This window comes from Dromiciops gliroides, chromosome 5, assembly GCF_019393635.1.
Source record: "Dromiciops gliroides isolate mDroGli1 chromosome 5, mDroGli1.pri, whole genome shotgun sequence".
NCBI lineage: Eukaryota > Metazoa > Chordata > Mammalia > Microbiotheria > Microbiotheriidae > Dromiciops > Dromiciops gliroides.
The window spans coordinates 293,481,854-293,552,416 of record NC_057865.1 but is presented as its reverse complement, the minus strand read 5'-3'; the positions used below and the strand labels follow the sequence as shown (position 1 = coordinate 293,552,416).

General features: G+C 49.6%; 1 protein-coding gene across 2 annotated transcripts; it reads left to right on the top strand.

Moving 5' to 3' along the window:
• The first annotated feature begins 10,719 nt into the window (after window positions 1–10,719).
• Window positions 10,720–38,302, top strand: NFAM1 (NFAT activating protein with ITAM motif 1). 2 transcript variants are annotated; one of them, XM_043968208.1, is made up of 6 exons: window positions 10,720–10,841; window positions 23,998–24,330; window positions 25,515–25,630; window positions 27,273–27,374; window positions 33,929–34,015; window positions 36,686–38,302. In XM_043968208.1, the coding sequence occupies exons 1-6, from the start codon at window positions 10,787–10,789 to the stop codon at window positions 36,731–36,733; spliced, it is 741 nt and encodes a 246-aa protein (XP_043824143.1). In that variant the 5' UTR covers window positions 10,720–10,786; the 3' UTR covers window positions 36,734–38,302. The 2 variants fall into 2 exon arrangements, with proteins under 2 accessions (XP_043824143.1, XP_043824142.1); XM_043968207.1 differs by having other exon boundaries at window positions 36,680–38,302.
• The last annotated feature ends 32,261 nt before the right edge of the window (window positions 38,303–70,563 follow it).

Genomic DNA, 70,563 nt, shown 5'->3' with positions numbered 1-70,563 from the left:
GTAATAATGGACTGACTAGGGTGGGATCCATCTAACAGCCCCTCCAGCCACTGCAGAAGTTTACCCATTGCCATCCCTAACCTAACAGACAATCATCCAACCTCTTTCTGAAACCCTTAGTACTGGACTTTTGTGTAGGCTGGTCCAGATCCTTGTTAACCCATCCTGAGCTTGTAGCCAGCTCAGCCCCCTTCCCCAGCTCTATTTCACTTGAGCTGCCACCAAATCAGGTCCCTAATCTGGCATTTTTGCAGTTTCTTTTTGAACTGAAGCTTTCCATTTGTTCCTTTAAGGGTAAATCTTGGTGGATCTTTTAAATTCTTGGCAGCTTGGTGGCATAGCTGGTAGAACAGTGAACTTGGAGCCCAGAAGACCTGAGTTTGAATCCTGCTTATAGGATCCAACACTTACTAGCAGTGTGACCATAAGTTACCCCAAGTCACTTAACTTTTCCTTGCCTCAGTTTCTTCATTTGTAAAATGAGGATAATAGCACCTACTTCCCAGGATTGTGGTGAGATAATATAGGTAAATGTTGTGGTTTCCGTCGCTCAGTCGTGTCTGACTCTTTGTGACCCCATTTGGAGTTTTCTTGGCAGAGACACCAGAGTGGCTTGACCATTTCCTTCTCCAGCTCATTTTTCAGACGAGGAAACAGAGACAAACAGGGTGAAGTGATTTGCCCAGGCTCACACAGCTAGGAAATGTGTCTGAGGCCACATCTGAACTCGGATCTTCCTGACTTCAGTCTGGGTGCTCTATCCATCCATCCAGGTCCCCCTAATGTTGGTAAAGTACTGAGCAAATCTTAAATGCTATAAAAACTTTAGCTATTACTGTTAGATGTTGTACTGACCCATTCTTCCTTTGAGTCATCACAAATATATCTTCAGCATCATTGTGACCCCCCCCCCAGTTGAGACCACTTCAGGCAGACTCTGAGTCACCAACAGCACGAGCACCCTCATTAACCCAGTTAGGACTACACCTCCCTCACATTTGCATCCAGTTTATTTCTCAGTCCTAGTCAGAAGGAATCACGAAAAAGAATTCTGAATACTCGGCTGGAAACAAGGTGCTCTGTGTCTGTGGCGTTTCACTTCTTTAGTGATCCTAGCAGAAGAGGAAATGAGGTTATGGTAGCACGACAGGGTTGAGGATCCTCGGAGCGGCCTTGAAGGCCATCCAGTCCAACCCCTCCCCTGCCAGAGGAGGAGCTGAAGCCAACAGAGGTAAAGTGACCTGCCCAGCACCACCCAAGTTATCCAAGTACTTCCCTGATCCAGCCAACTTTCCTTTTCCCCCACACCCTTAGGGTTCACCTCCATCTTTCTGAGTTTGGGTCTCTAGTTAGGTTCACAAGCCAAAATCTTCCCATCTAAGAAAATGACAAAATGACAAGCAGGATGATTTCAGAAAAGCCTGTAAAGACTTGTATGAACTGATGCATAGTGAAGTGAGCAGAACCAGGAGAATGTTGTGCACAAAGACAGCAATCTTGTTTAATGAAGAACTGTGAATGACTTAACTATTCTCAACAATACAATGGTTCAAGACAATTCCAAAGGACTGTTGATGAAGAATACTCTCCTCCTCCAAAGAAAGAACTGATATTGATTGAATACAGACTGAAGCGTGCTGTTTTTCACTTTCTTTCATTTTCCCCCTTTTATTAGATTTCTTATACAAAATGACTAATATGGGAATGTATAACCTATATCTGATTGCTTACCCCCTCAGGGAGGGGGGAGGGGAGGAAGAGAGAGAGGGATAGAATTTGGAACTCAAAACTTTAAATAAAAATGATTATTTAAAAAAACCAAAATGACAAATTTTCACCTACTTCCAGTTTCTTGGCACTTCCCTCATTGCCTAGGACTTTCTTTCTTTCTTTCTTTCTTTCTTTCTTTCTTTCTTTCTTTCTTTCTTTCTTTCTTTCTTTCTTTCTTTCTTTCTTCCTTCCTTCCTTCCTTCCTTCCTTCCTTCCTTCCTTCCTTCCTTCCTTCCTTCCTTCCTTTCTTTCTTTCTTTCTTTCTTTCTTTCTTTCTTTCTTTCTTTCTTTCTTTCTTTCTTTCTTTCTTGGTAATTGGGGATTAAGTGACTTGCCCAGGGTCACATAGCTACTAAGTATCCAAGGTCAAATTTGAACTCACATCCTCCTGACTCCAGGGCCAGCACTCTATCCGCTGCGCCACCTAACTGTCCCATCTAAGATTTCTCAAGAGCTCTTAGAAGTGGCTCCATTCATTATCTGTCTCCAAATTCCTGAGTCCTTTGTGCCTAAAACTTCAAATTCACTTCAAGTGGCTCGTGCCTCTCTTACTCTTGCCTCATTTATTTGGATATTTCTGATTGCTTCTTTATAACCTGACCTCTTCACTCCCCCTCACTCACAAAGGTCCAATGGCTCCCCCTTGACCTCAGGGAAATTCCTTCCGCTTTCTGGTTCTCAGTTTCCCCCTCTAAAATTAGGAGCTGGAACTGGATTAGATGCTCTCTTGGTTTCTTCTGGCTCTGTCATCCTATATCAGATCCTTACAACAGAGGGGACACCTCCCCCATCAGAGCTGAGGGGAGGAGATGGGGGTCAGCTCTGTGGTTGTGGGTGGATGGGGATGGCAAAGAACATGCAAAACACTCTTTAAAACTCAAAACCTAGTGTCTGTAAAGAAGGAAGTATTGCCCACAGATAAGGGAAGAGAGAAGAGGGACAGAACCCTCTCCCTCCCTGCCAAACTCACCCAGCCAGACTTCACTTCACCACATAAGAAAGGCTTGGCTGGGCTCTTCAAAGGCCAGCTCTTCTGTGAAGTCGGGCTTGGTTTTCCCCTTCTCCCCACAGCTGTAAATGGACTTTCCACTTCAAACTGGTCCCACCCCTTTGCTTGACCCCCATGGACTCAGTTCTGTGACATTATTTATGCCAATGTCTCTCCTAGGTTAGGGATACCCGGAGTATGGGGATCCAGAGAGACTTTCCCCTTGATGAGCTTCGGTTAGTTCTTTGTCTAGCAAATGGGGGGGGGGGAGGGGAGGACTGGTTAATCCCTGAAATCTCTTCTAGTTTGGGCATTCTTTAATACTATTCTTAATACTATTCTTTAATACTATACTTGTAAATCTTCAATAGTTACATAAATATGAGTCTTCCTTCAAAGTAGGCCTCTGGGGGACAGCTAGGTGGTGCAATGGATAAAACAGTGACCTCAGACACTTGACACTTACTAGCTGTGTGAACCTGGGCAAGTCACTTAACCCTCATTGCCCTGTAATAATAATAATAATAATAATAATAATAATAATAATAATAATAATAATTAATAAACACAGGCAAAATAATCCTGGACAAAATCTTGCCTCTCATATGTGCAGGCTGTGACACTGAACAAATCATTTCCCTACTTGTTTATAAAATTAGGGGACTGGACTCAATTATGTCCAGTTCTGCATCTATGCTTTGTGTGTGTGTGTGTGTGTGTGTGTGTGTGTGTGTGTGTGTGTGTGTGTGTGAGGCAATTGGGGTTAAGCTAGTAAGTGTCAAGTGTCTGATGCTGGATTTGAACTCAGGTCCTCCTGACTCCAGGGCCGGTGTTCTATCCACTGCACCGCCCAGCTGCCCCCAGCTCTGCATCTATGAATTGAGTAGCCTGGATTACGATGATCAGACTGAACAGTGATATGAGCATTAGATGTCCCTTCTAGCTCTAAATAAGAGATCGTGACAGAAGGCAAAGATCAGGTCTAGTTGGCCCTCATCTCTCCCAGGGCCCAGCACATGGCATCATCATTAGCCAGGGTTCAGAAAACTGAAATCGGAGAACTCTGAGGTAGATGAGGAAATGGAGAGGGGACATCGCTCACCCAGGGAGACGCACGCTGGCAATAGTCTTGTTCTCCCTCTTGCCTTCAGCCATTTACTTGCATAACAAGACGGAAGGGCTTCAGACTGGTGGTGTCTATCATCGTTTAGAAGAAATAAAGTCCACGCTTCCTGCTGGGGCCTCCCAGGGCCTCTTGCAGCCTTGTTAAGCAGCCTCCAGAGAGAAGGCCAAGGAAGAGTGATAAGGTGAAACCTAACTCAATCAGCTGCTTTCTGGGGTGCTTTTTGGTGAAGGATGCGCTTGTCCAGAAGGAGATGGAACCTTCTGATGATAGTGAGAGTTGAGGATGGGCTGAAGTCAGCCTGGAGACGCTTCACTGTCTAGAACATCTTATGGTTTCACAGGGAGTCAGGGAATCTTAGAACAGGGACAGTGAGAGTGGGGAGGGACCTTAGAACAGGGAATGTCAGAGTTAGGTGGGGCCTTAGAACCTGGGCTTATCAGAGCTGGGAGGGGCCTCAGAACAGGGAAGATCAGAGCTGGGAGGAAGGGCCTTAAAACAAGGGATGTTACAGCTGGAGGGACCTCAGAACAGGCACTGGCAATGCTGGGAGGGGGCCTTTGGCATCATGCTCCCTTTCCTAAGGGAATCTTCATTCTGAGACCAGTCTTTGATTTTGACTCACAAGGTTCTGGCCATGATCAAGGAAATTTCAGTCAGCAGGAACATGCGTGGAGGTTTGGGGTGAGGGGTGAGAGTGTTTCTGGAGACAGAGGCAATAATGCTATGCTGCTAAGAGCATCCTCTGCTGGAGGAGGCCCACCCCGGGCACAGAAAGATCAGCAGGAGCAATGCCCGGCCTGCAGGGACTACAGCATTTCCAATGCTCAGATAAAACTCAGGTTCTGGGGTTGTCCAAAATCCTCCAGGGCTAAGGCAGCTTAGGCTCCCAGGACTCCCATGATGTTGGCGGCATTGGGGAAGAGAGACAAGAGAATTGATCTTGGGGCTTGGGAGTGTCCTGGGGCAGCCTTGTCTCTCAAGTAAAAGGGTTGGGGGGGGGGCAGCTAGGTGGTGCAGTGGATAGATAGCACCAGCCCTGGAGTCAGGAGGACCTGAGTTCAAATCCAGCCTCAGACACATGACACTAGCTGTGTGACCCTGGGCAAGTCACTTAACCCCAACTGCCTCACCAAAACAAAAACAAAAATAAAAAACCAAACAAAAACCCAAAATGTATCAATAAAAATGTATTTTAAAAAAATAAAAGGGTTGGGCTAGGACTGGGCTCCTCCTGCTCTTGGGAGTCAGAGCCCCTTAACACTCTCAAATTATGCAGGACCCCAAAGAGCTTTTGTTTGGGGCTACTTCTATTCAAATTTACTGTATTAGAAATTAAAATGGAAACATTTAAAAATATTTGTTTCATAAAATAACAACACTAGACCTATTGCATATTAACATAAATAACATTTTTATTTTAAAAAAAGGCTTTTCCGAAATAAAAAATCAGTGAGAAGCATGGCATTGTTTTCCATATTTTTGCAAATCTCCTTAATGTGTGGCTTAATAGGGGACAGCTGGATTCCTCTCTCTGTTTCTGCATTCAATCTGTTGCATTATGTTGTTTTGGTTGAAATATATGAAGGAAATCTGGCCTCACACAGATATTTGGTTGGAAAAGGGCAGAGTCTATTTCAGGAGATAAATAATGCCTTAATATTATTATGAAAATGGTTTTGACCTCGGAGATGCTCTGGAGGGGACCCCAGGAGTCCTCAGGGGAGTCTTCCTTTTTTACTGTATTTTATCCCCAGGACTTAGCGCAATGCCCGGCACACAGTAAGTGCCTAATAAATGTTGATTGTATCCTAAGTGCCTTCCCAACTCTGACATTTTCTGTTCTGTGGTTCCCTCCCGCCTCTGCCCTTCCAAGTTCTCAGGTTCCCTTCGAGTTCTGACGTTCCACGTTCTAAGATTCTTCCCAGCTCTGACATCCCACAGAATTCAAGCAAACCGTCTCCGTTGCGCGATGGGGAGCCTCCGTCGCTAGAAGTCTGAAGGGTGCCGAGCCAAGCTGGGCTGGTTGCTCTCCTGCCCCATTATTCTCGGCGGTGCCTTCTGGGGTCAGGCAGAGCCAAGGCAGCAGCCTTGCCAAGGCAGCAGCCTTGCAAATACTTCTCTCCAGGCTAGACCCGGCCAGGGCTCCTCGATCTCTCACCTTCCCGGTCCTGCCCCTCTCTCTGGACCTTTGCCAGCTCCCCCGTGTCCTATCAGTGTCTGCTCAGCAGGGACCCTCTGAGAGCCTCCCAGAGAGGCAGAGCGAGGCTGGGCGATCCCCCCTCCCTGCTTCTCCAGGCATTTATTCCTCTGATGTCTATCACCATGGCATCGAAGCAGTGAGACAGATGGCTCCCCGGAGGACTGCAGGAACAGCATGAAACAGATTATCCATATCTCCCCGAGACATGTGCCGTCATCTATCATTGTGAGGGACCAACGATAAATATCCCGGTGGCTCCCTCCACCCTCCAGCCCCAACAGGAGCCGGGGGAAAAAATCCTCTTTCTTCATTGATCACCCCTTACTTACTGTGTCTTGTATCCCACCCAGCCAGGCTTTCCTCCCACCGGGAGTTGGAGAGCCTTGGGTCTGGAAGGTGGCCAGACCCTTATCCCACCCCCGATGTGGAGGGCGAGGATGCGTGAGAAATTGACCGGCTCTCAAATAATGATGCCAGAGTCGGGGATGGAGGGCTCCACCGCTGGCAGAGCACTAAACATAGAGTGAGCCTCACAACAGCCCAGGGAAAGAGGGACTAAAGGCATCATCACCCCCAGCTTAGAGATGTAGAAAGTGAGGCTCAGAAAGAGCAGTTCATTTGCCAAGGGTTTGCACAGCTAGTTAATGCCCAAGGTTGTTTGGGGTTGGTTTGGTTTGGGGATTTTTTTTTTCTAAATGTTTACTAATATCTTTTGCTTTCTTATCGCTGTCATTTTCAAACAGATCCCTCCCCTTACTCCCACCAAGAGAAAGAAAAAAAAATCCAGCAAAGCTAATCAACACATCAATTGTGTCTGACTGGTATGTGCAGCATTCCATGCCTCTAGACCCCACCTTTGTCAAGAAGGAAAGGACCTATGTTTTCTCATCTTTTCTTTAGGACTAACCTAGGTCATTATAATTAAATAGATAATAAAAGAGATAATATTAATAATAAGAGGAGAATCTCCAAACTGCTTTAAGCTTTGCAAAGCAAGCCTTACATATTACATCTTCTGATTCTCACAACAGCCCTGTGAGGGAGGTCCTATTGTGACTCCCATTTTATAGATGAGGAAATTAAGGCAGAGATTTAGAGTTGGAAGGGACCTCAGAGACCATTTAGGACAACCCCCTTGATTTACAAATGAGGAAACTGAGGCACAAATCAGTTAAATGAGTTACCCAGGGTCGTACATCTACTTTAATGCTACTTCTCAGAATGGAGAGGCAATTATAAGCATAAATCCATCCGAGTCATGAGTCAGTCATGAGGTATGGGGCAAAGAGGAGTGGCTGAACAATCTTGTTCATACCAACTTAACATTGCCACACTGTCTTTGACCTCCTTGGGGTGTATGCACAGCACTGAGATCAGAGGTGGGATCTTTCTAATGTCAGGTCCACTGAGCCACATTGTTGTACCATTTCTAAATCTGAAGAAAAACTAAGGAACTGATTTGTAGCAAATGCCCATGAGCTCTAGGCAGACAATTGTGCCACTGTTTAAGATGGGGGCTTTGGCACAACTCTGCCAAGTTGTGCTTCGTTCCCTCCTGCCTCTTAGGTCTCTTGACCATCCTGCATCTTCTGTCACCTACTCCTGTTGTCATCATCTGAAATGCTTTCCCAAGCAAGGGCTCAATAGTTACTTGTTGGCCAAGTTGCCTTGTCTTAAGCCCTTGGACAGAAAACAGATTCACCTGATGTTACTCTGTAGTGGTATCTTTGGCCTGGACCCTAGTCTCTGTAGGAAGCAGCATGCCAGTTACTTGAAAAGCCAGCATCAGAGATCTGCCATGCCAATGAGTCTAATCAGCTCCTTTCCCAGCTTTGCTGACAAGTCCTCACAAATACAGGGCCTCTGTGTTTGTAACTAGCAAGGAAACAGCCAGGGAGGCCCAGCATGATTGGGCCCTGTGAGGAGCTATTCTCTTATGAGATCCAAGTGTCAGCCCAGCCTTGCTGGGGTATGCAAGCAGGTGTATTTCCCCTCTGGCTCACTGCCTCTGATCCTCATACAAGGTGCCCAACGTCTCTGCCTCAAATCAGCTGCCTGATATAGGAAGCATCAATTAGGTGCTGTGAGGAGCTATCCATGGCTGCAGGTCAGACTGAAGCACGGAATCACAGGGACCTAACAAGTCATCTAGTCTAAGTTCTTCACTTTATATATGAAGACACTGAAGTCCAGAAAAAATGAAGTGACTGGCCCAGGACCACACAACTAGAATTTGAACTCAGCTCTGCTGATTCCACAATCATGATGTGCTCGCTTTGGCCTCGTACAACTCTTTGGCTGCTTCTAGCCCCTCCCTCACCCCGGATTCCTCACCTTAGGAAGCCCCTTCCTCTTTGCCTGTTGAATTCCTATCCCCACCCCTACTCCTTATAACCCAACTCATGCTGCAGCTCCAGGAAAACTTCCTCATTCATTTCGTGGGGCAGTAATGCCTCTTGGTCTTCCCAGGGAGCTTTTGTTTGCTCTCATCTAATCCACTTATCCTGTAACTATCCAATCAATCCAAGCATTTGTTAAGCACCTACTTTGTGTTGGTCACATACAATTACAAAAATGACACAGTCCCTGCTCCCCAAAGAGCTTACACAATGGTTTCATATTTTATTTTCATATAAAGGTATATTCAAAATAATAATAGCTAATAATAAGATGGTGACATTATTGTTATACAAAAATAGTTTCTCCTCCCTCCACCCCCAAGCACTTTGCTACCCACATAGTAGGTGCTGAATGAATGGGTGTTTGTTGAGTGAATAAATGACTAATGCTCCTGAAATTAGGAGGATCATTTCAAGGGAGGCAGGCCTTGTCTGCTTAGCATCCAATAGAGCAGAAATCCCCAGTGGGGTACTTATGGGTCCGGATGTGTAGGTGGGCAAGAAGAATTTGGGGGCTGGTTAGGGCATTTCTTGTGTCTAAAAAGGTAGCTTGGGGGGCAGCTAGGTGGCGTACTATCCCTGGATTCAGGAGGACCTGAGTTCAAATCTGACCTCAGACACTTAACGCTTACTAGCTGTGTGACCCTGGGCAAGTCACTTAACCCCAATTGCCTCACACACACACACACACACACACAAATAGTATAAGATAAAAAGGTAGCTTGGAGCCATCCTGGGTTACTGTTAGCAAGTGAGAACCCAGGAAGAGACAGCTCCTTCACACCAGGCCTTTGAAGCTATCCCATGATTCCATTGGCCCACCCACCCTTCCTAAAAAGTCCTTAAGATATCCCACATATGGACTTTATGCCACAGCATGGTGGACAGATTTTGGGGGGAGAGGGAAAGGTTTTTAGTGAAAAGGGGACACCGTCAAGGAAGCTAGGCAGAGCTCAGAAGGAACTTGACCCCAGCCTGTTCCTCTGGTGGAACAAACAACTCCAAGTGACCATTTTCAAGAATCTGGATTGATTCAAGAAAGATCTTGGGCAAGTGACTTCCTCTCACGGGGCTCCAGTTTCCTCATCTGTCAAATGAGGGGGTTGGGTTGGGTGAGAGACCTTGTGTGCGGTTCTTCCCAGCTCTGACAAGTTGTGTAAGGGCAAAAACTCTACTGTGGCCTGAGGTCAGGACTCTGCTGCTCTTCTTCCCTCCCTTGCCAGGCTGCATGATCATAGACAGTCGCCCCCTCTCTCTCCCTGGACCTTGGCCTTCTCCTCTACAAAACAAGGATTTCTAAGATTCCTTCTGGCTCTAAGGGTCTGTGCTTTTAAGAAAACTCCTCTACTATCATCACTAATAAAAGATTTCTTAATCCCTCTCATTTTATCTGTGGAGCTTTCTCCACAGTCCATGAGTCACAGAAGAAACCTCCGAGGTCAGCCAGTGTCACTTGGGGGTGACTTGAGTCCAAGAAGAGCCATAAGGTATCTCATCAACCAGAAAATGGGGGGGGGGAGGCAGATGCTGTTATTTGAGTGGAAGCCAACCAATGGATGGTCCAAGGGTTGAACTGGTCCTCGTGAAATAGGAAAAGTCCAAGAAGCATTTATTCTGCACAAAGACAAGAATGGAACTTACATACTACTGTATGCCAGGCATGGTGATAGGTGTGGGAGGTACAGTTACAAAAATGACATAATCCTGCTTATGAAGGATGAAATCACTGATAAAAGATTTCTAGGAGAACAAGAGGAAGGAAAAGACACAAGTTTCACAGGATAAAGAGAGATGAAGAGGGCAGCTAGGTGGCACAGTGGCAAAGGCACCGGCCCTGGATTCAGGAGGACCTGAGTTCAAATCTGACTTCAGACACTTGACACTTACTAGCTGTGTGACCCTGGGTAAGTCCCTTAACCCTCATTGTCCCACCAAAAGAGAGAGAGAGAGAGAGAGAGAGAGAGAGAGAGAGAGAGAGAGAGAGAGAGAGAGAGAGATGAATGGGATTTCCATCTGTCTGGTGGAATGAGCCCCCAGTGGTGAGACCCCAGATCTGTGTGCTGACAATGGATTATTAGTCCTTTAGAGAAGGCTCTTTATAAATGAGAGCAGCGATCAGGAAGGAGATTGGTTGGGAGCTAAGAGGAACTCTGGCTCCCTGAAGCAGGCAATCTGTGGGGCCTCTCTATCCTGTAGTGCTTAAAGAGGAAGGAAAAAAACTGACTAGACCATAGAGGCACTGAACACCTCAGAGCAGCCGCCTTTGGGAAAGAGAGGCACTCCTTCTCCTCCTCCAGCTCAGCATGGCCTTCAGATTCCTTGGTCTCATCCTACTCCCATGGACCCTTCAGCCAGGAGGTGAGTGTTGCCCTTTGTCTTCCTACCTTCTCCTGCTCTATTGCATCACAATTATTTTCATCCAGCTCCCCCACCCCCTACCTCTCCTTCTGGGGCTTTATTCACCTTAGGGATTAACTCAGAGGCCTTCTCTCACTTGACAGATGAGAAGCCTGAGACCCAGAGAGGGTTCAATAACTTGCCCGAGGTCACTCCAGAACCCAGGATTTTGTATGAGTTAGTAGAAAGAGGCCCTTGAGTGACATAATTGGACCCATGCTTCAGGAAATGCTAGCCCAGGACACAACATTCAGTGTATCTCTTTTGCTTGGAATGTGATTCTTAGCTCACGTTGCTCAAAATTGGCATGTTTACCATCAACGCTTTTGCGAGGCTCTCCTGGTACAGACGATAACAGAGCTTAGAGCTCCTGGCTCTGCTCTCCTCCACCGGCACCCGACTTGAACAAGGGATTTCGTAACTGTCACCTTCTGTAAATAAAAGCAGACTGACATTTCCCCCATTGCACCAAGAGTTAATGTGACTGGAGAAATTCCACTTGCACAAGGCCTGGAAACAAAACATGGTCACGAGAACCCCTTAAGGGTTCCGGACTCTCAGAAATGACTCCAGGATCAGAGACCCAAGCTTCAGGACTGGATTTTATATTTCCCATGTGCTAGGTAGGCCCCAATTCAGATATTTACCAGAAGATAGAGCCTGGCCACTGTTTGGTATTTCCTCACCCAGCCTAACCTGTGACCCCATTCTGATTTCTTCTGGTGTCATCTTTCCCCTGCCTGCCCCCATCCCCACCTCCTGACCTCACAAAGCACTTTGTTCTTGCTTTCCAGTTTATGTTCTTTTTTTCAAAATTAAATTTTTTAATTGATGAAAATCTACCTTTTTCTCTCTCCTAACTCCCTCTAACTCCCATGGAGAAAGAAAGAAAAGCAAACCCCTTGTTACAAACACCTATAGCCAAGCAAAATAAATTCCCAGGTTGGTTGTGTCCAAAGAACCCCAAACATCTCAATCTGCCCTGAATCCTTTCCCTCTCTGTCAGGTCTCTCAGGAGGTGGGCTGCATGAATTATCATGAGTCCTCTGGAATCTTGGATGAGCATTACCCTGATCAGGGCTCCCAAATCTTTCAGAGTGGTTAGTCTTTGCTGTTGTTTTTGCATAAATTGTTCTCCTGGTTCTGCTCACCTCACTCTGCATCCATCCATCCATACAAGTCTTCCCAGCTTTTCTGAAACCACTCCCTTCATCATTTCTTTTTTAAAATATATTTTACGGGAGCAGCTAGGTGGCATAGTGGATAAAGCACTGGCCTTGGATTCAGGAGGACCTGAGTTCAAATCTGGCCTCAGACACTTGATACTTACTGGCTGTGTGACCCTGAGCAAGTCACTTAACCCCCATTGCCCCACCCAAAAAATAAATAAATAAATAAATAAATAAATAAATATATATCACATTTTATTTTTTCCAACTACATGCTAAAACAATTTTAACATTGCTTAAAAACATTTTTTAGTTCCAAATTCTCTTCTTTGGGGCAGCTAGGTGGCTCAGTAGATAAAACATCAACACTAGATTCAGGGGGACCTGAATTCAAATCTGGCCTCAGACACTTGACACTTACTACCTGTGTGACCCTGGGCAAGTTACTTAACCCCAACTGCCTCACCAAAAAACAACAGAGGCAGCTAGGTGGCACAGTGGATAGAGCACCGGCCCTGGAGTCAGGAGGACCTGAGTTCAAATCCAGCCTCAGACACTTAACACTTACTAGCTGTGTGACCCTGGGCAAGTCACTTAACCCCAATTGCCTCACCAAAAAAAAAAAAAAGAGCTGCTAAACAACAACAACAACAACAACAACAACAACAACAATTCTCTCCTCTCCCTCCTTCCCCAAGCAATTTGATAGAGGTTATATGTGTATAGTCATATAAAACTTATTTCCATATTAGTCATGTTGTGAAAGAAAACAGACCAAAAACCCAAGAAAAATGAACTTTTAAAAATGTATGCTTCAAGGGGCAGCTAGGTGGTGCAGTGGATAGAGCACCGGCCCTGGAGTCAGGAGGACCTGAGTTCAAATCCGGCCTCAGACACTTAACCCTTACTAGCTGTGTGACCCTGGGCAAGTCACTTAACCCCAATTGCCTCACTAAAAAATAAATAAATAAATAAAATAAATGTATGCTTCAATCTGCATTCAAACTCCATAGTTCTTTCTCTTTCACAGCCCCGATAAGTCTGTGGCTGCGAGGAGAAGAAGCTAGCATACATCTAGTGAGTGCAGTAGTAAGGGGTGGGGAACCTAGGAGTTGTGGACACTTGTAGAAGAGCAGAGTCCCTGATTTCAGTCAGAGGACAGTTGTAGTTTGTAGCCACCCAGAGGGACAGCAGAGAGAAAGATAATTATGGGACAACATGGCTGGGGTTCTAGCCATGGTTTAGGAGTGAAGAAGACAGCCCAGCATGGACCCTGAGACAGACCTCAGAAAATAAATGCTAAAAACAAAATAAACCAAAAATAAATAAATGAAGATGAGCAAGCAAAGGAGAAGGAACCCAACCCTAGATAGTTACTATGGGGTTAGAGAAGATGTGGGTTCATATTCAGAGGAAGATAATGGAGCTAAAAAAAGCCAGTCCTTTTTCTTTTATTTTTTAATCATAAAAGTGTTTTATTGGGGGGCGGCTAGGTGGCACAGTGGATAAAGCACTGGCCCTGGATTCAGGAGTACCTGAGTTCAAATCTGGCCTCAGACACTTGACACTTACCAGCTGTGTGACCCTGGGCAAGTCACTTAACCCCCATTGCCCCGCAAAAAAAAAAAAAAAAGTGTTTTATTATTTTCCAGTTACGTGTAAAAATAGTTTTCAACATTTGTTTTCATAAGATTTTGAGTTCCAAAGTTTTCTCCCTCCCTCTCTCCCTTCCTTTTCCCTTCCCCAAGGCAGAAAGAAATCCAATGTAGGTTATATGTGTACAATCACATTAAACATATCTCTGCATTAGTCATGTTGTGAAAGAAGAATCAGAACAAAAGGGGAAAAACTCAAAAAAGAAAAACAACGACAACAACAAAGTAGAAACAGCATGGTTCAATCTGCATTCAGAATCCACAGTTCTTTTTTTTTGGATGTGGAGAACATTTTCCATCATGAGTTCTTTGGAATTGTCTGGGATCATTGCACTGCTGAGAAGAGCCAAGCCTTTCACAGTTGATCACTGCACAATGTTGCTGTTACTGTGTACAATGTTCTCCTGGTTCTGCTCACTTCACTCAGTATCAGTCCACTTAAGTCTTTCCAGGTTTTTCTGAAATCTGCCTGCTCATCATTTCTTACAGCACAATAGTATTCCATTACATTCATATACCACAACTTGTTCAGTCATTCCCCAATTGATGGGCATCTCCTCAGTTTCCAGTTCTTTGCCACCACAAAGAGAGCTGCTATAAATATTTTTGTACATGTGGGTCCTTTTCCCTTTTCTATGATCTCTTTGGGATATAGATCTAATAGTGGTATTACCAGGTCAAAGGGTATGCACAGTCCCATAGCCCTTTGGGGATAGTTCCAAATTGCTCTTCAGAATGTTTGGATCAGTTCACAACTCCACCAACAATGCATTGGTGTTCCAATTTTCCCACAGCTTCTCCAACATTTATTATTTTCCTTTTTTTGGTCATATTAATCAATCTGATAGGCATGAGGGGTACCTCAGAGTTGTTTTCATTTGCATTTTTCTAATCAATAGTGATTTAGAGCATTTTTTCATATGTCAATAGATAGCTTTGATTTCTTCATCTGAAAACTGCCTGTTCATATCCTTTGACCATTTCTCAATTGGGAAAAAGCCACTCCTTTTTCAATGAGAAATGCCAAATGGTCCCAAACACAAAAAGACTTCTTGGAAGAAATTAAAAGGGACCTTAAAAACCAAATAAGAGAGATTGAGAAAAAATTAGGGGAAAATAATAAGAGCAATCCATGAAAATCAAGAAAATTATGAATAGAAAGTCACCCAACTTGAAATAGAGAACCAAAAACTTAAGGAAGAAAATAATTCTTTGAGGGGCAGCTAGGTGGCTCAGTAGATAGAGCACTGGCCCTGGATTCAGGAGGACCTGAGTTCAAATCTGACCTCAGACACTTAACAATTAGTAGCTGTGTGACCCTGAGCAAGTCACTTAACCCCAATTGCCTCACCAAAACAAAACAAAAAAATAAAATAATTCCTTGAAAACTAGAATTTGGCAAGGGGAAGATAAAGATGTTCTAAGACAAGGAAAAAAATCATATAACAAAACCAAAAGAATGAAAAAAATAGAAGAAAAGGTGAAACATCTCATCAGAAAAACAACTGATCTGGGGAACAGATTGAGGATAAATAATATAAGAATAATCAAACTACCTGAAAATTACAATTAAAAAACCAATCTTGATACAATATTACAAGAAACTATCGGAGCAGCTAGGTGGCTCAGTGGATAGAGCACCGGCCCTGGATTCAGGAGGACCTGAGTTCAAATCCAGCCTTAGACACTTGACACTTACTAGCTGTGTGACCCTGGTCAAGTCACTTAACCCCAATTGCCTCACCAAAAAATAAACAAACAAACAAACAAAAAAAGAAACTATCAAGGAAAATTGCCATGAGTTCTACAACAAGAAGGCAAAGCAGAAATAGAAAAAATTCACTGATCACCACCTGAAAGAGATCCCAGGAGAAAAACCTACAAGAATATCATTGTTAAATGTCAAAGCTCCCAGGTTAAGGAGAAAATATTGGAAGAAACAAGAAAAAAAAAGTAAATATCATGAAACTACAGTAAGGATTACACAAGATGTAGCAGCTACTACATTGAATAACTATAGGTCTTGGAATATTGTATTCCATAGAACAAAAGAACTGGGGTTATGGGGTAATTTACTCAGCAAAGTTAAGTATATTCATGAATTTTTTTTAAAAATGGACACTTAATTAATTGAAAGACATTCAGGTTTTTGTGAGAAAAGACTCAGAACTTTTTTTTAAAAATGATAAACATTTTTATTTATAGTTCTGAGTTTTAAATGTTATTCCTCCTTTCCTCCCTCCCCTCCCTGAGGTGGCAAGCGATCAGATAGGGGTTATACATGTGCAATTAAGTAAAACATTACCATATTAGTATTTTTTAAAAGAAAATTTGTTTAAAATTTTTAAAAGTTGTTTTAAAAGTTTAAAATATTTTAATTTTTGAAAAAAATTTAAATACTATTTTAAAAAAGAGTTGCTATAAATATTTTTGTGCATTCTTAGAGTAAATTTTGCTTATTCTTCTTATTCCCCATCTCCCTTCTCCCCTGTGCCTCCTCTTTCTATGTTTAGTATTTTTGTATCCAACTGTGGGTGAGTGTGTGTGTGTGTGTGTGTGCACATACTCACTCTTCCCTCCTTTGACAGGTTCAGATGAGAACAAGGCTCAAGTATCAGCTGCTCCTCCCACTCCTCTTTCTTCTTTGTATGAATTTCTATATCTACACCTGAATTGTGTGAAGTAATTTTCCCCATTCTTTCTCACCTCCTTTACATCCCTCTTTTAAGGTCATCAGAACATAACAGAGTCAGTCCCAGGCACTCTCTCTCTGATGCCTGATGATAACAGGGGTCTGAGAGGACACACATATCATCTCCCCATGTTAGCACGATGTAAACAGCTCATGCTTGTTTGATGCCTTATGGTTGCTCCCCCATATTTTCCTTTTGGGGTTTCTCTTGACACCTGTACTGGCACTTCAAAGTTTCTCTACCCTACAATTCTTTTTTTTTTTAAATCAGGAATGCTTGGAAGTCCTCCATTTCGTTAATGATCCACTTATTGCCTGGTAGGATTTTACTCAGTTTTGCAGAGTAAGTTATTCTTGGTCATCAGCCCATAACTTTTGTCTTCTGGAATATCATATTCCAAACTCTCTCTACTCCTTTATAGTTGGTGGGTGCTAAAAACAAATAAACAAACAAAACAAAACATCACATAGCACTTTGTCCGGGAATTGGGAGGCCTGAATTAAAATCCAGAGTCTGACACATTAAAAAAAAAAAGGTTTTAAAAAATATTATGAACTTATCGGGGGCAGCTAGGTGGCACAGTGGATAAAGCACTGGCCCTGGATTCAGGAGGACCTGAGTTCAAATGTGGCCTCAGACACTTGACACTTACTAGCTGTATGACCCTGGACAAGTCACTTGACTTCGATGCCCCACAAAACAACAAAACCCCAATATGTAAAATTATGAACTTATCAATTAATCATAATAGTAATAGTTAATATTTATATAGCATTTACTATGTAGTAAGCACTTTACAATTATTATTTCATTCAGTCTGCACAATAATCCTGGGAGATAGCTGCTCTTATCCCCATTTTAGAGATGAGGAAACAGGGTCAAACAGAGTTAAGTGATTTGCTCAGGGTCACACCGCTATTAAGTGTCCACAGCTGGATATGAACTTGGTTCTTCCTCACCTCAGGCTTCCAATTAGCAATTATTGGGGCAGCTAGGTGGCGCAGTGCATAGAGCACCGGCCCTGAATTCAGGAGGACCTGAGTTCATATTTGCCCTCAGACATTTAACACTTACTAGCTGTGTGACCCTGGGCGAGTCACTTAACTCCAATTGCCTCACCCCCCCCAAAAAAAAACAAACAAACCCCGAACAATTATCAACAAAGGAATATTTCAATACATGTAAAAATAAGAAAGAAACTTGCATAAGAAACTGTGACCTTATTAATTTCCATTCAACAAGTATTTATTAATTACCTACTATGCTACCCCTTGTGTTTGACTTGGGACTCAAGGACAAAAAAAATGAAACAGGCCTGCCCTCAAGGAGTTTACATTCTACTGGGGAGGTAGAAGGTGAACTCTCTGCATTTTTATTGGCTGTCCCCCATGTCTGAAATTCTCTCTGCCTTGTTTCTGAGTCCTGCCTTCTCAATCCTCCTCAATGCAAGCAGGTTTTCTGTAGTGATTACCTCTCATTTGTCCTGTCTATAGCTTGTTTATACAGAGACTGGGAGCTCCTCGGGGGCAGGAATTGTCATTTGTCTTTCTTTGTATCTACAGCTCTTAGCACAGTTCATGGACCATAGTAAGAACTTAATACATGCTTGTTGACACAGAGAAGGAATGCAAAATGAATAATGTATTCTATGTCATTTACTAGTTTCCTTCTCTCTAAAAAGAGACAGTTGGACGGGCAGCTAAGTGGTGCAGTAGATAAAACACCGGACTTGAGTTCAAATCTAGCCTCAGACACTTGACACTTACTAGCTGTGTGATCCTGGGCAAGTCACTTGACCCTCATTGCCCCCCCCCCTCAAAAAAAAGACAGTTGGGTGATACCATAGGCAAATTAGGAAAGGAAGAGTTTGCTTATCAGATCTATGAAGAGGGGAAGAATTTATGATCAGAGATAGGAACATTATGAAATGCAAAATGCAAAATTTTGATTATATTAAACTAAAACTAAACTAAAACTTAAACTAAAAAAAAAATTGCACAAACAAAACCAATGCAACCAAGTTTAGAAGGAAAGCAGAAAACTGGGAAATAATTTTTACAGCCAGTGTTTCTGATAAAGACCTCATTTCTCAAATATATAGAGAACTGAATCAAATTTCTAAGACTATAAGTCATTCCTCAGTTGATAAGTGGTCAAAGGATATGAACAGTTTTCAGATGAAGAAATTAAATGCTCTAAATCACTATTGATTAGAAAAATGCAAATTAAAACAACTCTGAGGTACAACCTCACACTTTTCCAATTGGCTAATATGACAAAAAGGAAAATGATAAATATTGGAGAAGATGTGGGAAAATTGGAGCACTAATACATTGTTGGTAGAGTTGTGAACTGATCCAACCATTCTGGAGAACAATTCAGAACTATGCCCAAAGGGATATGGGACTAGATCTGTATCCCAAAGAGATAAATAAAAAGGGGAAAGGACCCACGTGTACAAGAATATTTCTAGCTGTTCTTTTTGTGGTGGTAAAGAATTGGAAATTGAGGGGATGTCCATCAATTGGGTAATGGCTGAACAAGTTGTGGTATGTGAATTAAATGGAATACTATTGTGTTGTAAGAAATTATGAGGAGGCAGCTAGGTGGCCCAGTGGATAAAGCACTGTCCCTGGATTCAGGAAGACCTGAGTTCAAATCTAGCTTCAGACACTTGACACTTATTAGCTGTGTGACCTTGGGCAAGTCACTTAACCCTCATTGCCCCGCACAGATTTTTTAAAAAAAGAAAGAAATGATGAGTGGGCAGATATCAGAAAAAGCTGGAAAAACATAAGTGTACTGATGCTGAGTGAAGTGAGCAGAACCAGAAGAACAGTGTACACAGTAACAGCAACATTTTGTGATGATCAACTTTGATAGACTTAGTTCTTCTCAGCAATACAGTGATCCAAGCCAATTCCAAAAGAGTCATGATGGAAAATGCTCTCCACATCCAGAGAAAAGAACTGTGGGGTTTGAATGCAGATCAAAGAATACTGTTTTCACTTTTTGGGGTTGTTTTTTGTTTTTTTTTCTTTCTCATGATTTTCCCCTTTTGTTCTGATTCTACTTTCACAACATGATGAATGTGGAAATGTTTAACATGATTGTGTCACATAACATAAAAGAGAGAAAGAGTTGGACTCCCTTACAAGCCTAGACTTATGATCCCACGACCCTAGCTGCATGTCTCAGCCTCACTTTCCTCATGTGTAAAGTGGGGATGATAATCTCTGCATTGCTGACTCCGCAGAGCTGTTGTCAGGAAGGAATCTTGCTGGCCCTAGGTCAAGGCAACAAACAGGTATTTATTAAGCTCTTACTTTATGCCAGGCAGGCTCTGTACTAAGCAGCATCTTAATTGCAGTTGATAGAATTAGTGTACCTCTCATCGAGCATTCCTCTATGCTGAAGTTAACTGGGAATGGTTCTTATATCAATAGAACAGCAGGCTTTCTTTACCACCACTTCCCTACCTGCCCCTGTCTTCATTTCTCTTCATCCACGCGTTCCTTCCCTGCTGCCTACAGACACACGCAGCCCTCCCTCGTCCTTAAAAGCCCTTCCCTTCATCTTCCACGGCCTTCTCATCCAGTCCCTGCCTTCCTACGGGTTCTCTCTCTCCTCCCCTTCTTTCACAGCCAAACTCTGAGAAAGAGGCATCTCCTGGTGCCGCTAACCCTGGCAGTCTGCCCTGCCGTCCTGCTCCTCCCCTGAAACTGCCCTCCCTGAGGGCACTCACCTGCCCATGGAACCCTCCTTTCTTGACCCTCACAGTCCTTGACCAGGCTGACCACCCTCTTCTTCTGGACATTTTCTTCCCTCTGGATTGGTTTTATTTTAAGAGAAAGCTACTCTATCCTGGGTCTCCTTTTGCCTGTCTGGCCACCGCTTCTCAGCCTCTTTTGCAGGGTCAGCTTCCTTCTCCTCCCCTCTGGGTGACAGTGTTCCCCAAAGCCTCTGACCTCAGCCTTCTCTTTTCTCCCTACACTCCTCTGTGTACACATTGTTCTCCCTTCTTCCCAGTAAAATGTAATTTGGCATGTAATTGGAGCTGAACAAATGTTTATTGAATGAATGAATGAATCTCATTTTCTCCCATGGGTTCAGTTGTCATCTCTGTGGGGAGGGAATGAATGAATGAAGCATTTATTAAGTACTTACTGTCTGTAAAACACTCTCAAAGAGAAAAATAAGACAGTCCCTGCTCTCAGGGAGCTACCGTTCTAATGGGGGAGACAGCACCTATGGAAAGTTTCTGCTGCAAGTTGGATGAAGGAGTCCGCTGGTCCTTTGGATACAGCAGCAGCATGGTGCATGGATAGGACAGTCTCTTCCGCCAGACTGCCTTCGCCTTTTCCCAGCTGTTTGGATCAAACACTGAGTCCTCACCCCAAGAGTATTCATTTTGGCCATACATACACAGACACATATGTAAACTTCCTGGTATCTATCCTCCAGCACCAGACACTTAATAAATTCTTGTTTATTGATTGTTAGCCTGGAAGTCAGAAGAGGCAAGTTTGGATTCCGGCTTTCCCCCTAATGTTTCTGTGACTTTGGGCATGTCTTTCTCCCTTTCCAGCCCTCAGTATCCTCATCTGTAAAGTGAAAATGATCCAAGGTGGCTTCTAGCTCGAAATTCTATCATTTCTAGTCAATCAATCAGCAAGACTTCATCGAGGCATCAGGGGCTGTTTGTGTTCTCAAGGAGCCTACATTGGACTAGGGGGAGGCAATACATGGAGGGAATGATGGCTAAGAAGGGAACTTTGAAAAAAAAAGGGAACTTTGCTCTGAGGAGTCACAAGTACTGTGGGTTAAGGTGCAGGCAGCAGATTGATTGGCTACTTCCACCTCCATCCATCCAAGCCTCTCATTGTATAGCGGGGGAAACTGAGGCACAGAGAAGAAAAAGTCATTTGCCCCCAGCTATAGGGAGAGGAAGGCATGGAGCCAGGATTGGGGAACAGGATTTGAACCCAGATCAAAGGATCACAGATTTAGAGCAGAAGGGCAACACAGAAGTCATCTAATCCAACTCCTTAGCATTTTGGACAAGGAAATCAAGGCCCAGAAAAATGGAGTGACTCGATCTAGATCACATGACCAGGAAGTGGCAGAGCTGACACGTTACCCCAGTTCTCTAGTCTTGCTCCTCTAGTACCTCAATATTCCAGTACCCCAATTCTCTAGTATCCTAGTATTCTAGTACCTCAGTAGCCTAGTAGCCTAGTACCTTTGTACTCCAGTAGCCTACTACCCTTGTACCCCAATACTCCAGTATCCTAGTACTCTAGTACCCCCAAACCCCAGTACTTAGCACCCTGGTACCCCCGTATCCCAGTCCCCTGATGCCCCAGTACTCTAGCACCCCAGTACTCCTGTACTCTAGCAGTCATCATCCGGGTGGGTCTTTGTGAAACTGAACTGCAGCAAGGTGCAGTCGCCCAGCCCCCTGCACAGGCATGGCCCCCACATGCCAGCATCTTAAGTGGAGAACTTTTTTTTAAAAAATGATCCGGGGCCTGACTTGCCTAGATTGGCTGTCAGTATTGATTGAATCCATCAGATAACATCCCATCCCTTGACATTTCAGAGCCCTTGCCGATGCATCAAAGCGCCAAGGTCACTTCTGTCCCACGTTCCAAGCAGCGAGAGCCCTGAGCCCAGATCATGAATTTACATGCTTCTGACCCGGTGGCCTTAAAATAATGACTTCAGGAAGAACCTGGGGAGAGCAGAAGCTTATTTTTTATAGATTTCCCCCAAATCTTAAAGACCAGATTAATTACAGCGGCCAAGCTCATCCACTTCCACAGGATACCTTGGGGTCTCGTGGGGTCAGGTCCCAGGAAGGTGAGTTGCAGGTTCTTTGCCAAGACAGGATGAGGAGGGGGCTGGGCCAAGTCCCAAAGAGACCTGCTATTCCATCTGCTGGTGAGCAGACCTCACATATCCCCTCATTTCCTTGGAAGGGTTGTGTGAAAAGAACTTAAAAACAGTTAAAGCATCCTGTAAGTTAGAGTTCACACCACAGCTTCAGAGGATCCTATTGCAAGAGTGGAAAAGACCTCAGAGGTCGTAGAGTCCAATCCCCTCACTTTACAGATGGAGAAACTAAGACCCATAGAGGTTAAGTGACTTGCCCAAAGCAGCACCACGGAATCATGGGATTTAGAACTAGAGGGATTTCCAAGTCAGGTAGTGCAAGACCTTAATTTTAAAGATGAGAAAACAAGCCCTGGGAATGTTTTAGCAAGTGCCACCCTAATCCACCTTCCACTGCTGAGTGGAAGGACCTCTAGGTGAAAAGCCCCGTTAGGATTTTAATACCCATCAGCTGGGTTGCCCTGCGCAAAACATTGAACTTCTTGGTGTTCTGGGTAATTAAGACAGAAGGTGCCGAGCAGTTGCGGAGTTTTCACCCTGGGAGCCCCTCACCGAAATGAAATCTGGGCCAAACCCTGAAACGACAAGGAAGTCTGCCCAGTTCTGGGAAGACAGCCAGGAAATCCAAGTCTCTGCCCTGAAGGAGCTTCTGCTGGGGCGGGGGACACAACCTGCACGTGGGGAAGGAAATGCAAAGTAACTTCAAGATGGAGAGAGAGCGAACCCCTGGGGATCAATCAGTCAATTAGCAAGCATTTATGAAGCACCTATTTGGGCTAGCTCTGTGCTGGGTGCGAGGGATACAAAGAGAAAAGTGAAATACATCCTGCCCTTAGGGACCTACCTTCTATCATCTACATAGATACAGTGTGTGCACATGTGGTACATGGATAAGGATATACAAAATACACAAAGGTATATGCATTATGTCTTCACAGATATATAGAAATATACCTATAAATCCACATCTAGAAACATATACATATTTAAATATAAACATGAACAGAAATATAAACATACATATACACATATATTTATACAGAAATATAAATACGTATGTATATGTGTGTATCTACACAGATACAGACATATAGATACAGGCGGCACAGTGGATAGAGTGCTGGCCCAAGAATCAGAAGGACCTGAGTTCAAATCCAGCCTTAGACAATTACTAACTGTGTGACCTTGAGCAAGTCCCTTCTTCACCCTGTCTGTCTCAGTTTCCTCATCTGTCAAATAAGCTGGGGAAGGAAAAGGCCAATCGCTCCAGTATCTCCGCCAAGAAAACCCCAAATGGAGTGGTGAAGAGTCAGATGCGACAGAAACAACTGAAGAAGAATGACATACACACATACATTTGGCACAGAGGAGTTGCCATCAGTATCGAGGAAGGGTCTTCCCACATCAGGGGCTTTCCATGCCATTGGTGGCAGAGTAGTTGTTCATCTTTATCAATGAGGAATTTCATTCTTCACCATGGTAGGGGGAGCTTCCAGTGCTCAACTTCCCTTCAGTAGTACAGATCAGCCATTCCCCTGCAGCCTAAGTCTTGGGTCTACAACAGATACCTAGGAGAAGGGAGGATTCACCCATTCTGCCTCCCCCTCCCCCCAAGGTTGGGTATGGACAGAGCTCCAGAAGCTACCAGGCCCTTCTGGACTCAGGAGTCACCCTTCATGGCTCTTTCCTTCTTTCCTCACCCCAGGAGGCCAGACTTTGAAACAACTCGGACCCCCAATCCTGGTGACCTTGGCCCACCATCACCTTCCCTTGACTTGTGAGTTCACCTACCTCCACTCCCCGACCTTTGGGAGCTACGAGTTCAGATACTATCACATTGACCTCCAGGGCAGACAGAGCCCCCCCATCTTGACTGGCTGCAGTAAGACCCCTGGAGTCGAGAACCAGACCTACACCGAGCAGTGCCCATTCAACCTGACAGCGCTGCACAACTCTTCAGCTACGGGCACCTATTACTGCCAGGTGCAATGGTCTTCCCAGACGATGACGGGCAGGGGGACCTTTATCCTGGTCCTAGGTAAGTTGGCTTGGCTGGGCTGTCCTTTCCCCTGGGGTGGAGAGAACAGAAATCAGAGGCCCAGCATACTCTGGGCTGTGGGAGGGACCTTAGAGCTCACCGTAGTCCACTGCCCTCCCTTTACGGAAAGGAAAACTGAGGTCCATGGTGATACGTGGCTGAATGGGACTCAAACCCGGGGTCCTTGACTCCAAACCTTGACCTCCAGGCCTGGGCACAAGGAGGGTGCTCTCTGAACTTGAAGGTGCCACAGAAATCGGAGCTGTGCTGATTTTGCTTCAGGGGCCGAACAGGGCGTCCCAGAGTGGTCTGAGGGTTCCTCCCTCAACCCCTGCCTATCCACCCAGGCTCCAAAAGCGTCAAAGGGAGACCTGGGTTTAAATCCTACTTCCTAGCTGTGTGACCACAGATAGGTCATTCAATGGCTCTGAACGGCTTTGTCCTCCATAGAGTGGGCTTCATATCCTACCAGCTCCTTCCTTGAAGGAGTGTTGAAGGTCCCAGATGAGACCATGGGCACAGCGCTCTGCAGACCCTGAGGTGTGCCACAGATGTTAACTGCCCTTTTGTGAAGTGTCCCTGGGGCTTCAGCTGGCTGGGGAGAAGGGCAGCCTGCACCAGAGTGCTGAGACACGGAGTGACCCTCCCGGGGTCACTCAGCAAGGGTGCGGGGAGGCAGAATTGGAACTTGGGTCTTCCAGTCTCCAAGAGCTTCCCTGGAAACCTTGACCTGGGGAAGATGTGGGACTCTAGAGACATGGATTTGGCCCCGGGCAGACCCTGGACATCATCCAGCCCAGCCCCCACTGTTCATGGATGGGTGAGGCCCCAGGGAGGGTCCTGGAGCTAGTGACGAGCCAGGTCCAAACCCACAGCCCCAATTCCAACTCCCTGGCTCTTGCTGCCGTCCACCCGAACTTGGGTCCCAGAAGAAGCCGCCAGGCCAGATGACTCTGAGCAAAGAATTTAACCTCTCCAAAGTCACCCCAGAGCTCCCCAGATCAAGGATCTAGATTTCTCAGTGTTAAACAGGGCCAGTAGACAGGCCCCTTCCCACCTGGGCCACCCCCCTCCCCACCCCAGGGCCTTGGACCAGTTGCAAAGGAAGCTTGTGGCCAGCAGGACACCACTGCAGACACTGGGCTCTCTCAGGCCTCGGTCTCTTCTTCATTATGTCCACACAGATGCTGAATACAAAGAACCTCCGGAGGGGTCTAAGAAGCTTCTCCTCTTCACCCTCTTTGGCCTCCTGGCTGTGCTGAGCATCCTGGGAACAGGCCTGTTGCTCTGGAAGGCAAAGGCATGTCCTGGCCCCATGGGAATGAAGGCCCCGGGGGCAGGGGTGGGGGAAGATATGCCATCCCTATCATGGGCAGAACTGGAACCCCATGTCCCGGATGAGTTCTAAGCTTAGACCAGAAGGCTCAGGGCCTCTCTCCTTCTGAGTGGCTGCCGGCCATCATCAATCTCCTAGGTCCTGTGCCAGCTCCCCATTGCCAGGAAGGGGTGTGGGGGTGTCCAGAGGCAGCCTGCCTTTCCCTCCTCAGTTCCTCAAAGTTTGCAACCATGGGAGCTAAGAGGTGGTCCTTTCCTCATGGTCTTGTCACAGGGTTAGAGGAGACCTAGAATTGGAAGTGATATGAGAGGCCGTCTAGTACAACCCCTTAGAGCAGAGAGGGTCAGCTTGGGAAGGGGCCTTGGAACAGGGGATGGCAGAGCTGGGAGGGTTCTGAGAACAGGGGATGGCAGAGCTGAGAGGGACCTTAGAACAGGGGATGGCAGAGCTGGGAGGGGTCTGAGAACAGGGGATGGCAGAGCTGAGAGGGGCCTGAGAACAGGGGATGAAAGAGCTGAGAGGGACCTTAGAACAGGGGATGGCAGAGCTGAGAGGGACCTTAGAACAGGGGATGACAGAGCTGGGAGGGGTCTGAGAACAGGGGATGACAGAGCTGGGAGGGGTCTGAGAACAGGGGATGGCAGAGCTGGGAGGAGTCTGAGAACAGGGGATGGCAGAGCTGAGAGGGGTCTGAGAACAGGGGATGACAGAGCTGGGAGGGGTCTGAGAACAGGGGATGGCAGAGCTGGGAGGGGTCTGAGAACAGGGGATGGCAGAGCTGAGAGGGGTCTGAGAATAAGGGATATCTTACATTCTTCCAGGAAATGGACAAACACCAGACACACTCTCCATCCCAGAAGCTCCCTAAGGGCAGGGTCCAGGTCTTACCTCTAGTCTGTGTCTGCCCTAGCTCCAAGCACAGAACTCTGACCATACATGGGATGTTTGTAACAAATTCACCCTCTTGCTCTTCCCCTAAACAACCTCGCATATGCGGTCCTGGCCCCTGTTCCTTCCGATCTCAGCTCTGGGCCCAGCTGAGGTTCTGTGTTCTCTCATTTTTTTTTTTTAATTTTTAAATTAATTAATTAATTAAATTTTTTTAGTGAGGCAATTGGGGTTAAGTGACTTACCCAGGGTCACACAGCTAGTAAGTGTTAAGCGTCTGAGGCCGGATTTGAACTCAGGTACTCCTGACTCCAGGGCCGGTGCTCTATCCACTTCGCCATCTAGCTGCCCCTCTGTGTTCTCTTAATGGCCCATTCTGACCCTTCCAGGCACGACGGTTCTTCAGCCCAGGAATTACTTTGGGCATATTTTACACTGATTTCTCCGTGTGCTTATTACTTTTCCAGTGGGAAGTCTCATTTTGGTCCTCATAGGCCCCCGCACATAGCTCAGGGCTTGGCCACTAGCAGGTGCTTGGGAAATGTTCATTGGGATGAATGAAAGGAGTGTCTGGATCTCCTGGGGCCTTCTCTCAGGAGGGCCAGGGTGCACAGGCCTCCCACGGATGCCCTGCCCACCAAGCGCTGTTGGGATGAGTGGCCTTTGAGAAGTGAGGAGGCTCCCAGGGACTGAATGCCCCATTCTTCTGTCCCCGCAGAAACACAGGAGGTCTGCCAAGAAGCTCCTGAAGCAGAAAGACCTGAACCCAGCGAGGAGCTCAGCAGACCCCAACTCTGAGCGCTCAGGATCTCTATACACTGTGAGTCGATTATCCCTGTTTGGGCCTGACTATGCCTCCCTTCAGGTGGGCCCACTTGGAACAGGGGGCCAGCAGACCTGGGGCTGAGGCTTATGGGAGGGCCAACTGAAGATAGGCATAGGAATCTGTTGTGTTCCCTCACTTAGCAGGTGTAGGGTGCCATCACACGGCTACTGCTGAACAGAAAGAGGCAAGGGGAAGAACCCTGGCCTAGGAGACAGGAGCTCAGAACAGGGGATGGCAGGGCTGGGAAGGGCCTCAGAACAGGGGGTGGCAGGGCAGGGAGGGGCCTCAGAACAGGGGATGGCAGGGCTGGGAGGGGCCTCAGAACAGGGGATCTGGGCAGGGCTGGGAGGGGCCTCAGAACAGGGGGTGGCAGGGCTGGGAGGGCCTCAGAACAGGGGGTGGCAGGGCTGGGAGGGGCCTTGGGGATTGTGGGGCTCAGCCATGCATTCCTTGTGTGGTTTCTGTCTCCTCAGGAAGCAGGCTGATCTTGTTTGTAGCATAGCCCATAGTTTGTGATCCATAGGCTAATAATAACAGGTGTCATTTATCCAGTACTTGTGGATTTCTGAAGCACTTAGGTCATGTGTCATAGTGGTTAGAGCCCTGGGTTCAGAGTCAGGAAGGCCTGGGTTTGAATCCTGTCTCAGGTATGTCCTCTGTGAGCTCCTTCAAATCCAGACAAATTCACCCTGGCTTTTGAAAGGGACTTTGAGGGGCCTGCCTGAGGACAGAGGGACAAAGCCAGAGAAACTCATAAGAGACAAGCTGATCTGTAAACTCACTGAGGGCAAGCCCAGCCCTGCGCTTGGCACAGCACCTGGTACACAATAAGCACTTAATACATGTTTATTGACAGTTAATTGACTGACAATCTGAATTCAGCCTCCTAGTTCCCCCAGTGCAGAGCCAAGGGACCTGCACATAGTAGGCCCTTAAATTCTTGCAGTAGATTGCATTTCTCAGGAAGTGGCAGAAGCTCCCTGTGCCCTTGCAGTGACTGTGGACTGCCTTGTCGTCCTTGTTGAAAGAGGGAGTGTGGCGCATGGAAGGAGCTCTGCATTTAAGGTCACAGGCCCCGAGTTCAAATCCTGACTCCAACACATTGCCTTGGGGCTTTGAGCAAGTCCCTTCCCTGCTCTGAGCCACAATTTTCTGTAAATTTCTCCAAAATGAGGTGGGCAGGCCCTTCCAGTTCCAGATCCGAGATTCCTTCTGAGCCTCAGTTTCCTTATCTGTAAAATGAGGTGGTCGGACTAGATGGCTTCTACCTAACGTTCCTTCCAGCTCAGCACCCCAGGGGCAGGAGGGCAGCTGGGAGCTGGGGGCACACTCTGGGAGAGAAGGGGGAAGGACAGTTGGAATAACAATAGCTCGCTCTGAGAGGGCCATTCTTTGCACAGGAACCCAGTGAGGCCAGCAGAGTAAATGCCCCATTTTACTGGTGAGGAATCTAAAGCCCAGATTTGGTGCAGTGACTCACCCAGGGTCACACAGCTAGTAAGTGTCAAGTGTCAAGTGTCTGAGGCCAGATTTGAACTCAGGTACTCCTGAATCCGGGACCAGTGCTTTATCCACTGCGCCACCTAGCTGCCCCCAGTCACTTAGGATCTTAAAGACAGCTAGAAGAGACCTCTGCCAATAACCCTAGGAAACCAACCCAAACTCCGGCCTTCTTCTCAGTCGTTTAGGCTTGGGTTCAAAGTCCATCCCAAACTCTTACTAGCTTGGTGACCCTGGGCAAGTCACGCTTAACCTGTGTCTCCTGTTGTCAAATGTTGTGAGAATAACAGGAGATAATATTTGCAAACTGCTTGGCCAGACTCAGGCATTATGAATATTTGCTCTTGTTATTCCCCTCACTCACAAGTGGCCATCTCGGAGTCAGTTGCCCTCACGGAAGGTACCCGGGAGACACCTGCAGCTGCACTGACCATAAAATGGGGGTGCCATGGGGGGAGGAGAGAGGAGAGGACCCTCCCCCCCAGACGCCCTCCAGGAGCCCTGAGGGAACCCGGAGTGGGGATCAGCCCTTCTCCATGGTGCTGGAGTCCGATGCCTCACAAGAGGACAGGGAGATACTGCACCGTCAGTGCCCCAGAACTGGGCATCTCAGAGACACTGAGTCTCAGTCATTTCCTGGAAAGGAGAGACCCTCACTCTGCAGGCCACTGACTCAACCCAAGCAGCTGGAAATGTTCTTCATAAAAATTCAGGTCAAAACCTGAATTAAAACGCAGGTCTCCGAGGTCACCCCTGGTCCAACCCCTTCTCTCCAAGCTGCTAATTGGCCCCTTGCTCATCAGACCCTTAGCAGCTCCAGCCATTGGGCCCAGAGAAGGGGCTCTAGCCTCTACCCCCTGATGAAATCAGAACGTGCAGCAACCTTTAGGGCAGAAGCAGAGCCCGGGTGGGAAGTGGACGAGCCCGGAAGAGGCAAGAGCTTCAGGTGGCACAGACCTGGAGCTGGAAGGGACCTCAGGGTCATCTGGCCCCCCCTCTTTGTTTTATAAAGGAGGAAACTGAGGCCCAGGAAAGGGTCTTGCCGTGTGGCCGGTAAGAGAGCCAGGACCCAGGCTGCCTCAGACCCCCAGTGCCTCGCTCTCCCCACCTCAGTGGCCATCAGCCCTGTTCCCAGGTGCTTTGAAAGCCTGCCCGCATCGTACACTTTATTGCCCTGTGAGGCAGGCAGTGAGTGTGTTATTGCCCTGTGTCACAGGGGCAAGCCGAGGTTCAGAGAGGGCGCCGGGCTAGGGATTCCAGCCCAGGCCCAGGTTCCGCCTAGGGCGCGATACCGCTCCCTCGGTCCGAAGTTTATTGGAGGAAGGGGCATGCCTTCATCCCTGGGAGCCCCATTCCCCTCCTCAGCTGGGGATTCCGGCTCTCACCTCCTCTGCCTCCCGGCGCTGAGGACAAACCCAAGAGCACAACGGGAGCAGGAATGAGTTAGAATGGCCTTTCACTGCTGCTGTGAACCCACAGCCAAGGTGCCCCTCTGCCCCTTTATGGAGGGAGTGCTCCCTTCTTGGTCACACCTACAGCTGATGTGTCCTTCCCCTAACCATACTCCCACAATGCCCTGGATAGAAGGGCTGCTGACCGACATCATGCTGGGCTTCATCACCCCCTCCTTCCTTCAGACCCCGCACCCACTCAGCCTCTTCCCAGCTTCTATTTGTCTGGACTAGCCACCTGCTCCTGCAGCTGTCTTCCCCCTGCTCTTCTCCCTCCTCCTCCTCCTTCCTCCCCTGCTCTTCTTCTTCCTCCTCCTCCCCCTCCTTCTCCTCCTCTTCCTCCTTCCTCCTCCCCCTCCTCTTTCTCCTCCCTCCTCCCCTCCCCTCCTCCTCCCCCTTCTCCTTCTCCCTCCTCCTCCTCTTTTCCTTCTCCCCCTCCTCCTTCTCCCTCTCCCTCCTTCCCCTCCTCCTCCTTCCCCTCCTCCCCTCCTCTTCCTCTTCTTCCTCCTCTTTCTCCTCTTTCCCCTCCTCCCTCCCCTCCTCCCTCCCCCTCTCCCTCCTCTTCCTTTCTCTCCTCCTTTCCCCTCTCCTTCCCCCCAAGAGATCCTGCCTGCCTGTTACCAGAGAAACTACCTCCTTGGCAACCCACTCTCCTCCGTGTGACTGAGGCACAGGAGAAGTTCCCATCTCCCCTCAAGTTCGTCCCAGCATGCTGGTTCCACTGGATTGAAAGCGCTCCTGAGTTCCTGGGACGCTGTGTGGTGGGGGCAGCCTTGGCCAGTAGAGAAATCACGGGAATGACAGTCAAGAACCTGACCTGGCGTCCCTGCCTGTTTCCTCTTCTGTAAAACGAAGGCATTGGAGATGACCCCAAGGGCCCTTCTGTGCTCGATTCAGTCATTCCGGGTCTGGGTCCCCCACACCATCGAGCCAAAGCCAAGCGGCCAAGGAGGCTCAGGCACATTTGGGCCCCCGGGGCAGGAGTAGCGCTGCCTGGCCCGCCAGGGTGCGCTCACCCTTGGCCACCAGCAATGGACGGATTTCTTCAGCTGGTGGTCCTGCCTTATCAGCAGGCCATTGTTACCATGATTATCATGGCTCTCTCTCAGAGGAGCAATGCCTGCCGGGGACCCAGAGGGAGGGGGCTGTTAATAGAGGGACAGTAGCCCGGGATGACTCGCACTTGAGGAGAAACATCCACGAAGTCTTCAAGGATATGGGAGCAGAAAGGGCGCTGAGCTGCTCGCTTAGCGAGAGGGAAAGTGCCGTCCATTGCTGAAGGACCTACTGGTAGATCTCTGGGTGGTGGAGCCATTGGGGGTGCCCTACTGTGGATGCCCTAAGGTTGCACAGGGAGAAGAGTAACATAGGATGAGATGGGTGGTGACTTGTATGAGTGGAGCGACTGCCCCATGGAGGAATCCATGGGCCCAGCAAAATGGATTTATGGTTATCATGGTGGCATTATTCACAGGATGCCACGGCTGACAAATTCATTGAGTAAGGGCCAGCCCCCAGGTGAGGGAGTTCTCTGCATTCAGTTGGGGGTGTCCTTGGAAGATACACAAACAATCCGGACCCTTTCTCAGGCCTTTCTAAGATACTCCTAAATTCTGCCACACCCTCATAGCCTTCAGCAAGCCAAGCTGCCCCAAGCCATGATGAAGCACAGCCAGAGCCAGCTCTAGTGTCTGTCATGTACTGGCAAGCAGCAGGAGATGTGTAAATAGACCTTCAAATCAACTTTTAAGGCAAAATCTAGTCAAGGGGAGTAGGCAAAGACCCTAGGACACTAGACCTTCTGGACAGAGACCGCAGGACTCAGAGAGCCATTCTGAAATCCGTCTGCCAAGGGGTGAAGGCACCTAGGATAGGGCAGCCGAATGGGAGAAGGGAGATGCCAACCAATTGCTTCCCATTTTAAGTAATTATCTCTGACTGTTAGTAATTAAATAATTATCAGTGATTTCTATGACATTGAGAGAGCTAGGAGAGAGAGCTAGGTGGCCCAGTGGACAGAGCAATGGGTTTGGAATCAGGAAGACCTGAGTTCAAATCTGGCCTCAGACACTTACTACCCTTGTGACCTTGAGAAAATCACTTAACCCTGATTGCCTCAGTTTCCTCATCCGTAAAATGAGCTGGAGAAGGAAATGGCAAATTGCTCCAGCATCTCTCCCGAGAAAAACCCCAGATGGGGTGGTGAGGATTTGGATATGACTGAAATAACTGAACAACAATGAAACAGGCATAAGTGCTATCAGAGCCCTCCTAATTTAGCACCCTGAGACAAAGCCCTGATTGCCCCACCCTGGTTATGGCTCAGGGAGCTTGCATATATTCCCTAATCTAAAAAGCTGATCCAAGTTCAAGGTATTCTGTGCATCTGCTCCATACCTTCAAAGTGATACCTCTACTAATGCAGGTACTATTAGTGCTCAGAGAGAGTCATTGGGGATGCTTTGTTTGAAATTAAGGCACAAGGGGCAGCTAGGTGGCACAGTGGATAGAGCACCAGCCCTGGATTCAGGAGAACCTGAGTTCAAATCCGACCTCAGACACTTAACACTTACTAGCTGTGTGACCCTGGGCAAGTCACTTAACCCCAATTGCCTCACAAAAACAAAAAAAAACCCCCAAAAAACCCCGAAATTAAGGCACGGAGTGAATTAGTATGCTAGGAAAAGTAGCACCTGGATTCTCTCAGAGATTCCCCCCACCATGGGGAAAGATGGATATGGGCAGGGGACCTGCTTGGAAGGCACATTCCCAGGGAACAGTACCTGACATGCACTATCTCTTTGGCTCCTCAGTCAAAATCCTGGGAGGTAGAAACTGTGATTATCCCCATTTTTCAGTTGGGAAAACTGAGACTTAGATGAAATGACTTGCTGAGTGTTGAAAAAATATAGAGCATCCCAGGCAGGGTTTGAACCCAAGCTTCCTGACAGCATACTCTGAGCAGTGGGGTAGATGATGTCTAAAGTCTCTTCCTGGTTGAAATCTCATGGTTCTAAGGGCCGTTTAGCCACCAGTGAAGAATGGATTGGGGCAACTAGGTGATGCAGTGAATAGAACACCAGCCCTGGAGTCAGGAGGACCTGAGTTCAAATCTAATTTCAAACACTTGAAACTTACTAGCTGTGTGACTCTGGGCAAGTCACAACCCCAATTGCCTCAAAAAACAAAGAATGGGGGGCAGCTAGGTGGCGCAGTGGATAGAGCACTGGCTCTGGAATCAGGAGTACCTGAGTTCAAATCTGGCCTCAGACACTTAACACTTACTAGCTGTGTGACCCTGGGCAAGTCACTTAACCCCAATTGCCTCACTAAAAAAAAACCAACCAAACAAAAAAAAAAAAACCAAAGAATGGGTTGAAGTGAAGCCAAGGAGGGGCTGGAGGTGGGAAGATCTGGGTGGGATCCCTGGAAATGCCAAGCATCATTCCATGCTTTGTTGACTGTTGCCCCAGGCAGCCCGGGATGTGGGAACAACCTGCCCTGAGCTCAGGAGCCTGCACCTGGACAGTCTGAATGGATGCAGATGAACCTTGGGTTCTCTTTCTCCCCTCCCCTTCCCCCATTTCTTCCCTGCAGGCTCTTCAGCCCCACCTCTCAGAGGTCTATGATCACCTGCAGAATGACACCAGCACCCAGCTCTCTGAGTGGAGCCCACCTCTCCAGGTACGTCTTTGCATGAATCTGTGACTGTTCTGGAGCTGGGAAGAGGGCAGCAGCTACTGCCCATAACTCCGGGGAGTTAGCCTTTACCATGCCACTCCCCTCCTTCTTCCCAGGGTGCCTAGAGGAAGGGCTAGCCTAGGCTGCTGGAATGGTCTTTCTAAAGTGTCCCTTTAACTTAACTTAAAGCACCAGGCCCGGAGTCATGAAGACCCGAGTTCAAATTGGACCTCAGACATTTACTAATCGTGTGACCCTAGGCAAGTCACTTCACCTCTCTCTGCCTCAGTTTCTTCCCCTGTAAAATGGGGGTAATAATAGCACATCCCAGGGGGCAGCTAGGTGGTGCAGTGGATAGAGTACTGGCCCTGGAGTCAGGAGGACCTGAATTCAAATCTTGCCTCAGACACTTGACACTTACTAGCTGTGTGACCCTGGGCAAGGCACTTAACCCCAATTGCCTCACCAAAAATAAAATAATAATAATAATAATAATAATAATAATAATAATAGCACCTCCCAAGGATGTTGTGAACAGTATAGTAGGTGATTAATAAATGCTTGTTCCTTTCCACTCCCCCTTCTTCCCTGAAATGGTTGGGACAAGAATGTTCATCTAATGAGTAGTTATTAAACGCCTCCTGAGATCAGACAAAAAGGCTGGAGGCGTGACCGTCATCCCATCTCTCTCACTAGGACCTTACATGGTTCCCTTGCCCCCTGTGAGCCCCACTTTCTCATCTATAAAATAGGGTGATGGGAGAAGCTGTGCCTATCACCTTCCGTTATTTTGAGGCCCAGGTGAGACCAGAGGCTGCTCGGAAAAGAAAAGCCTCCGGCCAACAGCCGGTCCCTGAAGGCTCCTTGATCACGTGGGCGGCCCCTGCTCCCGGGCTCTGGCTGGATGAGGCACTCAGAGAGAATTGGGGCAGACTCGGCTCACGCTTCAACTCTAACCACACTACAAAGTCAAGCCTCCAGCGCTTTTATTCAGTCTTCTGTTGCAATTCCTAATTAGTGCTCAGAGGAGTCCCCTGTGCAAAGTACGATTTCCCCATTTCTGGGACAGGGAAGGTCAGAGCTGGAAGGGCCTCAGAACAGGGGGATGTTAGGGCAGGGAGGCAGTTTGATATAGTAGAACAAGCCATGGCTCTGGAGTCAAGATCCTGGGTTCAAATCCTGTCTCTGCTACTTACTTTGAGCAAATCATTTAATTCCCTCAGCCTCAGTTTCCCCTTTGTCCAATGAGGGGGTTGGCCTTTGAAGGTCCCTTCTGACTTGTGATCTGTGATCTAAGAGCACAGACTGTCCGAGTTGAGAGGGACCTCGCTAGTTCAGTAGCTCCCTTCTCCACTTGGGGTGAGGCGCCCCCGGCCACAGGGTCAGCTGAGGACAGGGCTAGGATTTCCATGGTAATCTCCAGGCTCCTAGAGTGTCAGGCTCATTTCACTAGCCTGTGGCTTCTCAAAGCAGGACTGGGTCGTTTTCATGGCTGCCCTCACAGCCGTGTGGATTCTAGACTGTAAGATGCATGAGGGCAGGGACCAGATCTTATCAAATTATTGTAGATCCCATGGAATCTTCCAAGTCTCTTCGATCCATAGGAGTAGGTGCTCAGTCAATGTATGTTGGTTGAATGAATGACTATTTGAAAGCAACAGTAATTCAACAAGCATCTATTCAATGCCTACTGTATACCCCATCATAGGGGTTCAAAGACAGTTGAGACAGTCCCTGCCCTCAGGAAGCTGCCAGTCTGATGGGGAGATGAAGATGGATATAAATTCATCTTTGTAGGAAACAAGGGTGGAACAGGGTACATGGATAAGAGAAACCTGAGGAACTTTTAGGATAAAGAGATGATTTCCTGATGAGGAAATGGGCTTTAAGGAGGAGATGGCACCTCAGTTGTACCTCTAGTCCAACCCCCTAATTTTAGGGGTGAGATAATTGAGGCCCAGAGGGTTTAAGTGATTGGTGCAAATCCGCATGGTGAGTGTCAGAAATGGGATCCAAGGCTGGACCTGGGACAATGCGCTATCCTCAGTAAGACGGAGACCTTGGAAGGAGGGTCAAGTTCAGAAATAAAGGTGGTTTCAGTTTGGAACACGTTGGGTCCTCCCCATGAAGATGTCCATCACAGTCGAAAATTGTCTGGAATTAGAACCCTAATTCCACTGGGCCTGGAATCAGGAAGACCTGAGTTCAAATCTAGACTTGGACACTTAGTAGCTGTGTGACCCTAGGCAAGTCCCATAACCTCTATTTGCCTCGGTTTCTTCATCTGTAAAATGGGGATAATAATACCACCTACTCCTCCCCCCCCCTGAGGTCATATTTGTACAGCACTTAGCACAGTACTCACCACCTATTAGTCGCTATAAAAATGTTGACGCTGAGGCAGTGCACCAGGCTTATGCCCACTTTACAGGTGAAGAAGCTGAGGCCCCAGAGAGATCCAGTCACTTGCTCAGGGTTACCTGGTGTAATTTGACTGCAGGGCTGGCAGTTTCTTCAGTGACTCATAGCCTCCCCCCGACTACCCTCTGCAAATCACTCCTTACCAGAGCCACATTTCAGCAGATTTTTGACAGTTTCCTAAAGTCATTCCATTTGGCAAATTAATATTTCTCCTGCTTTTTTTCATTGTTGTTGCTTATTTGGAAGAAACAGCATGAAAGGGGAACAGAAGAGCTTAATGCCATCTATGAAAATTTCTAAAGAAGGTGTCATCCTTGGCCCCACACCCGAGGAGATGACATCCCGTCAGTGCCCTGAGGCTCCGAGGCTACCATGTTGGGGATGGGATGTGAGCTGACCTTCCCCCCCGCCCCCGCTCCATGTGATGCTCCATGCATCCTGTTGTCCACCAGAAGTCGAGATGCTGCCACAGCTCAGTTGGGCTTTGAGTCCCCTCTGAAGACCCCTTCCCTCCTCCACTCTCCCTTCCCCTGCCCAGCTTCCCCACCCCACTGAGCAATCCCATGGCTTCTCCCACATCGACCTCAGGAGGCATCTAGATGGACAATCTCTTACCGTCTCATGCGGCTGTTTCCTACGCACAGCATTCTCTACCTCCCCCTTCCTCTGAGGTGGAGGTCAGGAGCTCTGGCTTCTGTTACTTACTGTGTGACTGTGAGCAAGTCACCTCACCTCTCTGAGCCTGATCATGCCTCTCTTGTGGGCTTTGTTCTGAGACAGCCTGGCGGGATGGTGAAAGTGACGGATCTGGTGTCCAGAGGAGCCTCGCCTGTGATACTCACTGTGTGACCACAGGCAGGTAGGTCACTTAACCTCTTTGAGGCTCATCTGCAAAAAAAGGAGTTTGGTTCAGCCGGCATCCGGGGTCCCCTTTGACCCTATATTTATTATTCTGTAACCAAATACGATAATGAATGCAAAAGTACCTTATAAACATAGGAGGTTTTATTAATAATACTAGTCCATTTGTCTAGAGTCACAAAGAACTGAAGCATATTGTTGTCATAAGGGTATGATCACTCTGATCACCGGTTCCTTTTTTTCCCTTGGGAACCATGATGTCCAGAGGCTTGTTACGTGAGGGTGTCATGTGAGAAGTCTAGAAGCAGCGGCAGGTTTTGAAAAGTGTTGGGAAAGATCTCCTAAAGGACAAGACGCTGGCTTGGGGCAGACACATGAGCCTGGGGCTGAGAGAAGTTAGCTGAGGAGAAATGGGAAGAAAATTTCTGCTGTGTCCGGAGTGCCTGGGAACAGCTAGGTAGTACAATGGATAGAGCACTGGTCCTGGAATCAGGAGGACCTGAGTTCAAATCACTAACTCTGTGATCCTGGGCAAGTCATTTAATCCTGTTTGCCTCAGTTTCCTTACCTGTAAAATGAGCTGGAGAAGGAAATGGCAAATCACCCCCCCCCAGTATCTTTGCCAAGAAAACACCAAAAAGGGTCATGGAGAATCGGACATAACTGCACGAGCCAGTATTCCAGTTGAGCCTAGATGTGAGTGACAGCCTGTGGTTCATTGATCCTGGGCTGAGCAGTGTTGATGAGCCTACAGTTCAATACTGGGTTTAGTTCCCTAGAGTGACAGTGAGTTTCCATAGCTCTTCTTGGTGAGTGACTGATATATCCCCTTCCTGCTGAGTTGGTGATATAGTATGATTAATCTGACACTGAGATTAGTGTTCTCTGGGAGACAAATGTGGGGGCAACAGAAATTTGGAAATGGGTGCCAAGAGCATTTCCTATCTGATTTAATTCCCTGTTGTTGTCGTCAAGTTATTCTGTTCCATTAAATGCCTTTGCTTTGAATTCCTTGTTGTCTGGTCTTCTAAAAGCCACACCAGTGGGGGCTCATGAGCTGTGAACTTGAATTGGTGGTTACCCCAACATGACCACGGTCCTAAGTGTAGCTGAGAAGCGGCTATTGTCAGGGGACTTTGTGGCTACATTATCACCAGCCCTTATTGCATTATCTCAGCTGCATTGTTGTCATCTCCAACCAATCTCCCATTGATAACACCACTTTTCTCTGATGATGCTTCAGGAAGAGTTTGTGGAAGGAAGGGTCAAGCTTTTGACAGATACAGGATTAGGGGACCTCTGAGGTCCCTCCCAACTCTGTGTTTTATGATCTCCCTTCTTGAGGCTATGTTGGGAGCCAGCTAGGAGCAGCTTCCCATTAATCAAACCAAAAATCCTTTCTCTCTATTTCAAAATCCTTCCCCCAGAAGCTCCAGAGCTTCCCACTTTCTTCCTTCCATCTCCATGGCCCTGTCCACTCCTTCTCCTCAGTCATGCTGGACCCAAGGTCCTTTCTTCTACTTATCTCACACTCCCATGCATATCACTGAGAGCTATCTCCTTCCCATTAAAAATCTCATCCACTGTGTTGCTGGGATGGGTTGGAGGAGAAGTTACATAGAAATTGAAATACTGGGGCAGCTAAGTGGTTCAGTGAATAAAGCACTAGACCTAGATTCAGGAAGACCTGAGTTCAAATCCAGCCTCAGACACTTGACACTTATTAGCTGTGTGACCCTGGGCAAGTCACTTAACCCTCATTGTCCCACAAAAAGAAAGAAAGAAAGAAAGAAAGAAAGAAAGAAAGAAAGAAAGAAAGAAAGAAAGAAAGAAAGAAAGAAAGAAAGAAAGAAAGAAAGAAGGAAAGAAAGAAAGAAGGAAAGAAAGAAAGAAAAGAAAAGAAAAGAAAAGAAAAGAAAAGAAACTGAAATATCCAAAGCAGCATTTTTGTGGTAAGAAAATATTAGAAACAAAGTGGGTGCCCAACCATTGGGGCATGACTGAAGAATCCGGGGATATTTCACGGGGATGAAATATGATTATGGCACAAGAAATGATGGATACAAAGAATCCTGAAAAAATCCTTGAGAAGACTTGTCTGAACAGATACAGAGCAAAACAAGCACACATACAATGACTGCCATGATGCAAAAGAAAACAACTCTAGGCGGTCACCAGATTCAAAACCATGCCCTGAGCAATCTGGACTCCAGAGGGCTGATGTGACGAAGCACACCTCCTTCCTCCTGGAAGAGGGGTGGTGGTCTATAGGTATGGAATGAGGCATACATGCCTACCATGGTCAGTATGTTGATCCATTTTGCATGAATGGGATTATTTCTTAGAGCAGAGTGTTCTAGTAGGCGCAGAGGCTACCTTGGGGGTGAATATGATATAAATAAATGCATATCACTTCAGTCTAGAATCGTGGAGGTGGGAGGGACCTTAGAACCAGATCGCAGCGGCCACGTTGCTCTTTGTCTGATGAGGAAATTGGATGTCCTGGCCAAGCTCCTTTGAGTAAGAGACAAGATGAGGCCATAGAAAGAGCCCTAGATTTGGAGTGGGAAGAGCTGGGTTCTAATCCTGCCTTTTTCTACTGACTAGATGTGGGACCTTGTGCAAGTCACCTCTCTGGTCTGGGCCTCCATAAAATGAGAGAGTCAGGCCAGGTGATCTCTCAAGTCCCTTTTAAACCTCGATCCTAAGTGACTCTTACTAAGGAAACCCTGTAGCACCTGGGGCTTGGGGCCCAGAGATGGGCAATGACTTGCCTTAGGTCACACAGCAGGTTATTGCTGTCTGGGTCCGGAGAAAGGGATCATGGTCCAGCAGAAAGCCTGCTGGACTTTTAAGTCAGAGCAAAGACCTGGTTTCAAGTCTGGCCTCTGCTGCTTACGCCTCTGTAACCTTCTCTGGACCTCAGTTTCCTCAGATTCGGGGGGGGGGGAGGCATTGGGTGAGATGACCTCTGAGATCTCTTATGGTTCCAAATCTACGATCCTATGTGACATCCTGGCTGGGCCTCAGTTTCTTCCTCTGTAAGGCCAGAGGTTTGAATTAGGTGGCCCCTGACTGCCTCCCTTTCAGCTACAAATCAATGACCTTGAGCCACTTAGCCTCTGGCCTCAGTGCTTAGCTCTAAATCTGGGGTTCTATGAACCCAATTTCCTGGACCCCTGCAGTCACTGGCACCTGCCCCTGAGCTTGCCTGGGGCTCAGGGCTGCCCTCAGGCCAGGACCTGGGGATGTGCAGGAAAGCACTTTGGCCCCTGCGATCATGGCCGGAATGCCCCCCTTGGGTCACCAGGTGGCGCCATGGGGCCTTGGTCAGGGCCTCCTGCCTTGGCTCCAAGGCAGGCCCCCCACCCCACCCTGCTGGCATCCCACAAATAAGAGCTTCCTCCAATTCCAGTCTGACAAACATCTTGGAGTTTTGTTAAGATCAAAAGATTTGAGGGGCAGTTCGGTGGCACAGTGGATAAAGCACCGGCCCTGGATTCAGGAGGACCTGAGTTCAAATCTGGCCTCGGACACTTGACACTTACTAGTTGTGTGACCCTGGGCAAGTCACTTAACCCCTATTGCCCCCCCCAAAATAAAAGAAACTAATAAAAAAAAAGAAAAGATCAAAAGATTTAGACTGAAAAGGGACTTCGGCATCATCCAAGCCAACCCCCTCAACCTGGCTTCGAATTCTGCCTTTAATAAATGCCTGGGTGAATCTGAGGGAGTCCCTGATCTCCTCTGAGCCCAGGGCAGACTGTAAAATGGGAGAGCTTGGACTCTGAGGTCCTTCCCACGGGATCAAGGATCCCCTGAACCCAAAGCCAACTTCCTTGTTCTGGGAGATTGGGAGGGAAGGGACAATTCTCTGGGGGCCAGAGGGCCAGAGCCAGTGGAGGGGGGCAGGGAGAGCCCCAGAGCCTCCTCCCCCTCCCCTGGCAAAGTGAGGGAGAAGGGGAGGCCAGGAGGCCACCTTGCCCTCTCTGGCCAAGTCGCTCCATCTGGATGTTGGAGCTGGAAGGAGCCCAAGACATCACCTAATCTAATCCTCACTTCATTGGGTGGGAGGCCTCACAAGTAGTAACTAGTGGGCCAGGATTTGAACTCAGTCCCTCTAATTCCAAACATGGCTCTCCATTTGTGAACGAGGGAAGGGAAGGTATGTGTTTGAACTCAGGTGGCCAGCTTATGTGTAGCCTTTCCTGGCCCTGGGCTGTCAGACGCTGGGCTTCCAGCTCTGCCTTATGGCTCCTCTTGGAGCCTCAGTTTCCTCCTCTGTTAAATGAGGACTTGGCCCTGCACCCCCAGGCCTAGGGAGCTGCTTCCCACATACTGAAAACCCCATCTGCTTTGGGGGAGCTCTCCCTCCCCATCCTGTCATTGCATCAGGAGAAGGGCAAAGGCCAGGGGTCTGGGAGCTGGTAGGAGGGAGGGGTGGCTGTTTGGTACAGATGAGGCAGCCGGCACCTGAGAAGGAAGGCAGGGGAGCGGCCGAGGTCAGGCATGAGCAGCCCTGACAGCGGATTCTCAGGGCATGAGGGTCAGGCAGATGCTGGTGGGTTGGGGGAAGGAGGGTGGCCAGCTGGGAGGGAGAGGGCATCTTGCAGGGTGGCCAGGATGTTGGCAGCTGGCAGTGGCAGGTTTTGATTTAGTGTGGATCTCCCAGAATCAATAGGGCTGAGCTTGGCTTAGAGGGGAGTGGGTGCTGGGAACAGCAAGCACGGGCCAGACCCCACACCCAAGTTATTAGCAGCCATCACTAATGATGTATCAATGGTTTGGGAACACAGAGATGGGGATGTGGTAGGTGGTTCTTTCCCCTTCAGCCACCCTGGTGACAGGCCTCTCCACACTGGAAGTCATGCCCTGTCCGGAACTTTCCAGCTTTTCGTGGGTCTTTCAGAGCTTGTGGAGCCCAGAAAAGCCTTGGAGGAGCCTGCCCCCACACCAGTGTCCTAGGCAACTCTACAGGGTGCCCAAGCACCTTGCACTGGTGGCAGGGTGGCCCCCCTTCTAGAAGAGGCCCTGCTTCTTTTTTGTTTGTTTTTGGTGAGGCAATTGGGGTTAAGTGACTTGCCCAGGGTCACATAGCTAGTAAGCGTCAAGTGTCTGAGGCCGGATTTGAACTCAGGTCCTCCTGACTCCAGGGCCACTGCTCTATCCACTCTGCCACCTAGTTGCCCCAGAGGCCTTGCTTCTGTTAGGCTTGAATTCTAGAGCATCCTTTGTAGTCATAACATGCCATGCATCCTTCCTGTTGTTTGACCATCCTGACTGTCTGGTGAGGGGGCAGGGAGCAAAGGAGCCAATGTGCCCATTCAGCAAATGGACAAACTGTTTCAGAGAAGCCAGGAGACTTGCCTAAGGTCCCACGGCAACTCTGGCAGGGCTGGGCACCAGACCTAAAGCTTTCAGAGTCAACCTAGGGCCATCTTTGGTTGGCCCCAGGTCACGGACCAAAGCTGAGGAGTCCGAGAGCACTCGGTCATCGTCAGGAGCACTTATTAGGCAACAGCTGTACACAGTAACCAGGGTGGGGGCTGCAGTAATGAAGGCACCATGCGGTCACAAAGAGAACACCGGCCTAGGAACTATGGGTTCTCATCCCAGCTTGTCCAATCACTACCCAAGGAGAGGCAAGTTTGATGATCTGGTCTAAAGCTGTTTCCTCTCATGTAAAATGGTGGGGGGTGGACTAGGAAGTCACTAACATCCCTTTGACCTCTGGTATTCCTTGTTCGAAAGCCCTCCCAGCCTTGACATCCCTTGTTCTCAGGCTCCTCTCAGCCCTAACATTTCGTAATTCTGTCTTGTACTGACTAGATGTCACTGAGGAGGGTGACTACTTGGTGGCCAGTCTTTCAAGGCCAGCCCTGGGTCACACTGCACTTGGAAGCTTACCAGGGAAGCCATTCAAGGGGCTGAGTTCACTCCCACCAGGCCACTCTTCTCTCTGAGCTAGTCAGTCTCTGAGTGTCTCCTTTGATGCTCTAGGGATTTGAGTCTGGAAGTGTAAAGTTTTAAATTCCGTAAAATGCAGAAATGCCTTGAGTTAGCAAGTCTGTGAGTTAAGAAGACTGAATGTACATAGGAATACCTGTATTTCTTACAGTCAGGGCTGGGAGGGGCCTTAGAACAGAGAATGTCAGAGCTGGGAGGGGCCTTAGAACAGGGAATGTCAGAGCTGGGAGGGGCCTTAGAACAGAGAATGTCAGGGCTTGGAGGGGCCTTAGAACCAGGGATGCCAGGGCTGGGAGGGGCCTTAGAACAGGGGATGCCAGGGCTGGGAGGGATCTTGGAGCAGAGAAAGTCAGAGCTTGGAAAGAGCAGAGATCAGAGTCAAAGGCGAAAGGGACCCTAGGGCTGGAGGGTGCCTTCAAACACATTAGGAACATCAGGGTTCCAATCCAGCCTCTGGTCATACTTTTGTCACCTTGGACAAGTCACTGAACCTCCTGGGCCTCCAGTCCCTCCCAGATGAGGGACTTGGACTAGATGGGCCCTGGCTGTCCTTCCAGCTCTAGGGAGGTGATTCCAATCAGCTCCCTTCTCGAAACCTCAGTTTCCTCCTCTATCGGACTGAAGTCATCTAACCGATTCTGCCTCTGTCCTTGAGCTGGGGGCTCCAAGGAGATCACAGGTGAAAAGCTCTGCCTCCCTTGGCATTCTCTGGAAGGCAGCTCATGCTCAGCCCACGAGCAATGCTTGCTTAGTTTGTGGGTGCCCCACTTTTTAAAAACAGAGAGCTCCCTATGCTTGCAGAGCCCAGGTAGGAGCAGGGGAGGGTTCCCATGCTGCCCGGCAGGCTCCTGTCAGCAGCTGTTCCCCAGCGCCGGGTGGGTTTCTAGGTCATTACCTACTTGACAGAGAGAGCTTGCCAGTAAGAGCTGAAGGGCCGGGGCGGCTGCCAGGGGAGATCAGTCAGCTGGGCAGGAGACAGACTGACATTGGCATGGGAGGCTCAGAGAAGCCGGGCTCTGGAGTGGGGAGGCATCTCAGAGGCACTCCAGGATCCAAGCCCTTCAGGGACAGAGGAGGAAACTGAGGTCTACATGGGGGACGGAACTTGCCCAAGGTCTTACAGGGAGGAAGCCGAGGATCTGGGCCCTGACCCCAGGGCCTCTTTTCCTCACACCAGGCAGGTCCTCCAATTTTTCTGCCCCAAAGTCAAAATCCCTAATGTGGCACCTTGGTGAGCACAGAGCCCCTACAAAGGGGCTTATCTCCAAAACAGCCTTTGTCCCCTTTGCTCATCAACCCCCAACATGTGGCCACTCCAACCACTTCCCCCAGAAAGGCTTCCTTGGCTTTACCAGCTCCTAACCTCTACCTCTCTGCCCTGACCTCTGCCCCTTGGCAGGGAAAGCACTTACCATCCGATCATAACCTGGGAAACATCACCATCAGCTGGTGAGGTAACATTCCCTGCATCCCTCCTTCCCCAGATGTCCTTGGGGCTGAGGCAGCTCCCTTCAGTTGGCTCTGTTCCCTCTGATAAAAGCTCTGCTCTCTTGGGCAGGGTCCCGTCATCTGGAGCCCTGTCGAGGGGCTTCTTTCTCTCTTTTTTACTTAATAGTATTTTTCCCAATTAAATGTAAAGATAGTTTTCAACATTCATTTTGATAAGATTTTGAGTTCCACATTTTTCTTCCTCCCTCTCTTCCCTCCCTCCCTCTTCCCCCAAACAGCAAGCAACCTGATATAGGTTATATGGGTACAATTATGTTAAACATATTTCCACATTAGGCATGTTGTGAAAGAAGAATCAGAACAAAAGGGAAAAACCATGAGAAAGAAAAACAAACAAACAAAAGAGGACAAATAGTCTGCTTTGATCTGCATTCAGACTCCATAGGTCTTTCTCTGGACGGGGAGAGCATTTCCCATCATGAGTCTTTTGGAATTGTCTTGGATCATTGCACTGCTGAGAAGACCTAAGTCTATCACATTGATCATCACACAATGTTTCTCCATCCCTTTTTTGATCCCAGTGGGAGAACACTGGCCAGATCTCATTATTTTATTCGATCTTCTCCCCTAAACCCACCTCTCTTACAAACATCCCCATTTCTTTTGAAAGCACCGCCATCTTCCCAGTTGATCATGGTCTCCCAACCTGGTGCCATCCTGGTCTCCTCCCTCTTGCTCATGCTACATAAACAAGCAGGTACCAAGTCACAGGCTGTTAGAAAAGAGCTAAGCGGCCATAGAATATGTCCTGTCCCAGAACAAGCCCTGGCCAGCCAGAGGACCTCTGTTCCAATCTCTGCCTCTTGCTTTTGCTCTTTCAAGGAAATGGGTTGAGAAAGGGAGGGGAGAGACAGGATGATAGCTCGAAGGGATGATACTGGAGGAACACTCTAGGAAGGGATTTTTAGGGATGAGGGAGACTTGGGTGTCCATCCCTGCAAGGGATGGCTTTGGATAAATTGGCCTAATTCTCAGCTGGGATATGGGAATCCCAGAATTCCAGAGTTGGGGGGGGTCCTCGGGGGCCATGGAGTTGAACCTGACAAGTCGTGGCTCAGCTTGAGCCTGAAGGCTTCAAAGAGAGGCAAAGTCGCTATCTTGTGGGATGGCCTGTGCCACTCTGGGACGGCTAAAATGACAAATGAGCTCTTCCTGAGGTCAAGCCTAGATTGACCCTGTTGCTGTGTTAGCCCGCTGCTCCAGTTCTCATTCCCTTGGGACCAAGCAGAGCAGTGACAATCCTTCCAATATTTGAACATAGGGTTGGCTCCCCTTTTCCTTTCCCTTTCTCCCCCACCCTTTGCTCCAGCAGATAGATAACGGTTTTAGCTACAAAGAGAACTTATGGCAAAGAGAGAAGATACCCAATTCCTCCTCAATGGCTGGGCAACACAGGCTCACCTCCCTTTACGGAAGCCTGGTGCCCTCAGACAGCGGTGGATGAATGGGATTTTTGGGAAATGGAAACTGACAATTCAAGCCCATGGGAAAGAAATCCTTTTAGGAAATACAGACTCACCTCTTTGGAGAGGTTTGTGGGCCCGCATCTCCACAGCCTCACAGTGGGAGATTGTTCAGCTGTTCCTGGGCACAGCAGCCGTGGACCCGAAGGTGAGCCTCCACAGCATTCTCTTAAACTGAAGAAGGGAAGAAAATGAGATTACGGCTGGACTTTGTCAGAGAGGGTGCATGGAGGGAGCACCTGAAACTGAGCAGCAGGGGCTAGGAGATCCTTGAAGGACCAGAGGCTGAGCTGGTGGCCCTGTGGGTTGGCAGACGCTGGGGGGATCAGGGTGCTTTCCCACCCTCCGTGACACAGTCAGTGATGCGGTCATGGTGCCGCTTTAAGAAAATCACTCTGTCTCTTCGTCAGGGGGTCAGGCTAGAGTAGGGAGAGACTCCAGTCTGGGAAACCAGTCAGAAGGTTGGTGTGATGATGGAGGTGAGGGGACGAGGGCTTGGACTTCAGGTGGTGGCTGTGAGCTAGGAGAAGGGCTTGGAGGCACTTAGAAAAGTCAAGGTGTGATGTGGGGCGGGGCGGGGGAGGAGTCCAGGGGAGCACCACCATTACCAACAGAGATACTGCAAGGAGGGTGGAGCCTTCAACGGGAAGTCTGGAGGAGGGCAAGACAATGAGCAGTCTGGGACATGCAGATTTGTCTCTGGAACAGCCAGTCTGATACGTCCAATAGGCAGCTAGTGATAGGAGACTGAAGCTCAGGGGAGAGACTGGGATTTGGAATTGGGCATGGAGGTCTGTGACTCATTTACATCATTAAAAGAGAGGGAGAGAGGGATAGAAGGAGAGAGGGAGGGAGGAGAGAGAGGAGAGAGGGGTGAAAGAGGAGAGTGAGAAAGGAGAGAGATGAAGAGAGGGAGGGAGAGGGTGAGAGAGGAAAGGGAGAGAAAGAATGAAAGAGGAGAGAAAGAGAGAGAGGAGATGAAGAGAGGGAGAGAGAGAGGAGAGAGGAGAGGGAGAGAAAGAATGAAAGAGGAGAGAAAGGGAGAGGAGAGAGATGAAGAGAGGGAGGGAGAGAGGAGAGAGGAGGGAGAGAAGGAGGAGTAGAAAGATGTAAGGAAAGAAAGCCTCAGAAAAAAGCCTTGGGGGACACCCATAGTTAGGGGGTATGATATGATGATGAGCCAGTAAAGGAGACAAAGGGAGCAGTCAGCCTGGAAGGAACAGAGCCGGGAGGGAACAGTTATGAAAACCCAGAAAAGAGAGAATTCTGGGGAGTGTCCAAAGCTCCAGAGAGGACCAGAAGGTTGAGTACTGAAAGGATGGTGGGATTGGTCATTAAGAAGTCATTGGGGGGAGCTAGGTGGTGCAGTGGATAAAGCACTGGCCCTGGATTCAGAAGGACCTGAGTTCAAATCCAGCCTTAGACACTTGACACTTACTAGCTGTTTGACCCTGGGCGAGTCACTTAACCCTCATTGCCCCACAAAAAGAAGAAGAAGAAGAAGAAGAAGAAGAAGAAGAAGAAGAAGAAGAAGAAGAAGAAGAAGAAGAAGAAGAAGAAGAAGAAGAAGAAGAAGAAGAAGAAGAAGAACTCATTGGTCAGCACAGGGAACAGAAGTGGATTGTTAAGGGCTGGGCAGAGTGAGAGGAGAGGCAGCAGGGGCTTCTTATAGCTGAGAAAAGGAGAGTAATTGGAGAGGAATGGTCATAGGGTCTAGTGAAGATTTTTTTTTAAGGATGACAGAGACTCAGACATGTTTGCAAGCCATAAGGTAGGTGCCAAGAGATAGGAAGAGATTAGAGGCTGGAGAGGGCAGGAGGGACGGGGTCTTAGGCCCAAGTGGAGGACTTGCCCTCAGCAAAGAGGAGACACCCTCCTTTGTCAGACGCTGGGGGAAGGGAGGAAAGGTGAAGTCAAAGGGTTCTCAGATGAAGAGGAGAGAGTCCCTGGCCTCAATTTTCTTGGTCATGGGAGAGGTGAGGTCCTCAGCTGGGGGATCAGGGAAAGTTTGGGGGGAGGTTTCAGGAGAGGTCCCCAGACTTTCTAGGCCTCTCTTGTCTAAGCCTGCCTCCAGCTTGTGTTGGTCACTTTGAGGGCCCAGCAGGTAGCCCTGGACTACAAGTAGGGATACATGCTTTTCTCAGCAGCACAGTCATCTCCCTGCCTCAGGAAGGCAGACCAAAGGGCTAGCCACCCAGGGCTCACAAAACTCCACCTAGCACAGAGAGAGAGTCCCATGAACCCTTAGGGACAACAGGCAAGGCACTCCAGCCTCTCCGACCTTCAGTTTCCTCCTCTTTCAAATGATGGGGTTGGTCCAACATGCTTCTGAAGTCTTGTCATCTCTAAATCTAGCAGAAATTTCCTGAAATCAGTGGGGGTCCTCAGAGGTCATTGGCCTAACCCCTTCTGTTTTACAGATGGGGAAACAGGTTCAGAGTGCTTATCAAAAAGAGTCTCTGCTGTCGGGGAGCTTGTAGTCTAGCTGTAGGAGATGTCATGTACATATAAGGTAGAGGAAGGGAGCGGGAGGGAGGGTCACTGGCATACAGAGAACAGATGTCAGGTGATTTGGGGGGAAGGCACAGGTGGGATGTAAGGAGGGAGGAAAGAAGGAATAGGTGTTTGGCCCCATTTTCTGCACACAGGCTGAGGACCACAGAAGCCCCCGTCTTGCATTTAAATCCCGCCAAGACCTCTGTCCTCTTCCCTCCCAGCTGGGTCTCCAGACGCCCTCCATGCTAAGCATCTCCCTACATCACTTAGCATTCCTCGGCTCCTCTGGTAAAAAGGGGCCCTGATCGGTTCCCTGGACAATGACTACTTCTGCCATCCAGCCGGGCCCCTGGAAGGCTGGGCTTGGCTCCTGAGCCACCCCAGGCCCCTCCTTTGGGAGACAGCTCAGTAGCCTAATGGGCATCATCTTTGGGATGCTGAGAGTAGGACCAGTGTTCCCCAAGTTCGGATTCAAGGCCTCCAGTTGGGTCCTGCAGAGAATCCTGTACCTGCTTTCCTTAGCTAGTATAGGCATTGGCTCAGCCCTTCTCCCTTTTCAGAGAGATTTTGACATCCTTATCTCACTAGAACCTCGGAACACTCGTGAGGGGAGGGCAGCCATGACTGCCCCTGTTCAGTCAGCCAATCAATCAACTGACAAGCATCTATTAAGCGCCCACTCCTGCGGCAGTCAGGCACTGCTGGGAATACAAAGACCAAAAGGAAAACAGTCCCGGTCTTCGGTTCCTTCTTCTGGAAGAGCAGGCAGTTGGAGCAGATGGCTTTTAAGGCCGGCAGCCTTCCTGGCTCATCAAAGGTCCAATGCTGGGAAAACTCCCCCCAAACCCCCTTCCCTTTCAGGGCAGCCCCCCCCCCCAAGGAATCTGTTAGCTCCTCCTCAGTATCCTTTAAGAGTAGACGGTGGGAGCTAGGTGGACCGGCCCTGGAGTCGGGTGGACCTGAGTTCAAATTCGGCCTCAGACCCTTGACACTTACTAGCTGTGGGACCCTGGGCAAGTCACTTAACCCCAATTGCCTCACCAAAATATGTCCATTTCGTTAAATATATATATATATTTTAAAGAGCATACGATGGTGACTTAATCCACGGAGTGAACTCCTAGTGTGGCCAGGGGCCCCCTCCATGGATGGGGCTCCGCCCCAAGGCTGTAACCTGCGAGTCTGAGGGGCTTGCTCTGGGTCACACAGCCAGGAAGGAGCCAAGGCAAGACGGGACTTCCTGGACCCGGCCGGTCCCCCGGCAAGCCCTTAGCTGGGCGACCCTGACAGCCCTTCTCTGCCTCCGAATCCTCATTTCAAAAGTGTGTGTGTGTGGGGGGGAGGGGGCAACCTGAAAGTCCTAAATCAATGGCCAGTCATTACGACGATTACTAGTGAGGTTGCTGTCTTGTCCTAGCGAAGAAGGCAGGTGCTTCCTCAGTGTTTATTGCCTGACTAAAGGAATGCTGAAGCCCCTTCTCCGGTCCCGCCCGCTCTCCAGCCCTGGGATCCTCCAGTACTCGGAATCCCTCAGGCCTCTCCACCTCTTCCCCTTGGTTACTTCCTCCTTTTTCTTCCATCAGGACCCAGACAGGCCAAAGAGGAGGAGAAAGGCGGCGCCCCCTCTCCCAGGAGCCAAGACAAAACCCACCCACCTCCACCCCAATCCCCGGCCCTGCATCCCTCATCCCCCGCGCCCCCCCCCCGACAGTCCCAGGCACACAAACACCTATCTACATTTGCACGCACACACACACATTTGCACACACACACGCACGCACACTCACAAGCGAGCACACACCCTTGTCCCTCTCCTCCAATCAGGAACCCCTCTCGGCCTCCCGGGCTCCAATCAGCGGCGCGGACGCCGGGCGCGGAGCAGCCACCGCCGCCGCCACCGCCGGTCCCGGAGGCCCCGCCCTCCCTTGCCCTGGGCCCGTGTGTGGCCCGAGCCGAGCCCGCCGCCCCGGCAGCCCCCGCAGCCCCTGCAACCCAGTGTGGCCCGTCCTGGGCCAGCTGGGGGCCCGTGGCGGAGGGGAAGGCGCGCGCGAGGGAGCGCCGAGTCACGTGACAACAAAGGATTGGCAACATTTTTGCTACATAGAATTCCGAACCATGTGCGCGCGAGGCCCCAGAGCTTGCGCCGGCCCGGGCTAGGGCCCCCAGCAGAGCGGGATCGAGCGAGAGAGAGCGCGAGGGAGAGCCCAGCAGGGGACGCGGGCCCGGCCCGGGGCCCGAGCACGAGCCCAGAGCCCGAGTCCCGAGTCCGAGTCCGAGTCCCGAGTGGAGCGAGATCGCGGAGAGAGCCCAGGCTGCCCGGAGGTAAGGAGAGCCGAGCGGAGCCCTGATCGTCTGCACACACACCCACGCGCGCGCGCGCACACGCACACACACACACACACACACACACACGCACGCGCACACAAACTTGTGCACGCTCCCAGCGTCCTCACCGACGTGCACACGGACACATTTACAACTCTCTCTCTCTCACACACACACACACACACACACACACACACACACAACTTGTGCTCGTTTCCCCATGTACATCCACGCAGATTCACAACACAGATGCACAACAACGACAGACTGCGCACAACTTGGGCACACCGAGCATGCACACCGACCCATAGCACACGCAGACACGCGTGCAGTTCTCACAACAGCCGCACGTAAATACTACACATTCCCACACTCAACACTCAGCAAGACACAACACAGACACCACTCACACACAACCATGCATGGTCTCCCAACATAGAGACACGAACTACACAGCCACACAAATGCACTCACAACGCGGGGTCCCTCACCCCAGAGCCCCCTCCCCCCGCCCCTTCCCCGCCGCCAGCCACCCCCCCCCCAATCGATCCCCTGCGTGCGCTCCTCACTCGGTGGTCCGGAGGACCGTAGGGACCCCCGACCAAGTCTGGGGGCTTTTGTGGGGATGGGGGTCAGTGTTTGGTTGAATCCCCCCTCCCCCTTCCCCGCTTTCTGGGGAATCGGATTCCAGCCCAAGAGTAACAGAACCCGCCTCCTCTCTCCTCAAACCCTTTTCTTCTCTCGCTGTCTCTGTGTCCGTCCTAGTCTCTGTCAAATCTCTCTCCCTGGCCCATCTCTCTCTCTCTCTCTCTCTCTCTCTCTCTCTCTCTCTCTCTCTCTCTCTCTCTCTCTCTCTCTCTCTTTCTCTCTCTCCTCCTCCTCCTTCCCTCCCTCTCTCTTTTCTTTCTCTCTTTCCCTTTCTTTCCTTCTCTCTTTTTCTCCTCTCTCCCCCCTTTCTCTCTCTTTCTCTGTAGCTCCCTCGTCCCCCTGCAGTCCTTTCGAGGTATGGGGGTTGGGCGCCGTGGGGGGCAGAGAGGATGGCCCGATGGGACCTCCCCAGCCCCAGCAGTCTCACCCCAGGAAGTTTTTGGGGGGTGGGGTGGGGGAGAATCTTCTCCCTTTTGGATCTCTTGGACCATTTCTCTCCCAGGAGCAATAGATTCGTGAAAGGGGGGGGCTGTTTCACATTCTTTTGAGATCTCCTTGGCTCCTTCCCTGAGCCAGGGGTCCCCTTACACACTCCCAGGTGAGTGATTGTGTGTGAGCTTGTGTGCCTCTTGCCCCCACCAGCCCATCAATTAATTTTCTCCTTTGGTTCAACTCCAGAATTTATCTCCCCTCCCCCATCCCCCTTCATGAAGCCCCTTCAGCCAGAGAGAGGATAAATGGGGGGGGCAGTGAGGTCCCAAAGCTGATGGTGCCTGGGCCACCGATGTAGCCCCGAGATATCTGCAAATCTGGGAAGGGTTTTTCTTTCCTCCTCTGTGATTTTTTCCATATGTCCTCAGCTCCCCTGATCTGGGCTCCTCTTTGGAGGCTGAGCCCTCCCCCTGCCCTTCCCCCCTCCAGCCTGGTGGGGCTCCCCTTCCCCTGGGTGATGAGCAGAGCTGAAAGGTTGGGCACCCCACCCCCAGCCTCCTGGGCCCAAAGTGCAGTAAAGATCAAACCAGGTGACAGGGTGAGAGTGAGGAGCCACTGCATCTGACACCCCCCTGTTCTAGGGCCCCTCCCAGCCCTGACTTTGCTTGTTCTAAGGTTTGCTTCTGCTATTCCCTGTTTCTAAGGCCCTCCCAGTTCTGACAGCCCATGTTCTAAGCTCCTTCCCAGGTCGGCATTCTATGCTCCAAGGGCCTTTCCAGCCCCAACATTCCTTGTTCTAAGGCCCTTGCCAGGCTTGCCATTCTTAGTATACAGGCTTCTGGGCTGTTCCAGGTTCTGAGGGCTTCCCAGCTCTGATACTCTCTGGCTTCTAACATCTGGCCTCATCTGAGTGAAGCAATGACTGAGAGGGTGCTTTGACTGGGCCTTGCTTAGGAGAAAGGATGTTTATTCCCTGGTTAAGGTGACAGATTGCATCATGGGAGGTGGAAAAGAGAGTAGTAAAGGTGCGGAGGTGGGCTTCAGGGAAGACATGGTGTTTAGAGCTGCTAGGGACCTTGGGGAGCCTCTAGTGTGGACATTCAGAACTTGAGGCCCTGACTTAGTTTGTAAAAGATGTTTTGATCTCCATCACGGTTTCATTGCCATCGGTTCCCTTTGTTATCTCAGTTCTTACAATCATGAATCTGCGAAGGGGTCTGTGACCCACACAAGGTGATGACCCTCTCCTCTAGTCTGACCCCTCAGTAGGAGAAACAGAAGGACTTCCCCAATGAGGCCAAGCCAGGATTTCAAGTCAGTCCCCCAACTCCAAATCTCTTGTCCCCCGCTGGTGGGCTGTGCTTTGGAATGATGGATGTGGGGAGGGTAGAACATCTGTCTGTAGAGGCCTTGAATGCCAGGGGAAGGAATTTGCATTTGCTTCCAAAGCCCTTGGGGAGCTATGGAAGGGATAGGCTGTGTGTGTGTGTGTGTGTGTGTGTGTGTGTGTGTATGTGGTGGTGGGGAGGAGGAGGGGAAGAGACAGAGACAGAGATGGTGATAAAACAGCTGGTTTTATTTCCAGGCATCGGGGAAGCAGATCTGCTCTTATTTCATGGGTGCACTGGGATGGGTTTCCTCCCCTTCTTGGGCATCAGAAGACTGCAAGGTCTGGGCTGCTCACTGCTCCAGTGACTTCCTGTCCCTGGCCCTCAGTGTCTTCCTCTGTTAAATGAGGGGCTGGGCTGGGTGCCCCCAGAGGTAGGTCCCTTGTAATCCCACCAAAGATCAGGCAGGAGGCCAGCCTCTGTCACTCACTGTCCTTAAATGACTTGGCTCTGGAAGCTCATTGAAAGTCTGAAGTTGCCTCCTTCCTGGTGAATGGCATCTGAAGGCGTGTTCACCTAGATCACCGGGCCTCTGGGGCTCCTGGCTGCTGCTCCCAGCCCCCCCTAATGGGAGCTGCCCCATATGGAAGCCTCCTTCCTCCCCCCTCCCCTTTTATCCTTCCCCTCCCTATCTTCCCCCTCTCCCTCCCTCTTGCCCCTCCCTTCCTCCCTCCCCAGCTCTGACCTCCAGAAGTGGGCCCATCCTAGAGGAGCTGAAGCCAGAGAGTGTTTTCTTCTTCCTTTGCTGAACAGGCTCCTAGAAGGGATGTCAGAGCCATCTGATCCACCTTCCTCTGACAGATGAGGAAACCAAGGGAGCAGGCAGTTTGCCCACAGTTGCCCAGGCAGCCTTACCTATGGTGGTGGCCCCAGGCGTGAGGTCCTGCTCTTTCTGACAGACTGTCCTGCCCGCCAAATACCTGGCCTACATGCCACCCAGCCGGGCACTGTGCTCCTTTCTCCATCTATTAGAATAACTCATATTAATAAAATATTTTTCACCTGACAAAGAAGTTGCTTCACGATGACCCTGTGACCCAGAAAAAGGAATTGCTTTTTCTTCAGATAACTGCAAATAGGAGCCCAGAGTGGGGGCCTCACACCAGGCTGGGGTCACCCCTTCCACCACTTCAGCTGGACCTCCTTCCGTCAACCCCTCCCTCTTGAAGACTACCAAGTAGGGGGTCTGAGGGGAGGGGGCACGGGAGTGGTGGGCCGATCCCCTGAGGTCCCGACAGCAGCCCACCTCCCCAACAGCGGCCCATCTCCCTGACAGCGGCACTCTTTAATAAACCAGGCCTGGTGGCCGCTGTGTCCCCAAGGCCTCCTTGTGACAGCTTGGGGAGGGTGAGCAGGGTACATATCCCCAAGTCAGAGAGGGAGACATTGGGGCTGCTGAGTTTGAGTTTCCTGCCCAAGGCCCCCTATGTGACAGAGCTGGGTTTGGAACCCAGGTGTCCTAGGACCTCAGGCCCCTTCATCTTCTCATTCTCCTGCCTTGGGCCTTCAGAGTGCCAGAGCAGGCCTGCTGTGCCCGGTCAGTCAGCGGGTACTTCTGAAGCTCATACTTATGTGCTGGGCACCATGCCAGCAACTAAAGATAGAAATAGGGAGCAAGAGCAATCCCTGCCCTCAAGGAGCCTAGCTGGCACTTACTTAGCAGATGGATAGCAGGCTGTTGACAGTGAGCCAAGGATTTGGGGGTCTGAGAACCTGGGTTTGAATCCAGCTCTTCCATTTGACTGATGTAATAGCTCTATATTAATATGACTTATTATAATAATATCAGGGACCTTTGTGACCTTGGACAAGTCACTTTTCCTCTGTGAATCTCAGTTTCCTCATCAGTAAAACAAAGGGGTTGGTTGGACTAGGTGTCCTCCCGGGCCCCTTCCGTCTCTGATAAGTCTTTGATTCTCTACAGAATCAGGCTGTTGGAGGGAGGGGATTTAAACCAGGGGAGTGGGGAGATGTTTCCAGAGCATCCCATTCAAAGAAGCATGGTGCTACCTATCCCGTTCCCTTCTCCCCAAGCTAGGCCTCCCCTTGTAAAACTCCCTTCCATGGAGGCTCCATCCTGGGAACAGGTCGTGTGTCCCAGCCCCTCCAGACAGCCTCAGTGTTTGTTCAAGAGCAGGTTTTGCAACTGTAGCTACAAGGTGAGCGCTTTCCCTCCCCCTCCCCCTTTCCCCAGCCTTTCATCCCTGTTCTAGAGGAAACTGATGGCCTGGTGGGCAGCCAGGGAATGGGGTTGGGTGGCTCTGAGGCCTATCCTTGTGCCTCTCTGCGGTTGTGGACCCACTGCCGGTCACAATGCCGGGGCCCTTCTGACAGGCCCTGAGCTGGTCATCTGCCTCCCAGCTAGAAAGGACTTTGGAGCTCCTGAGCTGAACCCTTTTGCTGTGTGCAGGCAGAAACTTAGGTCTGGAGTGGGGAAGAGACTTGCCCAAAGTTGCTGAGATCTATTAGAGCTATCCTAGCCTACCCTGACACCAACCCCGCCCCCCCCCCCCCCCCCCCCGCTGGGCACTAGTCATTCAGAGGCAGGGGCAGGCCTCTCTAGAGGCCGAGCTCCAGATCGCAATCCAGATTTTCTTGCCTTCTCCGGAGAAGAGCTGGGGAGCCACAGTGGGACTGCAGGAAGGGTGAGCCACAGGGGTCACCCATGGTCAGAGGGGGCACTGTTGGCTTGGTAACTGAACTGAGGGAGGGATTTGTTTTCTGAGAGCCCACCCTGCTTTAGACTTTCTCCCTTCCCATGATGCCCATTCCTGGAGGCCCCACCCTGAGATTGACTGCCAGGGTCAGAGAAGAGCTTGGCAAGTGACTGCATAACCACGCAGGGATTTCCCCCGTGCCTAGAATGGATTTTACAAAGGAATCAGCCATGACTTCCTCTTTCCTTGGGATGGGGGAAGCAGGGGAGGAGTGGCAACACTTTAAAGGCCCTGCCCTTCCCCAGGCTGCAGCTTCCTTTTCTGAGCAATAAGGAGGGCTGAGAGTGGAGATGAGCTCCCAGGCCCCTCCCAGCCCTGACATCCCCTGTTCTAAGGCCCCTCCTAGCTCTGACACCCCCTGTTCTTTCTTTCTTTTTTTTTTTTTGGTGAGGCAATTGGGGTTAAGTGACTTGCCCAGAGTCATACAGCTAGTAAGTGTCTGAGGCCGGGTTTGAACTCAGGTCCTCCTGAATCCAGGGCCGGTGCTTTATCCACTGCGTCATCTAGCTGCCCTTTCTTTCTTTTTTTTTTTTTGACACCCCCTGTTCTAAGGCTCCTCCAGCTCTGCCATTCATTCCCTGTTCTATGTCCTAAGAGTCATTCCAACTCATACTGTTGTGCTATAAGAAACAATGAGCAGGGGGCAGCTAGATGGCGCAGTGGATAGAGCACCGTCCCTGGAGTCAGGAGGACCTGAATTCAAATCCAGCCTCAGACACTTGACACTTACTAGCTGTGTGACCCTGGGCAAGTCACTTAAACCCTCACTGCCTCACCAAAAAAAAAAAGAAAGAAAGAAACAATGAGCAGGCGGATTTCAGAGAAACCTGGAAGGACTTACATGAACTGATACTGAGTGAGATGAGCAGAACCAGGACAACCTTGTACACAGTATCAACAACATTGTGTGTTGATCAACTGTGATAGACTTGGCTCTTCTCAGCAATACAGTGGTTCAAGATAGTTCCAAAGGACTCATGATGGAAAGTGCTCTCCAAATCCAGAAAAAAAGAACTGTGGAATCTAGGTGCAGATTGAACCTTACTATTTCTACTTTTTTTGTTTTTGTTTTTTTAGGTTTTTCCCTTTTGCTCTGACTCTTCTTTCACAGCATGACTAATGCAGAAATATGTTTAATGTGATTGTACATATATAACCTAGATCAGATTGCTTGCTGTCTTGGGGAGGGGGGAGGGAGAAAAATTTGAAACTAGAAATCTTATAAAAACAAATGTTGAAAACTATCTCTACATGTAACTAGAAAATAATAAAATACTTTTATGATAAAAAAAGAAAAAGAATCCTTCCAACTCGGAAGCCTTCCCCATCGCCTCCTAATTCCAGTGTCTTCCCTCTGTAAGTCACTTCCTGTTTCTCCTGTATAGAGCTTGCTTTGTATATATAGGTTCATTTGTTGTCTCCCCTATTAGTTTGGAAGCCTTTTGAGGACTGCCTTTTGCCTCTTTTTGGTTTCTTCAGTGCTTAGCCCAGGGTCTGGGACATAGTAGGTGTTTACTGAACGTTGATTGAGTGACGGCTGTTCCCTGTTTCAATGCTGCCCCTCCCGTCCATCTCTCTCATTGGCGCCCCCCCCCATCCCACCCGCCAGACCTCCCAAGGCCTTCATTGCTTCCTCTCTGATGTGAAGGTGCTGGCATAGATGTTTTCCAAGGCCTCTTCCAGCCCTAAGGTTCTCTCCTTATACCTCCCCCAGGCCTCCCATTTGAATAAATTCTCTTTGCCACCATTTTGCTAATTATTTGGGAACTCTGTGTTAATTAGGGCTGTTCTTCCCAGCCCATCTGCCTCTCCTGCTTGATCTCCTGGTGAGAGCCACAAGGTCGAGTCTCAGAGGGCTTGGCTGTTGGGGGCAGGGCTGGGGCTTGGCCCTGGTGTTTGTCCTATGACATAGGTGCCCCCACCTCTGTTACCTGCAGAGACAGAGGACGGGAGAAAGGGCTGCTTAGTTCCAGGAGACTTGATTTACAAATTATAGAGATTATCTGAAAAGGGCTTCAGAGGCCAGCTTGTCCAACCTCATCATTTGACAGAGGAGGTAAACTGAGGTCTTGGCCAGGGAAGTGACTCACCCATGGTCCCACAGATTCCAATAAGGGGGGCAGTTCACTGTTCAAAGGGACCTTAGGTCATGCAGTTTACCCTTCTGCTCAGTGTAGGAACCCCTAAGTAGAGATCCCCTGGCTCTTTTGGGATACTTCTAGTGACGGGGAATTCATTACCTGCCACACAGCTTATTCCAAATAAAATCTTCTCTCCTTCCTGCACCATAATGCCTAAAGGGTCCACTGAAGAACTGGCCCATGCAGGATGACCACAGTCCGGTACAGGACAGGGCCGTTACAGAACTTCAGGACTCTCCTGTAGGCCGTGGCCAGAATGAAGAATGCTGTCTCCCTGTGGGAGTGTCAGGGAGGCAGTGGACTCCCGGGGCAGAATGAGGCATCCGTCCGTCTTGCGTCAGATCCAGCATGTTGATTTGTCTCAACTGACTGGTTATTACTCATGCCTGCTGTCCTCGGTTTTCCCACCTGCCTCCCGCGTTGTTTGTGCGGGGGATAGCACACGTAAAGGGTGCTTGGCACACCTTCCAGCCAGATAGGCTAGCGGTTGTTACTTCCTTGGAAATCTGCCTCTGGACGGGCTGTGGTCCTGGGTTTGAGTCCTACTTCTTTCACTCACTACCTGTTTGACCATGGGCAAGTTCCTTGTGCCCAGGCCTCAGTTTCCATATCTGTAAAAAGAGGGGGTCTGGGGCAGCTAGGTGGCACAGTGGATAGAGCACCGGCCCTGGATTCAGGAGGACCTGAGTTCAAATCCGGCCTCAGACACTTGACACTTACTAGCTATGTGACCCTGGGCAAGTCACTTAAGCCCAACTGCCTCACCAAAAAAAAAAAGAGGGGGTCAGACTGGGTGACCTCCAAGGTCCCATCTTGTGACATCTCTGTTTCAGTTTCCTCACCCATAAAATGAGATACTTGGCCAGGATAATGGCTGTGATCTCCCAGTGTGAGATGGAGCCTTGAAGGGCAAGTCGGAACCTGGGAGCCGGGCTGTTTCTGTCTCTGGGCTTATCTTTATGACTGTGAAGTACAGAGCCACAGCATCAAGTGAGGCATCCCTTGGGGTGCGGTGGGGGTCCTTGGAAGGAAGGAGGGGAGGGAGGAAAGAGAGGAAAATGGAGGGCAGGCAGGCAGGGATCTGAGATTGAGGTGAGCCCCCCTTTACTCCCCTCTCCCCCTACCCCCCTTCTCTTCCCCTCCCCTTCCTCCTTCCCTTCTCCCTCCCACCTTCCTCAGCGTCCTCCCTCCCCCATCCAAGCTCCTGGCTCCCTCACAGACTTCTCAGCCAGAACTGTTGTGAGCTGAAGCCCAGGGCAAGGCGGAGAGTTGAACTTGGAGACAAGGAGAGTTGGGTTCGAATCCCGATCCTGCCACTTACATTGTGGCTCAGGCCAAGTTGCCTCCCTTCACCTCCAGCTGCTGTGGTAATCATCTGACCCTCGTACCTGCTTATTGGCTCCCTCTCTTCTGTAAAATGCCCTTAGAACGTCTCCCTGAGGCCCCAAAGAGGCAAGCCTTAGGGGCTTCAGCCAGGGCCTGGGCTTGTAGAGCTCTCACGGGAGGACTCTCCCTCCTCTGCTGCAGGCTGCCACCCTCCCCACTGTAGCTTCTGTCTTAGAGAAGCGCCTGGGCCCAGAAATGAAGGAACCTGCCCAGGGTCACCCAGCTGGGAAGCATCTGAGGTGGGGTTTGAACTCAGGCCTTCCTGCCTCCAAGCCCTGTGCAGTTACTTGGGCCTGATGTTGGCTTTGGGCACACAGTGAGTTCAGATCCTGATTAATGTGATCTGATTAATCAGTTATCATCTGGTGACTTTGAGAAAGACCCTTTTGTGAGACTCACCCCTCCCCCAGCTAACTCCCATAGCTCCCTGTGACCTCTGGGACCACAGAGAGATTTCGAAGCCCTCCCCCGCTGGCCTTCCAGCCTCCTCTCCTCAGACCCTCCATCTCCCTTCTCCAGGCCTTTGTTCTTGGCATCCTGAAGGCCTGCAGTGCCTCCCTCCTGCCTTCCCTGGCCTCAAGACTGCTCAGGCCCCACCCTGGGCAGGAAGTCTATGCTGGGCCCCACCCTCTCGGGTGGCATCCCCCCCTCCCCATGAGTTTCTGTTTACACCGAGAATATCTTACACCCCATTAGACTGGGAGCTTCTGGAGGGCAGGGGCCAGCTTTTGCCTTCCTTTTGTCCCTAGCGCTTAGCTCAGTGCCTGGCATAGCAGTAGGTACTTAATAAGTGCTTGTTGACTGACTGTCTGATGCTTCTTAGAATCCCTAGCATTTAGTAAGAGCTCAGTAAATGTTTGTTGATCAACCTATACCTGTTGAAAGAAGGGCTACTCCCACAGGTGAGGCTGCCCAGCATCCTCCGGGTCCCAAGGGCCTGGCCCAGCTGCCTCCTTGCTCTTCTCAGATGTGGCTTTTGGGGTGATATCGTGGCTGTTAAGCTGGTGTCTAAGTGAAGTTGGCTCTGGGGATCCTGGGCCTCAGTTTCCTTTGGGGGCCAGGCTGGGCCTGCTTGGAAATGCCATCAGATGCTGGGATTCCTGCCCTGGGAGAGTAGAAGGCCCCTCTGGACATGAGATTAGGAACTGCTTCTGGGTCTTTCATTTTTCATTGAGTTTTGTGTGTGGCCAGATTCCCAATAAAGAGGGGAGAGGAAGAGCGGACCGTGAGCGGCCCGGCTCTCAGCCTGCCTGCCTGCCTCTTGTCAGGAAGAGCAGGCTTTTTTTCCCCACCCATAAAGCTCTTAGGGCAAATGACTGGCTTATATTTTCCAGAAAATCCATTTTGATGGCGTGCCCTTGGTCCTGACCCACTTGGCAAAAACAGTCCCTTCCTCTGGGTTTTTCCGGCTGTTAAGGCCGTTGGCAAGGCCTGCTGTGGTGGGGGTGATGTGAGGGAAGCCTCTTCTGGCTGGATGAGGTGGGGGGCTCGGGGCGGGGGAGAAGGCTCAGGTAGGAGGGGGATGCTGGGAACCAAAGCCCTGAATTCAGGAAGCCCTGAGTTCAAATGTGGCCTCAGACACTTGACACTTACTAGCTTTGTCACCCTGGGCAAGTCACTTAACCCTCATTGCCCCGCAAAACCAAAACCAGAACAGAACAAAAAAATACATGCGTGCTCTCTTGGTTCAACCAGCATTCATTAAACACTGATTTTGTATAACCTGGAATTGATCATGAGAATACAAGCCTAATTTATATAGTCTGGCCTCAGGGAGTCTACATTCCCCAGGTTCTTAACTCCAAGGAGGAGGATGGTGGTGTGCACATTTCAGGTGGCCTGTGCACTTGGCTGGTGAAAACAATTGTGTCTTTATTTCAGTAGAATTGGTTTCATTGGTAGCTCTACATATTTTCTTTTATGATTTAAGAGCCTGATTGTGAGGAAGGGTCCCATCTGTTGGCTTCCCCAGCCTGAGGGCCAGAGGGGTCCAGGGCACAAAGAGAAGCCAGTGCCAGGGACTAGGGGAGGTACAAGCCAACTTTGACAAGCCCCTGGAAAGAACAGACAGGGAGAGTGTGGGAGGGCCCTTTGTACAGAAAGGTGTTTTTTTAATGGATTTTTTGGGGGGGGCAGGGCAATAAGGGTTAAGTGACTTGCCCAGGGTCACACAGCTAGTAAGTGTCAAGTGTCTGAGGTCGGATTTGAACTTAGGTCCTCCTGAACCCAGGGCCAGTGCTTTATCCACTGCGCCACCTAACTGCCCCCCAATGGATATTCTTAATGGTTTTCCCCCCACATCATCCTTTCTTCTTTCTCAGTTACTCTCCCTGCCCGTGGACTCTTTCCTCAAATCAAAGACACATAGCTAAGCAAAACATCTCTGATGAAAGCATATGCCCCAGTCTGCACCCTTGGCTCCCTACTTGTCTGAGACGGGGGAAACATTCTTTTGTCCTCTAGAGTCCTGCTTCAGCCCTGCTGGGCACGGTAATCTTCCATTATAGTCACATGCCATGGTATTTTTCAGTCATATCCCAAGTGATGGAAGGTACATCCACTTTCCATTCTAGTTCTTTTTAGTCTGAGCCTGTGATGTCAGCCGCATGGGGAACTCCCGTTAGTGAGGCACCTCGGCTCCTCTCTGAGTCTTGCAGAGTATTCTGGGGCATTGACACGCAAGGGCTTGGAGGGGGGAGATGACCTGTCATGTATGAGGAAGGGTAAGAAGGACTGGCAGGTCTGAGCCTTGGAAGAAAAGGGTTCTAAGAGGCAGCTGTGAAGACAGCATGTCTAGGCAGGGGAACAGCCAAGGCAAAGGCTTGGAGGTGGGAGATGGAATGTAGTATCCAGTGGCCCTCTTGTAGAAGGGAAACTGAAGCCCAGGGGCATTTTCCCCACTGGATCTGGGCCTCTCATTTTTACAGAGGAGAAAACCAAGGCCTGGGGAGGGGAGCTAGGATTTGAACTCAGGTCCAGAGCTTTTTCCAAGCATGTCATGGCCTCCTCAGAGAGAAGGAAGGGACTCCCCCAGGGAGTTGGTGGTGATGCCAGAACCAGTATCTGGGTGTTTGGGTGTTGCTCCCTCTCGTTTCTGCCCTAGTACGAGTATGCCGGGCTTCTGGAAGGCCTGGGGCACCTGGGGGGCGGGAGGTGAGCAGTGTTCTTCCTTGTGTTATTGGAGGGGAAGAGGAAAAGCCGGCTCCTCAGAGGGAGAGGCAGAGGCCAGAGGGGCTGAGGGTCTCAGCCCCCACCCCTTCCCATGGCTCCTTCCTTGTTCTTCCTCATTTGGCTCTGCCCTATCATTTCCCCTCTGAGTTTCCTCCTTCTAAGGAAAGGGAGGAGGGACCAGCTGCTTGAATAGGTTATGGGCTAAAAATCCAGTGTTCTAGCATTCTCTGTTCCAGATCTGGCTATCCATGCTCTAAGGCCCCTCCCAGCCCTGACCTTCCCTGTTCTAAGGCCCCTCCCTGCTCTGATCTTCTCTGTTCTATGTTGCCTCAGCTCTGACATTCCCTGTTCTAGGTCTCCCTCAGCTCTGACTTGTTCTGTTCTAAGCCCCTTCCCCTCTCTGACTGTCTCTAGTCTAGGTCTCCCTCAGCTCTGACTTTGTTCTAAGGCCCCTCCCAGCCCTGACCTTCCCTGTTCTAAGGCCCCTCCCAGCCCTGACCTTCCCTGTTCTAAGGCCCCTCCCAGCCCTGACCTTCCCTGTTCTAAGGCCCCTCCCTGCTCTGATCTTCTCTGTTCTATGTTGCCTCAGCTCTGACATTCCCTGTTCTAGGTCTCCCTCAGCTCTGACTTGTTCTGTTCTAAGCCCCTTCCCCTCTCTGACTGTCTCTAGTCTAGGTCTCCCTCAGCTCTGACTTTGTTCTAAGGCCCCTCCCAGCCCTGACCTTCCCTGTTCTAAGGCCCCTCCCAGCCCTGACCTTCCCTGTTCTCAGCTCCCTCCCCTCTCTGCTGTTCTGTGATTGTCTGATTCCCCGTGCCAGGCTAGGCGGAGGGGGGCAGAGGTCTCTCTCTTTTCTGCTGGCTTGGTTTGACAACTCCTGATCTCCCAGTGTTCACTAGGCACCTCCTGGGTGCCAGGTCCTGTGCCGCTAGCGGGTTGGGAATGCTGAGACAAAAGAGAGACAACCACTGCTCCCACACAGCCCTTAATTGAGTCAAGTTTCCCTAGAGGGAGGATGAGAACCTCTGCACTCCATCAGCAGATGGGGCTGGGCGCCAGGCACTGAGGGGGGTGGGACATAGGGCGGCTGCCTGTGGGGGAGGCCACGGCTCCCTGACCCCTCTGCCCGCCTCTGCCCGCCGCCTGGGCTGGCGGCTCGTCAGTGTCACGCTGATCAGTTACTGTAATGTTACAAAATGGCTGTTTGGAAAGAATGACTTTGATAGGCTGACAGAGGCTCCTGGCTGGGGGGTGGGGGTGGAGGGGAGGCGCTGCTGGAGGAGCCTCTCCCTGTAGAGCCTGATCGGCTCATTACCAGCCTCTTCCAGCCTCCCTCCTGCTGCCCTGGGGCCCCCTTCCCTGGCTGCACTGTGGGCTGGGGGTGCCGGGGGATGAAACGGGGGAGAGTGAGACTTATCCAGGAGGAAACAGGGATCCATCATTCACTTAACCAGCATTTATTAAGCCCCTCTGTATGGGCAGAAGCTGGGAAAACCAGCCCTTCTTACTGCATGATGCCAGCCCCTTCACAGCTCCAAGCCTCAGTTTCCTCCTCTGTATTTACCCCCAGGCTCGGTGTAAATCTCGAATGAGACAATGTCACACAACAGGCTTTGAGAATTGTCAGTTATTGTTATGATGGGAGCTGGAAAGGAATGTCATCTGGTCTAATGCTTATTTTACATATGGGGAAACTGAGGCCTGAACGGGGAAGTGATCTGCCCAAAGACACAAGGGTAGCAAGAAATGTTACGGGGGCTGGAACCCAGAGCGTCCTTCATCAAATGCAGGCCTCTTCCCAGTCGCCCATGTTCCTTCTCCCTCCACCACACCGCAAGGGGACGCCATAGTGGACTGAATGCTAGACCTGGTGTTAGAAAGTTTTATTGCTATTTGCTTGTTTCCAGTGTGTCTGACTCCTCATGACCCCATTGGGGTTTTTTTGGCAAAGATACTGGAGTAGTTTACCTTTTCCTTCTCCAGCTCATTTTATAGATGAGGAAACTGAGGCAAAGTGACTTGCCCAGGGTCACACAGCTAGTAAGTGTGTTTTGCCAGATTCGAACTCAGGAAAATGAGTCTTTGTGACTCCAGGCCTGGTGCTCTATTCACTGTGTCACGTAGCTGCTACATGGAACTGGGAAGATCTGAGTTCAAATCCTGCCTTGGATGCTTTCTAGCAGTGTGACTCTACTGGGCAAATGGTTTCATCTCTCTTATTCTCAATCAAATCAAGTCAACAAGCATTTATTAAGTGCCTCCTGTTTTCCAGGCCCAGGGGATAGAAAAAGAGGCAGACAACTGTCCTTGGGGTGTCATATGCAAACAGCTTCCTCATCTGTGAATGGGGATGATAGCGCCTACCTTCCAGGGCTGTTGTGAGGTTGGCATGAATTATTCTTTGTAAAGCGCTGTCAGCGAGATGCAGTGTTGGCAAGTCTTTCCTGGGCTCGGGCTTTCCTATACAGGAGTGGAAGCTGAGGCTGGAGAGGTAGCCTGGAGAAAGGATGTGAGAGGCCTTGAATGTTGCGACAAGGGGTCTCTACTGTGAATCTCACTGACTGGTTTCTTAGAATCTTCACATTTAGAGCCACAACAAGCCTTGGAGAGGATGCATCCTTCTCCCTCAATTTGCAGAGAAGGAACCCGCATCCCAGAGAGGGAAAGGGTCTTGCCCAGCGTCACACAGCAAGTCCCTGGGGAGCCGGGCCGGTCCTGGCTTCCTGACTCCGAGGCCCTTCAGTAGCCCAGCTGTTCTCCTCCGTGGGCCCCACACCAAGTAGGCATCTAATAAATGCTTCTCGGCTGACTGATGGGCCCCACGTGGGATCTGAGAAGCTGCTTAGGGGTCTCTGAAGTTGAGAGACCCCCTCTAGCTTACCGTTTTCTGCTAGCGGCTTGGGGGGTGCCTCAGGGAAAAGAAGGATGATTGACGCTTTGCCCAGTAATTAACTGAAAGAATGTCTGGGGTTGTGGGGCCCCGCCCCCAGCTCTGTCCTGGCCCCGCCTCTAACCTACTGCAGGACCTGGGCCAAGAGGCTTCCTTCCTCTCTCTGGACCTCAGCTCCCTCATCCATAAAATGGGCAAGCTTGGTGGGTCGCTAGGACTCCTCCCAGAGGGCCTTACCCCAGCCCAGGAGCTGTTTGTGCTCCCTGCTGGTCTGCTGTGCCCTGCCAGGCTGTTGGCCTCCTTCAGGAGTCCTTAGTCTTTATTTAAAAATTAAAAAAACCCATTTTGTCAACTTTTTTTTTTTGGCTTGGCACACTACAGTCATTCTTTAGTATTACCCTTCCTGCTGAGCAGCCGGCTGATGGCAAGATCTCCTCTGCCAGGCATGCCGTGTTCTGCCCCTGCAGCCCCCCGCCCTCGTCCCATTCCTACAGAGGAGCCTGTAGGACTCTCTCTTCTTTTTTCTTTCCTGAGAGCTCTGTGTCTTCTTATCCTTAGCCTCCCCCCAGTTCTCCAGCTGGGTCCGCTTTGTGTCTTCCTGACAGCACTTGGGCTTCTTGCCAGCGGCTTCTCCACATCTGGCCTTGATTTGGCTCCTTGGGAGCCGCTCTGGCTTCTGCCCCATGAGGCTGAGTGGAACAAGTCTGGAGCTGGAAGAGACTGCAGAGGCCCTGTCCTTTGACAGAAAAGAAAACCAAGGCCAGGGGAAGGCCGGATTTGAACCCAGGGCTCCCTTTCTTGTACTGTGGTGTCTCTCACCCCCAACTCCCCACACTCATTCCCCTGGGAGAGAACAAGCCCAGCAGCCCCCAGCAGGAAGGCACCGCTTGGCAGCCCCAGAATCCTGTCCCCTGCCCTGGCCAGAGCTCATTAGTGTCAGCGCCTTCAGTTCCCCGGGGCTGCTGCTACAGGAAGAATGGATTTTCAGGAGTGAGCTGGGAGCCAGAGTCACCAGGGGTCTGGGGGGGTACAGGGAAAGGTGCCCAGACAGGTTTTCCTTAGCTGCCGCCTGAGGGCAGTGGGAGCGTGGGGCTTCTCAGGCCTGCCTGATTCTCCTGCCCACTGGCTTCTAGATGCCTCTGGATAGCACTGGGCCAGTGTGTAGAGGTCACTGACAGCCTGGGCTCTGGAGTCAGGAAGACTTGAGTTCCAATCCAGCTGGGTGACCCTGGGCAAGTCACTTAACTCTTCCTTTAGCCTCAGTTTTCTCATCTGTAAAATGGGACTCATAATAGCCCCTCCCTCACAGGGTTGTTTTAAAGGGCTTAGCACAATGCGGGGCATGTTGTGGGTGTTTCATAAAGGTTTCTTCCCTTCCCAGTGACTCAGACACTGCTTTTGGGATCAGAAAATCATGCCTCCAACTCCTAGCTGTGTGACCTTGGGCAAGTCATTGAATCCATGCCTGCCATGCAGTTTTCTCATCTGTAAAATGAGGAGGTTGGAATCTGATTTCCATGGTTTGTTGTCTTTTGCTCTTAACTCCATTATTCTCATAGTCGCATTTCCCGATGGCTCATCAGTGAGTGGGGTCCCGGGCGATTCAGTGACTTGCTGGTGGTTGAACAGCTGAGCAATGTTAGAACCAGGACTCTCGTCCCGCCTCTCCCTCCTTGGATTTCATTTCTATAAGGAACTCCAGGCATGCAACTCACTCTCCCAGCATCCCTTGGCAGCTTGGAGTCAGAGAGAGCTGCCTGGGGCAGCCCAGAATCCCCCCTTCTCCTCCCCCCCAGTGTGTGTCAGAAGCGAAATTCGAACCCAGGACTTTTCTCTCTATCTGTTATGCCAGGGGCACCTCTGCTACTCTCTGGTTACAAGAAGGTTCTCCTGGTAGCAGAGAATAGGTTCAGTCTTTTTCTCAGCTCTCTTGGCAAGCCTGAGTCTCTCAATTAGATGCTGCTGCTGTGTTCTTCCCTAGGGAAGGGGACTGGCCTTTGACTCACACCATTGTGGGGGGACTTCCAGGAGGAGAAAACTTCTTCTGCCATGCAGATAGCCACTTTTTCTCCACCTTGCAGTCTTAGAGGGGTGTCTGGGGCACTGAGACAGTAAATGACCTGTCTTTGGGCCAGTAGGTGTCAGAGGCTGGACTTGAACCTTACAAGCTCAGTTTAAAAAATAGCATATATTGGAGGGCAGCTCGGTGGCACAGTGGATAAAGCACTGGCCCTGCATTCAGGAGGACCCGAGTTCAAATCCGGCCTCAGACACTTTATATTAACTGTGTGACCGTGGGCAAGTCAATTAACCCTCATTGCCCCTCCCCTCCCCAAAATAGTATATATATTTATTGAATTTCTGACATGCTTCCCTCACTGCCCTTGGCAACACTGGGGGTGACAGAAAAGCAGAGCACAAAATTGTGGAAGTACTTGGGGACCTACACTGAGGAGAGACTCCGTTTCCAGAGTAGGAGGGCTTGAGTTCCAATTCCAGTCCCTGCCTCATTGGTGTTCATGTGTCTGTGTCCATGACTGTGGTTAATGCTGCAGCTATCAAGACAGATAGGTATCTGTAGCTTGCCCCCTTTCAAAAACCTTTGTTTCTTTATCTGTAAAATGGGCAGAATGACCTGTCTCCACCAACTGGGAGGGTAGGCATGAGGATCAGATGTGGTGGTCCACATGGAAGCATATATGCAGTGTTCAAGGAAAGACTTGTTTAACTAAATTATGAAAAAAACCCACCCTTTTAATCAGCTTTTGTTTTTATATTCTTTCTATCTGCTAATATATCCCTCTTCCCCCTACAAAGAGCCATGCCTTTAACAGAGAATAAAAAAGAAAGCAGTATATGCAAACCAAAACCTTACTTAAGACTGAAGAACATGCTGTGTTCCACACCCATAGCCCCCCACCTCCACAGAGAAGGGTTGAATTCTTCTGTCTCTTTGGCATCACACTCCATTATAACTACATAGTGCACTTATCTTTGTAATAAATACTTATTGATTGATTGATGGGGGTATATCACGTGCCATTTAGGAGAAGGAAATATGGAGACAAAAAGAGACAGTCTCTGCCTTCAGGGAGTTTTTATACAAATGTGGGAGCCAGTGAGTGTGTGTGTGTGTGTGTGTGTGTGTGTGTGTGTGTGTGTATACAGGATAAATATAAAGATAATAGGGCAGGGGGCAGCTAGGTGGAGCAGTGGATAAAACACTAGCTCTGGAGTCAGGAGGACCTGAGTTCAAATCCAGCCTCAGACACTTGACACGTACTAGCTGTGTGACCCTGGGCAAGTCACTTAACCCTTATTGCCCTGCAAAAAAAAAAGAGAGAGAATAGGGCAGTTTGGGAGGGAGGGCACTTGGCTGTTGGCCACATCTGGCACAGGTGGCTTCCCTCCTTGAGAGAAGTGGGAGACACTGAGAGATGGAGGTGAGGTGGGGCAGCTACTGCAAAGGCAGGAGATGAGGGGCTTGTCTGAGGAGCAAGAGAAGGCTGTCTTGTCTGGATTACAAGACCAACATTATATGCAGTTTCCATACCCGTGGTCCGCCAATGGCCCCTCCAAGAAGTGGGGGGAGGGGCCTTCTTTGAGGCCTAGCTTGGTCTTTATCCTCCCAAAGCTTCCAGCTTTAATCGGTGCTTCGTTGTTGCTGTTCTCATTCAAAGTGTCGCCGTCACGTGCATGTTGTTTTCTTGTTTCTGCTGATTTCACTTTGGATCAGTGGAGGCTTGCCTGCCCATGCTTCTCTTGCTGGCAGATTGGAGAACTGTGTTGATTATAATACTCTTCCGCGTTTGACCAGTTCCTTCCTGGTGAACAAAGTTTTGAATTGTGAGCTGGAGGAGAGTGTAAGGTGGATAAGCCAAATGACCTGTGATGAAGAGCAGTTGGCCATCGGATCTGCTTGGAAGGAAGTCTCTAGTGGAGGGCCACAGGGGTCTGTATTTTGTCATTAGCACTTGGATAAATGAAATGTATGGCTGACCATCAGGCTCCACATAGGTTGCAGTGGCAAGAACACCAGGCCAAAATGCCATGATGCATTGGATAGGGAGATTACAATGGGCTTCTGTAAGAACATTGACAGAGTGGGGGGAGTGGTCTGAAATGGAGCTGGGGGTTTTGGTGACCTGCAAGCTCTGTACAGAAATGTGAGCCAGAGTGGGATAAAGGCCTTGGGGCCTCCAGCACTGGTGGGGAGAAGCTGGAGGCTTCTTGGTCAGCCAGTATTGCAATGCTGCGTTAGGTTCTGGGGCCCCAGGTTAGGAAGGACATAGCTTGGGCAGGGAAGGCTTGTCTTGTGGATGGGCTCTCCAAGGCCCCAGAGGGCAGAGCTGCAAAGTGTGTGCAGACCTTACAGAGAGGCCAAAATGGAAAGGACTCTCTTAAAAGGGAAGTAGTGAGCTCTCCATTCCTAGAGGACTCTAGGCCATAGGATGAATTCTTGCAGAGGTATGCCCTATGCTCATAGGTGACCTCTGAAATTCCCTCCAATGTGATCATTCTGTGACTCTCTCCTTCTGCCCGGGCATCCTGGGTGCTGTGGCTGAAAGCCAGACAATGGCTAATGGCTGACAGCGGGTTGGTGAGGCAGAGCCCGTTAAGTTTCTATGGTGACGGGTAATTAATTGGTTTAAGTGATACCCTCTGTTGATTACTGGTGACACCTGACAAGCGTTGGCTGATCCAGCATCCCCTTGATGTGTGACAGAAGAAAAGAAAA

Bases quoted from the DNA above. Each gene is read 5' to 3' on its own strand.
- NFAM1 (XM_043968207.1), top strand. From the start codon at position 10,787: ATGGCCTTCAGATTCCTTGGTCTCATCCTACTCCCATGGACCCTTCAG. The intron at 27,375-33,928 runs GTGAGTCGATTA...TCTTCCCTGCAG, and splicing joins GCTCAGGATCTCTATACACT to GCTCTTCAGCCCCACCTCTC. The intron at 34,016-36,679 runs GTACGTCTTTGC...CTTATTTGGAAG, and splicing joins AGTGGAGCCCACCTCTCCAG to AAACAGCATGAAAGGGGAAC.